Below are 72,089 nucleotides of genomic sequence, written 5' to 3' on the forward strand. Positions count from 1 at the left end.
CATGCTCAAACGAAAAATTAAACAAATAAGTTTTGTTAACTCATTACTCATTTGAACTCAGCTCGTTTACATCATTAGGTACCATATTAGGTATCGTTACAAGTGACATCTGCCCTACACACACAAGCCCTATTGCTTATAGGTTTGGATTGATTTTGTTTTTGTTGATTGAGTTGGTCATGGGCGAGTGAATCTTGCACCTCACCTGCCTATTCATAGGATGGGAATGGGCGTCTTTGTCGTGGGGTAGAGCTAGTAATGGGTGAGTATATGGCCAGCCAGGTAGTAAAAACCCTATTCCTACCCCAAGCTCCATCATTGTTCCTAACTTTTTGTTATGGATGTGTCTCACCACCTCTCAAGTACATCCACTTGCAACCAAAGATTAGAGTGGCTTTGGGTTTGTGGAAACATCTCCAATGCCTCTGTCAGTAATCGCAATAAGAAAATCCTTTTCAATACTAATGATTCAAATGATCATTACATACCTGGGTTCTCAGTTTATATAAAGTCTATGAAATGTCTGTTATTATGTGGTAGCAGACTTATCCGCTATTTGAAATTCAAATCATGGGATGAAGAGTTCATTTGATATCCAAATGATAGTTGTTCTTACTCAATAAACTCTCTAGTGGTTATCTCTTCGGTATCTAGGGTGGATTGGGCCCCTAGAGGTGGGCCAAGTTCTTAGAGGGCCATGGGCTAGGAACCTGATTGGTGGCCGAGATCCATTGATCGAACCATTATTGGCCTCATAATGGTATTGAGTCCTCTCCAGTTACCCCCACGAAGTCTCATCACAAGTAGTGTGATGAGACTTTTAATCATGTTGTCATTTAGTCAACCATGCCTTGCCATCAGAGTGTTGTTTTATCTTCGCACTCTTTCATATGTCAACCGTCACTCATATTTAAGATGTCTGGACTCATTCTTTCTCACTTCTCATCTTTTGACTTCTCCACTTTTTCCTTTCTTGAGTGCTCTGCTGTTTCTATGTTCCTGCTCTCCTTTCGACCACTTTATCAACATCGTACCTTCCTTCACAACTCTGCTTTCCCATGGCTTCTTCCAAGGGCAAACCCTCAACCTCTTCTTGCAAGGTCGATTCTTCTTAACCATGTGATTCCCCCATTCATATTGAAGAAGCCCTTGTAAACCCTATCAGAGAAGGAGAGGATGCCCCTCACTCCATATTCGTGGGCCATTGATGATCCTCCACTGTTTCTCCTTGCGAATTGGAGAATGAGAGAAACAACGTCAACATTCCAGACTCGGTGACCTTGAAGCCACCTTCTCAAAAGCATGGGGCCGTCGATGCTAGAGGTATGGCAGTTTCTATTCCTTTGTACCTTACCATGTCCACAATGGGCTCTGTTCACCCTTCGTTTGGCTTGTTCGCAACATATTAGACATCCTAGGGCTTGCTTCAGCCCAATTCGTGACCAATGCTTGGAGAATCTTAATAGCTTGTTATGTCTTGTGGCAGCTGATGCTAGAGCCTACGAGTGATGAATACCCTGATCTCATAGCCCGCGAGTTTCTTCCACTCCATGGGTTTAGGCGTTCAAATGGAAATTCTATATTTTTAGGTCCTACAATAAACTAATTGAACTAGAGTGCAAATATTCCCATGCCAAGGATTGGGAGAGGAAGTTTTTCTTCGTCTCAGGTGTTGGTTGGGAATTTCCCACGGATGAGGCCCCCAATCGGGAATTCCCTTTTAGGGCTTATTAGGCTCCAATTCCCGACGAGCATGAAATTGAGATCCTTCTTTCTCCCTAAGAAGAGGCATATATCCAATTGGTGCAAACTTGGCTATCCAACAACCCTAAATTCACTCTTTTGGATGTTATTTTGACACTTGCCAACATTGAGAGATTTGTAATGGTGCCCGGCTGGGTGCACATTGTTGGTCGTGAATTTTTGGGCAACCCCTTGCTAGCAGGCAACTTGAAGAGGAAATCACAACCTGCTGCTCGAGGAAAGATGATGAAGAAGAAGACATGTATTACAGCACCTTCAGATGAGTCCAGCTTTACAAGACGTGACCTCTTGTCACCACCTCAAGCGAGCGGTCTAGAGAAGTTAACACCTCCCCCCATATTTCAAACTACCTCCCTTGATGAGATTATGGATCAAGCTGAGGAAGATCTTGAGGTTGTTATAGCTGCTGAAGCCACCATTAAAGCCACCACTAGAGCCACTGTTGAGGAAGCCGCTGCTAGAGTTATCGCTTAGGAAACCGTTGGTGGGGTCTCTCAGTCACTAGTTAGACAAACCAATGCCACCCATTAGGAAGGTGATGGTGTCCACTCAGATGAGGGCGACAACATTTTTATTCTAAATCCTAACTTGTTGGCCGCGACTTTGACTATGCCTAGTAATTTTCCTTCCTTTGATGTTTTTAGTGAATCTCCTCAGGTTGGAAGCATTAAAGAACCAATAATTAGGTTTGGATTGCCCTTTATCTCAACCATCTCCAGTGCAATTACTCCAGATCTACCATTTGTTTTCCTGATTATATCTCTTGTGAGCAGGAGTAGGGTATTGATTCCCTCTTCGCGATTTAGCATTTCTCTCGTCTGGGGTGGTGAGCCTTCCTTAACATTCCCAGAGGAAAATCATTTTTTCGGTGTGATGACCCGCTTTCGCTTGTTTTTTTTCGTTGAAATGGTTGTTTTTATTTTAATTAATATATTAGTTATTTATTTTAATTTATTGCGTTTTAAAATTAGTTTTTAATTTAATTGATGTTGTGTTTTATTTCTTTTAGTTGTTTACAGTTTTTAATATCTTTGCGGCGGTTTAGTGTTGTTTTCCCGGAATGAGGATTAGACCTCATCTTCTTTCCCTACACCTCTTTTCTTTTTCCTTTTTCTTTTTTTCCTTTTTCTCTTTTTTCTTCTTTCTTTTTCTTTTCTTTTTCTCTTTTTTCTTTCTTTTCTTTTTTTCCTCTCCTCCTTGCGTCGACCCCCCCGTCTCTCTCTCTCTCTCTCTCTCTCTCCCACCGCCGTCCGGCCACCGTGCGGCTCACTGCCGCCACCATTCAACTCCCCTCCCTCCGGCGCACCTCCCCACCAAAATCCACCCCCATCCGGCCGGCCGTTTGGCCGGAAAAACCCTTCAAAGCCCTCACGGGTTTTGCTCCGATCCGCCGCCGTCGCTCCACTTCCGGCCACCATTTCTTCACCACTTCATCACCGGTCCCTTGCCGTCCTAACCCACCTATTTTCGGCCTCCAACGACCACCGGAACAGCTCCCACGAGGTAGTTTTCCTTTTTGGGAAATTCGGCCTCTCTCCGGCATTTTCGGCGCCACCCACGGCCAACCACCACTTCCAATAGCTTCACAATCATCCCTAGACCATTCCCTATCAATTCCAAGCCCTGGTTTGTCCCCGTCCAAAAGTGGGTATTTCACAACCCACGGCCACAGTGAATTTTCACTGTAACGTTGCTTTTTTACCGCCGTTTGCAACGTCGGGTGTTTTCTAAAATTATTGTATAGCGCTGTAAGTATTTTCCAAACCCTATTTTCAGATTTAAATATATATCGCTCATTCAATTTATTTTATCTGCTGGTTGGTTGATTCCGGACTGAGTCCGAGGAGTTCGGGAGTCGGATGGATGGAGGACGGAGTTGCTTGATTTATTGTGTTATGGTTGGTTGTTTGTTTTGTGCATTGATAATTGCATTTGCATGGTGCATGCACGTGTATTTTATTTTATTTGAGAAATTCTGTTTTGCTGGCGTGAATGGATTTTCGGGTGCGTGTGTCTCACGAGCCCAAGCCGGGATGAGTTATTATCTCGGTGGAGCTCCTCTGGTCACCTGGGAGTGGATAATACTGAGTGACGTCCCTTGAGTTGTCGCTGGACGACGACGGGAGCGGGGCTAGAGGATGGCCCAGCCAGGTACGCGCGGGGCGCGAGTCTGGGCATCGCTCTACTCACCGACTCCGTGGCCCTTCGCTGGCGAGGGCTAGAGGATGGCCTGGCCAGGTACGCGCGGGGCGCGAGTCTGGGCATCGCTCGTCTAGGTGTCACATGCATAGTCGTTACCTGCGGTGTGGCACAGAGCCAGGGTGTGCGGATGATCCCTAGGGGAGATCATGGTGCATGCATAACCGGTTTGTTTTTATGGTGTTCGGATGTGGGCCATTTTCTGGGAAAATGACGATGTTGGTTTTTGAGGCTTTTGATCCATTTTCTGGAAAAATGGTGGTTTGGGCCATTATCTGGGATAATGGCGAGGCGTGGTTTTTAAGGATATGTTTTTATTGGGCCAAATGGGTTTTTTTGGCGTGCGTGGTAAAAATGTGGTTTTGCGGGACATGTGCATTGGCTTTTCTTGCATCCATGTTGCTTGAGTTCTATGTGTTTTTATCTGGTGGTGTTTGGGTTTTACTTACCTGCGGTACCATTTTTTGGTTCCGTAGCTTTTGGTGCAGAGTTCGAGGATGAGGAGGAGGAGGCTGAGCCCGAGGATGCGTCTCCGCCGGGTTGCTGATGTTATGCTTTGTATTTGATATTATATTATATGCGTGTTTTGTAATATTTTATTTATGTACGTTTTGGAATAGCTTTGTATTAAACAAGAAAAATTCTGGTACTTAGTTTTGACTTGCTTTTCGCTGCGTTTTTCTCGTGCACTTTGTTGCTTTTGCACACACTTGGCACACGTCGTTAGGGTAGTGACCCGTGATGTCATCATCCGGACGTCTTGATTTCCCTGTGTCCGTGCGTGGGGATTTGGGGGCGTCACATTCGGTTCCACTCAAGCATCACCTTCTTGGGGTGATGATGTGGAGGTGCCCTCAGGTCAACAAACGGATGTGCCTATGATTGTTCCACCTCCTGTTTCTCTGAGGTTAGTCGAAGATGTTGCTACTAAGGGGACTTCACTAGTGTTTCCTTTAGGGTTCCTGATCCAAGGGGTTCTTCTAGTTCTCGCATCTTTAGCTCTTCATAGCCTTCACGTGCTCGCCGTAAGGAGGCCTTTCACTCCACCATTCACCATCTTCAAAATATCCTTCGCCAGTAACTTCGTATTCCTACAAAAGACTCTTTTGTTTTTGTGTACTTTCTCTTATGGAGTTGATCGCCTGGCAGCTGATTTGGTTGAAGGCCGTTTGCAACTAGAGGAAGAGAACCAATTTATGTTGTCCTTCATTGGTTAGGCCCACAACGCCACTGGTGCCAAGAAGGAATAGATAGTTGGTGAATTGTCTTGTGTTGAGGCTCATTCCCGTGCACTTGAGGGCAACTTGGCCTCCATTCATGCTCAAGTTGACTTACTTCAAGGGGAGTTGGTGAGTTCTTTGGCAGAGAGTGGTCACTATCGCCAGGAAGTAGAAGCAGTCGGGAAGGAGCAAGACAAGCTTGTCGTTCACCTTAGCCAGGTAGAGGCTACTTGGAAGGAGCGAGACGAGCTCGCCCTTTACCTCAACCAAGCCAAGGCCGACATTGAAGAACTTGAGAAGGTTAAATTTGACTATGCTAATCGCTAGGTTGCCACTGAAAATGGGCATCGAGAAGTCGACACCAAGCTGAGCATAACAGAAGGTGAGAAAGTCAAAGTTGAGCAAGAGCTTGCCGAGGTGAAAAAAGCACTCAAGGAGAATGATCACCGTTTCTTGCAGCTGAATGAAGTTCTTGAGACTTGTAAAAAATAGCTGTCAAATTTGGAAGCTAAAGTAATGGAGCAGAACGTTGGGTTGGGGCATTCCCAAGTCGAACTCACTCATGTTTTTGCTCAGTTGGCAGCAACCCCCAAAGTTCATGGGTGAGCTTGGGGCCTTGGATTCAAACTTGGGGTCAAATAGCTAAGTGAGTTTCTTCTAACAACCTTAAGGCAGAACTTCGCACTTTGGATTGGAGGTCCCTTAGAGCCAGCCCTGCTGCTTATCATATTTTCGACTCCTTCGGTCGTGGTACCATGCCAAACGCCTTTCCTCCCCTTCGCCTAACTTGAAGATTGTTTTTCTTAACCTTTTGTGCACTCAACAAACAAAATGAACAATATATGTGACCAGTTCCTATTGCAAAAAAGGAAGGTCTCAAGGTAGCGAGGGCAATTACTACTCCTAGTTAGCAAGCTAACAGGAGTGGGAACCATAAAGAATCCACGTTGGCATCCAAAATTAGTTCATTAGATCAATTCTTGGCTGACCAGGTTCTTGTTTTGGAAATATCTAAAAAGAAGGCCAGTTGGAAGAGAAGAGCAAGGGATAGTTCTTTGCATATTTTATTAATGAATCTCATGAATAAGTGGAGGGCACTGGTATAAAGAAAAAGAGTAGTGAAGAAACAAAGGAAGTTACTCATCTCAATAATGCATGTAAAAAACAGAAATGTGAGGGGATGGATGGGATGGACTCAAATGATGCAGAATTGGTAGAAGCTGTTATAAAACCCCACCAACAGTCATGAATTGCTTAAGTTGGAACTACCGAGAGTTTGGGAACCCTCAGACTTAGAGATCTTCACCTTATGGTAAAGAAAAAGGTCCCAAACTTTGTTTTCTTAATAGAAACAAAGTGTAGAAGGAACATAACAGGAAGGTTAAAGAAGAGATTGTAGTCGGAATACAATTTTTGTAGTTGACTGCAGAGGTCTGAGTGGGGGGATTGCTTTCCTTTGGACAGATGATCTTGATGCCAAATTAGAGTCTTACACTCAGAACCACATTTCCCTAAGAGTTAATAATGTGAGTGATGGGAAATTCTGGATACTCATTGGTTTTTATGGCAGCCCATCGACTACTGAAAGGCATAAAAGTTGAAAGCTATTTAGAGATTTGAAACCTGACTTGGATTTGGGGTGGTTGTGTGTTGGAAATTTCAATGAGATCTTCAGCAATAGTGAGAACTATGTGGGAGCTTTGAGACCCTATAGACAAATGGAGGATTTTAGAATGACAGTGGATGATTGTGGATTAAGTGATTTGAGTTGGATGGACAATAGATTTTCTTGGTCTAATAATAGCGATGGGGATGGTTTCACTAAAGAAAGGCTTGATAGAGCATTCAATAATAAATTATGGTTTGAGTGGTTTCCTAGAAATGTGGTCCATACTTTACTTGCCCAAAGTTCTTATCACTGCCTTATCCTTATCAATATGGACAGTGATCCTAATGAGCTGATCAACAACCAAAAGCCATTTAGGCATGAAGCTAGTTGGACACAAAGAGATGAATGTGCAAAACTGATTTGACGAGTTGAGAAAGCCAAGGCTAACACACAACAAGTTCAACTATACTATTAAAGGTTTGAAGAAGTGTTAGCAAAAATTAATGAGCTAGAGTAAGCGGCAAGTAGACAACTCTAAGAAAGTAATTCAAAAGAAATTAGCTTAGATTTCCAATTTGTAATAGTTGAATAAAGGGGAGATGACTGGAAGGATTAAAACACTGCAAGGCGAAGTGGATAAGCTCCTTGAAGAAGATAACATCAAGTGGAAGCAACGTGCCAAATAGAGATGGTTGAAGGAAGGGGATAGGAATATAAATTTTTTTCATCAATATGCCTTTTAGAGGAGGAAGACAAATATGATAAAAAGACTGTTAGATGAAACTGGTAAGGAGATCACTTCACCAGAGGAAATCTGTCAACAATTTTAGGGTTTTTTTAGGATCTCTTCACTTCTCAAATCCAAACAACAATGAAGAATGCTTGGCAACAATGAATGGTAGAGTGAGTGAAGACATGAACATAGAACTAATCAAACCTTACACGGCCTAAGAAGTTGAAGATGGTTTGTTTTAGATGAATGGCCTAAGTTCACCTGGCCCTAATGGATTTCCAGCTGCTTTCAATCAACAACATTGGAGTATAGTAGGAGGGTAGGTTAGTGATTTAGTGCCATTTGTACTTAATTCTAGAGAGAGTATTGATGAGATTAACAACACTTTTATTGCTCTTACTCCAAAAAAGAAAAATTCCACCCAGGTGTCTGATTTCAAACCAATCTTTCGTTGTAATGTCATTTATAAGCTAATTTTCAAAATCTTAGCAAATAGGCTGAAAAAGGTCTTACCAAGCATCATCTCTCAGAACTAGTCAACCTTTGTTCTAGGCAGGCTAATTTCTGACAACATAATAATGGCTTTTGAGGCTATGCACTCAATGAAGTGCAAAATGACAAACAAAGAAGGGTACATGGCACTGAAGCTAGATATGAGTAAGGCATATGATATGATTGAATGGAAGTTTCTTAGATCTGTGATGGGTAGAATGGGGTTTGATTTAAAGTGGATAGATTTGGTGATGAATTGTATTGAATAAGTGTCCTACTCTATTTTGGTAAATGGGATCCCACAAAGCTACTTCAAGCCATCAAGGGACATAAGGCAAGGTGACCGCCTATCACATTACCTGTTTATTTTATGTGCTGAGGCTCTGAGCACTATGATTGGGAAAGCTGAGGATGATGGAGTGACTATCGGGGTTCCTTTTGCAAGAGGGGCAGTTAGAATCTCTCACATTTTTTTTTTTTTTTTTTTTTTTTGTAGATGATAGCCTTGTTTTGCAAGGCTAATGCTATTGAAATGAGTAGGCTTTTCAATATTCTCAAACTCTATGAAGAAGCCTCGGGTCAAAGATTGAACCTAGAGAAGACCTTTATCCAATATAGTAAAAATACAACCAAGGGAACTCAAGATTACCTTCTCAGCATTGTTGGACTGAGGTCAACAATGGCTCATGAGAAATACCTGGGGCTGCCAACAGTTGTGGAAAGAGCAAGAGAAAAGTCATTTAGGAGAATATTGGATAGAGTGAGGATGAGAATCAGTAATCAGAAGGTTAAAACTTTGTCTCAAGCAGGAAAATAAATCTTCCTAAAAGCTGTGGTGCAAGCTTTGCCAACATACAATATGAGTGTCTTCAAGCTATCTAACAAGTTGTTAAAGAATATCAACAGTGTTATGTAGAATTTCTGGTAGGGACAACAGGATGCTGAGAGGAGGATTATTTAGGTCTCATGGAGTACAATGGGGAAAGCTAAATTAGCAAATGGTATGCAGTTTCAAACCTTATAGGGTTTTAACCTTGCTTTGCTTGCTAAACAATGTTGGAGGCTGATTTAATACCCTCATTTACTAGCAGCTAAAGTCTTAAAGGACAAGTACTTTCAAGGGTCTTCTTTCTTGAATGTTAGATTGGGATAGAAACCTTCTTATATTTGGAGGAGCTTGCTGGCAGCTAGATATCTACTTGAAGCTGGAACCCATTGGAGAATAGGCAATGGTGAAATAATCAGCATTTGAGATGATAAATGGCTGCCAAAGTTTACACCATCAAAGGCTCAAAGTTCTGTGGTGTTACCGAATAGTAAGGCCAAAGTTAAGGAATTGATTGTGAAAGGTGAGAAGCAATGGAGAACACAACTGGTGGAACATGTTTTTGAGAAGGAAGAAGTAGACTTAATCCTACAGGTCCCTCTTAGTTATGCTAATAGCCCTGACAAGCTTATTTGGAAAGGGATCTCTATTGGTATGTTCACTGTGAAAAGTTCCTACCAAATGCAATAGGAACTGGTTTTGGCAATAAATGGACAGGCCTAAAGCAATAACAGGTTTTAGAAGGTGTTGCAATTGATTTGGGATTTGAATGTCACTCCTGGGGATAGGGTCTTCCTTTAGAGAGCATGTCTAGAAGTTTTACCTACTCAAGCCAATTTGTTTAAAACGAAAATTTTGGATCATCCAAAGTGTCCTATCTGTACCAGGGAAGAAGAGACTGTTGTTCATGTTATTTGGGATTGTGAATCTACTAAAGATGCGTGGTGTCAGTGTTAAAAAAGACTCCAAAAAAGTTACTTCCCTAACAAGAATCTGTTGGAGCTAATAGAGGCAATGTCGAATAAAATGGATACTGATATGTTACAGGAGTTTGTATTAGTAGCAAGAAAGATATGGTTGAAAAGAAATGATCTTATTTTCAATAAAGAATTCAACCACCCTAATAGAGTTGTGAGTGCAGTCCATTGTTTTTGCTACATGAAGTGAAAGAGAAAGAGAGGCATACCTCAGAGGTAAGTAGCAGTATTGCAGTATCGTGGAATCCTCCTCCTTTGCATACTTACAAGGTAAATTGAGATACAAATGTTGATAAAATTCAATCAAGAATTGGAATTGGGGTAGTGGTAAGGGATCATGCAGGGATGATTATTGCCACAATGAGGAAAAGTACATGTATGTACCCTGATCTTTTATTGGCTGAAGCATTTTGAGCATTGCAAGAAACAAAATTTGGGCTGAAGTTGGGTTTAAGGAAGATTTTTCTTAAAGGGGATTCATTGTAACTTACACAAGCCTTGAAAAAGGAAGACACTGTGGACTAGTGCTGGAATGTTTATGTTGAAGCTAAGGATAATTTACAGAAGTTTGATAGATGGGTTGTTTTTCATGTTAAAAGAAATGTTAATGTTATTGCTCATGTATTGGCAAAAGATGCCTTATTCATTTATGATGTAAGTGTTACTATCGTGGAATTTCCTTAATGTATTTTAGATTTGATTTAATGGAAAAGCACCGAAGTTTCCTCTCAAGAAAAAAATAAAATAAAATTGTTTCCCTTTTTTTACTAAAGATATCAGCATTAAACTTTATAAATATCTGCATTGAATAATTCAAGAATATTAGTGCGTTGCGTCCACTCTATGTATACCTAAAGGAAAATGTGATCTTTATTCTATTATTTATCATTCACAGTCAAATTAATTCATCTATCAATTTTTTTTTTTGAATTTCTATATTTATAAAAGGTCATTTCAATTATGTTACATCCCTTGATGTGAATATTGATAGTATAAATAGATTAAGACATTATAACATCTCATAATTTCTGTAAATAGTAATAAATAATAATAAATAATTTGAATTAAGATGATTCATTAGATTTTGAGAAATGAAAAAAAAAATTGAATAAAAACATTATAAAGTTAAAAAAATACTTGAATATAATTTTTGAATATAATTTTTATTTTGAAATTTGAAAAGTTAAATTATTTTTTGTGTTATATTTGAAAACTTGATAAAGTTTTAATGATCAAGTAATAATTAAATAAAAAAGTCAAAAGTTTAAAATTAAAAAAATATTTTATATTTAAATGATGTTTAGGAAAAAAAAATACAAGAATATCTTAAAGACATCATTGTTCAAACTAGCCCTAAAACATATCATGTAGCTCTCTCTCTCTCTCTCTCTCTCTCTCTCTCTCTCTCTCTCTCTCTCTCTCTCTCTCTCTCTCTCTCTCTCTCTCTCTCTCTCTCTCTCTCTCTCTCTCTATATATATATATATATATTAGGTAAACTCTCTATCCTTTATATAAAAAGTAAAAAAAAAAATAATAATAATTAGGCGTGCATCATTTTAAATATGAGTAATGATACTCACATAACACATTTTACAATATATTTCACAAAACGTATTGTAAAATAAGGGTATTTTGGTATAATGATGTTTATTTTTATAAGGTAGTTTACAAAATTATCCCTCTTTTTAAAATACTTTTATGTAAAATTTTGTAAAAAGTGACTATGTTTATCATTTGTCTTTAAATATTATTTAAGTTTAATTAAAAACCACTATCTATAAGAGCATTCACATTAGATTATCCAAATGCAAATTTATAATTTGCATAATATCACATGATTTTACATTTGACTATTTCACTCCAAACCTTTTTTCATATTAGATTATTTATCTATTAATTAAAATAATAATAAAATATCAAATATATGGAAGAGAGAGAGTGTTTATGGAAAAAAGAAATAATAGAGAGAAAGAGAGAGAGTGTTTATGGAAGAATGAAATAATTTTTTAATATTTTAGTCGAACTACAGTAAATATCAAATATAACTACAAGAGCTAGTTTACAGTACCTCAAATATAACTACAAGAGCTAGTTTTCATCTTCTATTAACCAAATTATTTATTTTATTTATATTTGCATAATTCATTAACAATACTCCTATAGATGATAGCTATCCAGCAACCATGAATTGAAAGGTAGATTAATGCATAGTCACATCATTAATATTATTCTTAAAACACTAATTAATTTTTCATTATTATATAAAAGAATTATTCTTTTACTTGAAAGTTAAATGTAAACAGATAAAATTAAACAAAAAAAAAAAAAAGAAATAAAAGAAACAAAAATTCTATGTGCAATCACTCTTATATACTCTTTACGTATTTTATTTGATTGTAAAAATATATAAAAATAACTGCATGCAGTATAACTATAAAAGAAAATGCCAAAGGATTATATATCAATAATGAAAAATTCTATACACTATATTACTATCATACTTTTAGTTCATTAAGTAAGATATGACACATTTATCACAATTAAATAATTATTTATTAATGCTTCTTTATTATTAAATGATAATAAATATGATATATCTTATATAATAGAATGAAAGTAAAATAAAAGTTTAGTATATAGGATTACTCATAAATAATACATATTAGCGGTGGGAAGAGTTTGAGATTAGACGCTACGTAATTCCTTTTGCAAATAGTAGATTATTAAAGTTGTCCTTTTGTTCCGATCCAAAACGTAAATTATAAATTTTTGTATTAATTAAACTATAATCATTAAGATAACAGCATAAAATACGTATTCAGATTTCGACATTCATTTATGAATTAAACCTTTAAACTTTAAATATGATTGGAAGGAAAAACGAAACATGTATCTCATCCTAACTTCTTGTACGAGGAACCCACGACGGCTGTTCAGTTTCATGTCTCTCGGAAACTTGGGGGCGCATATATAGAAAGTTAGAAGAAAGGTAAGAAAACTAGCAGAAGAGAAATTCAGTTTCACTTGCACTTCGCTCCATTCGAGTCTCAGGTGCCATTTGTCCATATATCTCCTTTACTTGCCCTCTGCTTGTTCTGATTCTAGCATTCTATCCCCTGCCGTTCCTTCTTTTTGAGAAGTTCTTTCACCGGATAATATATGGAAAATGACGAACCCTTTGCTAAGCAGAGTGTCCAAAGCGCTTCCACCATCAGCAAAGATGATCATCCTACTCGACAGGTACTTTGTTTTCGTTTCTTCAGCTTGTAGTAAAATCCGTAGCTTTCCGTTCCCAAGTTGGAAATGGGGTTTGCTTTTTACTCGAAAATATGTGACAGGTAGTCGTACCTCGAGTTCCTTTCTCTCTGTTTATGTTTTTCGTTGACATGAGACATGATTTCCCATCTCTCGTTCCAACTCCTGGGTTTTGTGGATTGTTGTTTTCTACCAATTCTCCAGTTGAAACTAGCTTAACAACATGTGCTTCCTCGTGTAATTCTTTCATAATTAGGTTTGCAAGGACTGACGGTACATATGTTTCAAGATTATGGGATAATATAGTCATTTCCTAATCTGCGTACCAATATTGATTTCTTTGTATTCAAAATTTAAATTAGTACTATTTTCCATAAAATCTACTTTTTAATCAATTACATTAGATTAATGCACATATTAGTGCGCAATTGTGCTTACAACTAGATTTAGATTTCAACCAAATGCTGATTCGAGAAAGCTTTGTCATTGACTATATGGGATCACCTACGCAAATCCTGCATCAATATGTTGCCTCATACAAGGTCATTAGGGCTGTAAATGAACTAGTCTGTTCGATAGCTCGCTTGGTTAAACTCGAATCGAACTCGACTCATGAAAAAAAAAAAGTTCGTTTGTTAAAGCAGATACTCGCTCGATTTGTAAATGAGACATACTCGAAAAACTCGACTCGACTCGATTAAGGCTCGTTTAGGCTCGCTCGTTTATGCTTGAGTCGACTCGTTAAGGACGTTGGTGCTTATGTAATCTTATTGTAGATGTGCTTTAGTTTTTCTGTACTTGGTCAATATTACTCAGCTTGCTGACACTCTGTGATAGTCGAGTTCATTAGCAAACTTCTGTATTTTTCAGAGAGCCATGTTACCTCCTAAATATTTAATACTTTCAAGCACATTTATGGTTGGCAATGCAGGTAGTGTGCAAAGCCATTCCCTAACTTCACCCTCATCTTCTGTATGGTATATTCACTCCTCGGATCAATGCAGAACATGTTGGGAAAGGTTGTTGTAAAAATTATGAATACAGTAGTTTTAGGTGGTCTCTGACCAACAGTAGATTCTAGTTGGTTCACTGTCCAATTGTGTGTTACATGAGTTTCATTGGCAGAGCTTAATGTCAGGGTACCTAGAGTTTTTTTCTAAATCTATATAAGTTTTCTTTTTGATGAAAGATAATAATGAAACCGAGGTATGTAGTTCACTGCTTTGTTCATCCCTCTCTAGCATCTCTTAAATTCTTCGAACAGTAAACAGCTCTGGAGTGGAGCTTGTAGTGAATCAATGCAGAACATGTTGGGAAAGGTTGTTGTAAAAATTATGAATACAGTAGTTTTAGGTGGTCTCTGACCAGCAGTAGATTCTAGTTGGTTCACTGTCCAATTGTGTGTTACATGAGTTTCATTGGCAGAGCTTAATGTCACCACCTAGAAATTCTAGAGAATTCCCTAGCCTTCTAGAAGCCTCCTAGTCCTTTGTATTCTTGTGGAATTGTGTGGAGTGTTCTAGAAGGGGTGTTATAGACAATTTAGAGTAGTGTTCTAGAAAGGGCATTGTAGACAATTTTAGAGTAGCAATCTAGAAACTTCTTTACCCTTGGATTGATGACAAGTGTCACAATCCTAACCATTCTTTGTACCAAGAGTTCCCTATAAATAGAGGGGCTCTCATTTGTGTAAATCACCAAGCAATAAGAGAAACAAGTTCTCTAGAGCATCTCTCTCTATCTTCTCTCTCTAGTTTGTTCTCTATTGTCTTGAGTCCTTTAGAAGGCTTACTTAGGAGCTTTGTGGGAGAGAAAGCCTCCTAAGGCCGCACGGGTCGAGTGAAGAAATTCTAAGTCCGTGACAGTTGGTATCAGAGCCAACCAAGTTAGGATGGCGGATCCAAGTGAGATCACCATGGAGGTCCAGGAGACAAGAAAGAGCAAGAGGTCGAAGGACTCAAGCTCATCTATGGAGTCTCGTCTCGATGGGATCGAGAGGGCCATGGCCAAGATATTGGCCAAGATCGAAGAATGGGATCAGTCTCACAGGGAGGTGAGCACCATCGACAACACAGTGACGAGGATGGAGGTGGCAGTAGCGGATGTCAGGGACCGACTTGACATCGTGGAGCAAGGTTTGGAGGAGGTAGGATTGGAGGGACAATCCGAGTCGCTCAAGGAGTCCATTCTGAGCACCATCCACCCTACCATCGAAGCACAACGTGTTGAGAACGTTACTTTCCAAGACCGGGTCTTGGGGGAGCTAACGAAACTCCAAGGGCAAATGGAGGAATACCGCGTCGGTCTAGAGGAGACCAAGGCGGATTGGGCTATATGCAAGCGTGTAGTGGCCAATGGGGGCGTCGTCGGAGCTGGGATGATGGCGACACCAAGGGTGGATACCCCAAACCAAAAGAGTTCGATGGCAAGTGGGATGCCAAAGAACTTGACAACTACATGTGGCACATTGAGCGCTACTTTGAAGCTTTGAACATGCAAGACGAGCGTGTCAAGGTACGTACTGCTTCCCTCTATCTTACTAATCTTGCTGGTACTTGGTGGCGTCGTAAGCATAGTGAGATAGAGAAGGGTACTTGCTCCATTGATTCTTGGGAAGAGTTCAAGCGTGAACTCAAGAGGCAATTCTATCCCGAGAATGTGGCTATTCATGCGCGGAAGAGAATGAAGGAGTTGAAGCACACTTCTTCTATCCGCAACTATGTTGAGGAATTTTCTGCCCTCATACTTCAAATTACAAACATGAGTGAAGAAGATCTCCTCTTCAACTTCATCGACGGTCTCAAATCTTGGGTGGCTCAAGAACTCAAGCGTCGTGGAGTCAACGACATCTCCACCGCCCTGACCGTGGCAGAGACCTTAGAAGAGTTTGAGTACCATAAGAGTGACAACTCTTCAAAACCCAAATCTTCAAAGGATAATCACACTAAGGGTGGGGGAGCGAAGGGGTTCAAGCCTCCACAGTATAAAGACCGAGGTGACAAGCCTTCAACATCAAAGGAGGGCAAGAAGGACTACTCCAAAGATAAGAAGCCAAAGGATGCTTGTTTCCTTTGTAACGGACCACACTGGGCTAGAGATTGTCCCAAGAGGAAGGCTCTCAATGCTATGTTGAAGGAGAAGGAAGTCCAAGAGAAGTCGCACCTGGGGTGTCTACAACTTCTCAACTCCCTAAAGGCAAGCACAAAGCCAACCACCAAGGATGGGTCTTTGATGTTTGTAGAAGTGTTCGTCAATGGGAAGAAGAGTCACGCCATGGTCGACTCAGGAGCTTCTCATAACTTCATTAAGAAGGAAGAGGCCACACGGCTAGGGATTCCTCTTAAGAAGGGTCAAGGATGGCTGAAGACTGTGAATTCTGAAGCCAAACCCCTCGATGGTGTAGCTCACGGGGTGGAGCTACAACTTGGCACGTGGAAAGGTACGGTGGATTTCTCGGTCGCTCCTATGGATGATTTCGACATCGTGTTGGGGATGGAATTCTTGAGACAGTTCAATGTAGTGTCTCTTCCCCACTATAACTCGGTGTGCATCTTAGAAGGGGGTCCATGCATGATACCCACCGTGTCCAAGCCAAACACTACCCAACTTCTATCCGCCATGCAATTCAAGAAAGGATGGAAGAAGGGAGAAGTGTCTTACTTGGCCTCCATGGAGGAGGATGAAGTGAAGACTTCCTCCCCTCCACCCAAGGAGATCCAAAAGGTCCTCAGGGACTATGAGGACGTCATGCCTCCAGAGTTGCCCAAGCAACTACCACCTAGGAGAGAGGTGGATCATCAGATCGAGATGGAACCCGGCGCTAAACCACCCGCCAAAGCCCCTTATCGCATGTCGCCTCCAGAGCTTGAAGAACTAAGGAGGCAACTAAAGGAGCTACTTGATACCGGATTCATCCAACCCTCCAAGGCACCATACGGGGCACCTGTGTTGTTCCAAAGAAAACATGATGGGTCGTTGAGGCTGTGCATCGACTACCGAGCTCTAAACAAGGTAACCATCAAAAACAAGTACCCTATTCCTTTGATTGCTGATTTATTTGATCAACTAGGCCATGCAAAGTACTTCTCCAAGCTTGATCTAAGATCGGGATATTATCAAGTAAGGATTGCGGAAGGAGACGAAGCTAAAACAACTTGTGTAACTCGCTATGGGGCATACGAGTTCCTAGTGATGCCCTTTGGCCTCACAAATGCTCCAGCTACCTTCTGCACGCTCATGAACAAAATCTTCCACCCCTATCTTGATCAGTTTGTGGTAGTCTATCTAGATGATATTGTCATCTATAGTTCTACCCTTGAAGAACATGTGGAGCATCTAAGGGTTGTTTTCCGTGTCTTAAGGGAAAACCAACTCTATCTCAAGAAGGAGAAGTGCTCATTCGCTCTAAACGAAGTCCATTTCCTTGGCCACAAAATCCAAGGTGGAAAACTCAGCATGGAGGAGGGAAAAATTGAGGCAATCAAGAAGTGGGAGCCTCCCACTAAGGTTACCGAGCTCCGATCCTTCCTTGGGCTTGTCAACTATTATAGGAGATTTATAAAGGGATACTCCACAAGAGCATCCCCCCTCACTGACTTGCTCAAGAAGAACAGGGCCTGGGAGTGGTCATCAAGGTGTCAGGAAGCCTTCGACGATCTGAAGACAGCCATCACGGAGAAACCGGTCATGGCCTTACCAGATTGTACCAAGCCTTTTGAGGTACAATCAGATGCATCGGATTTTGCCATAGGGGGAGTTCTCATGCAAGAAGGACATCCTATTGCATATGAGAGTCGCAAACTCAATGAGACTGAGAGGCGATACACCGTGCAAGAGAAGGAGATGACGGCCATCATCCATTGCCTCAGAGTTTGGCGACACTATCTGCTTGGCTCTCATTTTGTAGTCAAGACAGATAACATTGCCACTAGTTACTTCCAGAGTCAGAAGAAACTAAGTCCAAAACAAGCTAGATGGCAAGACTTCTTGGCAGAATTTGACTTTGTCTTGGAGTACAAACCGGGCAAGGCCAACCTCGTTGCTGATGCACTAAGTAGGAAGGGTGAACTTGCTGCTATCACTCAAGCTCAAGGGGAGCTACTCGATGTGATCCGTGAAGGCATGGAGCATGATCCCTTAGCCAAGAACTTGGTGAACATGGCTAAGGAAGGCAAAACCAAGAGATTCTGGGTAGAGGACGGTCTTCTCTACACCATCAGGCGGCGAATCTATGTTCCAAAGTGGGGAAACCTACGGAGGAACCTTATCAAGGAATGCCATGATTCCTTGTGGGCTGGACACCCGGGCCAACGACGTACTCGAGTTTTGCTGGAAGCTTCCTACTATTGGCCTCAATTAAGAGATGAGGTGGAACTCTACGTGAAGACTTGTCTTGTGTGTCAGCAAGACAAGGTGGAGAATCAAAGTCCTGCAGGATTGCTAGAACCCCTACCCATTCCTTCTCACCCCTGGGAAAGTGTGAGTATGGATTTTATAGTGGCTCTACCTAAATCCGAGGGTTGCGGTACCCTCATTGTGGTGGTGGATCGATTCTCTAAGTATGTCACCTTCATCGCGGCTCCTAAGGATTGCTCAGCTGAAGAAACTGCAAAGTTATTCTTCAAGCATGTGGTGAAGTATTGGGGCTTACCACGGAGCATCATTAGTGATCGAGACCCTTGCTTCACAGGAAAGTTCTGGTCGGGACTATTCAAGCTTATGGGGTCTGCCCTACATTTCTCTACTAGCTTTCACCCTCAGACAGATGGACAAACTGAAAGGGTGAATGCATTGTTGGAGTTATACTTGAGGCACTTTGTAAGTGCCAACCAATCTGATTGGGTTAAGTTATTGGATGTCGCTCAATTCTCTTATAATTTGCAAAGGAGCGAATCCACAAACAAAAGCCCATTTGAGATTGTAATGGGACAGCAACCACTTACTCCCCAGTCATTGGAGACAAGCTACGCGGGGAATTGTCCAACAGCCTTCAAGGTTGCTAAGTCTTGGAACGAACAATTGGATGTAACCTGTTCCTACTTAGACAAAGCAACCAAGAAGATGAAGAAGTGGGCTGATCAAAAGAGAAGGCACACAGAGTATCGTATAGGCGACTTGGTGTTAGTAAAGATCTTGTCGAGCCAACACAAGTTCACAAGAAAGCTACACAAGGGGCTTGTACGACGTTACGAGGGACCATTCCCAATCATCAAGAAAGTAGGGAAGGTCTCCTACAAGCTAGACTTACCCTCCAAGTTCAAGCTTCATCCAGTATTCCATGTCAGCTGCTTGAAGCCTTACCATGGTGATGAAGAAGAGCCAACACGAGGAGAGTCTAAGCGTGCACCCTTGGGCATAACTACCACTTTTGATAAAGAAGTAGAAGAAGTCTTGGCGGATCGTGTCATCAGGCGAAAGAGTCATATGCCACGCCAAGAATACTTGATCAAGTGGAAGGGATTGCCCGAAAGTGAGACAACTTGGGAACCAAAGGAGTCGTTGTGGCAATTTGAAGATCACATCCGAAGGTTCCATGAAGACACCGCGTCGAGGACGTCGCGAAGCTTGGTGGGGGAGAATGTCACCACCTAGAAATTCTAGAGAATTCCCTAGCCTTCTAGAAGCCTCCTAGTCCTTTGTATTCTTGTGGAATTGTGTGGAGTGTTCTAGAAGGGGTGTTATAGACAATTTAGAGTAGTGTTCTAGAAAGGGCATTGTAGACAATTTTAGAGTAGCAATCTAGAAACTTCTTTACCCTTGGATTGATGACAAGTGTCACAATCCTAACCATTCTTTGTACCAAGAGTTCCCTATAAATAGAGGGGCTCTCATTTGTGTAAATCACCAAGCAATAAGAGAAACAAGTTCTCTAGAGCATCTCTCTATCTTCTCTCTCTAGTTTGTTCTCTATTGTCTTGAGTCCTTTAGACCGCACGGGTCGAGTGAAGAAATTCTAAGTCCGTGACATTAATGTCAGGGTACATAGAGTTTTTTTCTAAATCTATATAAGTTTTCTTTTTGATGAAAGATAATAATGAAACCGAGGTATGTAGTTCACTGCTTTGTTCATCCCTCTCTAGCATCTCTTAAATTCTTCAAACAGTAAACAGCTCTGGAGTGGAGCTTGTAACACTTTGTTGTCAACTTTATATTCTACTTACACTTGTTTAAAGTCTATGCACATCTTTTACTTAAAAAATGCATTTAGACAGTGTTATAATTTGGCAAGTCAATATTCCTACAATATGTTGTCCGCTTCTGTACTTGGTTCTTACATAATTCCTCTCTATACAGGAAGGAGGGGGCTGGCGGTCTACCCACCGTTCTCATTCAGTCCCTGAGCTTAGCAAAGAAGGAAGTGTATCTGTCCCTGGTGGTTTCCGTGTAATTCCCAGCACACCACGAAGATTTGAGAGGACTGTCACGACAACAACTAACCTATCTCTAGGAGATGATATTGGTAAATTCCACCTCCTCACTCCCTTGCCCTCGCAGGCACTAGGCAGGGGAAGTATTGAAAATGCATTTTTGCAATTATTCTTGGTTGTGTATCCACAAATTATAACAACCCTCTCCATCACATCTTGAGAGCATTATGTTAAAAATATATTATTACAAAATCAATGGAAGGAATTTGCTGGTTGATTGGCCAATTCAACTCAGCAGGTTTTGATAAGTGCACTTGGCTTAGTTATAGAGCTTAAAATCCCAGAAATGGCAGCAAGACATCAATGCCAGTGTGGTTCACCACAAAGCAGAGCATGCATATAACATGGCAAATATCAATTCTTTGCTGCCTTTCTGTATTCATGGCTCCTGGTGACACAGCTGTTTTTGTGATGGAAACTCATGCTATATGTAAATCTGTAGCCTTATAAAGAGCCTGGTTGATATATTTTATTTGTATATTTTCATTTAAGTTTTTACCATGTTTTGTACCGCATGATAACCAACCTATGCCTTATCCTAGTTTTGTGATTCAGATGGAAATAATGATGGTGGTGAAGATATAGCTGATGAAGAAGCTGTTTGTAGAATCTGCTATGTTGAACTTGGGGAGGGTGCTGACACGCTCAAAATGGGATGTAGCTGCAAAGGTGAACTTGCTTTGGCCCACAAAGAATGCGCTGTAAAATGGTTTAGCATTAAGGGTAATAAAATATGTGATGTGTGCAAGCAAGAGGTGCAGAACCTACCTGTCACGCTTCTACGAATTCAAAATGTTCTGGCCCTTAACTTGCAAGAGAGTGGTCCGCAAGCTGACGTTCCTAGACATAGGCAAGGAAACGATTTCCCTGCTGTATAGCACTAGAAAAGGACAGATTTGTTTCTCCATTTTTTTCATCTTATTTCCTGCCATAATCTTCAAAAAATGCTATATACAGTTACTTTTGCATACACCCTGCATATTCCATTGATGTAATTGGCTGCATCAATTTTTTTTAATATACAAATAATCACATCAGTGGAGTGCACAAAAAAGTACGCAAAAGTGACCGCATAGAATTTTTGTTAAACAAAACCCAATTTCATTTTTATTTTAGTTTTCTTTCTCGTATAGATTGGTTGAGTACTTTCTTCCAAGTCCAATTGACACAACTCATTTCCAAGTCTGGTTTTCTAGTGTACAATTTGAAGACTTGAAATTCCTTTTTTGTGGCCTGTAATTTGTTTCCAATTAAATGGTCTGCAACTCATGTCTAAAATATGTTATATGTAATCTTCTGAGATCATATAACTGAAAGATGGCAGCGATATTTTGTCAGGATATGGCAGGATGTTCCGGTTCTCGTCATTGTCGGCATGCTTGCTTACTTTTCATTTTTAGAGCAGCTTCTGGTAAGTTTAGTGACTTCAAATGCCATCTTCCCAGCCTTTAGGACTTTATAATATTATCATGTGGACAGATTTCAAAAATGGGATCCTGTGCAATTGCCATTTCTCTCCCATTTTCCTGCATATTTGGTCTTCTTGCATCCATGGCAGCCACAACAATGGGTAGGCCAACTTTGTATTCCGTATATTAGAAATGTTTTTCATGCATGGATCCTGTCATTAGAGAGTGATACTGATTACTCATTTGTGTGTAGTAAGCAGAAAATATATCTGGGTTTATGCGGCCATTCAATTTGGTCTGGTGGTTCTCTTTGGACATCTTTTTAACTCGTTGGTAAGAGATTCTTTCGATAACTAACATTATGACATGGCTCTCTCTCTGTGGATTTCCAATAATGAGTTCTAGGTTTAAAGTTTAAACCTTGTTGGATCCAATCAAAAAGGCAAAAAGGTGTAAACTTAGGCGATACTTTTAAAGCGTTTCATATGTCTGTCTGGGATCAGCAGGTTCGAATCCTGCGAATCCAGCCCGTTCTATCTGTCCTTGTTGCCACACTTACTGGGTTCGCAGTTAAAATGTGTGGACATTCTATTATTGTTGAGGTTTGGAAGTGGAGAACAAGTTCCCCTTCTTCACCAAATCAACGGCAGGGTTCTCTGGACGTGATACAGCCAGATCGATTGCCTGAAAATGCAGATCAAGTTCAGACGGATCCTCACCATTATGCAAGTGAAATGGGAGACGTAGAAGCTATCCATGGCGGCTGACTGGGTATCTTTTAGATTCATTAATGCGTGCCACAAGCAGTGGCAGCATAAGATCAATGGTGTTTTGCTGTGTAAATACTTTATGATTTTGTATATTTTGAGCCCTGTAGCCTCCTATAGGCTATTAAGTCTAACGCATTGTTTGTAAACTTTGATATATTATAAGGCCAGCAACACCATAAATATGTACAAGAGTCGGCATTTTTTTGTGGTTAGATCTGGGATCCCACATCTCGATGTCTATACGAAACATATAACTTAATACCAAAGGAGTAGGAGTATATTAATGGCTTCCTGCCGGACAATTTACATCTCTGCATAAGCTCCACGCCTCCTACAGAATATCGTTTCAAAAATCAACAAGAGTCAGATGCATTTTTCATTCAAAACCGAGTCTAAAGAGTGAATACGATCGAAGAATTTCACAACGTGAATCATAGGTTAATCCAAACAATAAAGAAAGAAAAGCAAAGAAAAGAAAAAAGAAGTCTTTTTTTATGTAATTGTGACAAAGTTCGACAAACAGGACAAATCGGTTGAAAGCAGTGCTGGGAAGAATATAATCTCTAAGGAGCAACTTCAAGTTATTCCGGTCAATCATTTGATATATCCTTACTAACGGCCGTTTTGTACTTACAAAGTGGCTCGTGTCTCTCCAAACCTCTTTCGTGCCATTTGGGGGTCATCATCTTTATACCTGAATATACAATAGAACCAGTTGGTTATTCTCAGTCCAGTCATGTATTGTTTACATACCAAAACCAACTGGATGAAAAGGCGATGGCCCTATGAAAAGAGAAAAAATAACTTGGTTTTTCCTTCTGATGAAAGTTTGGTCATAGCTTGTAACTGGAACTGACAATCTTGTTTGCGAATAAAGGTTTCTCCTTCATGCTGGTACTCAAGGCGGTTTCAGGGTTGTTTGACTGGCTTTCTCCCACCCCTGGTCTCATCCAGATCTTTATGTGCCCTTCTCGAGACACGGTAAGAACAGATTCCTGGGTAAATATCAAGCCAGAGAGAGGTTCATTGTGAACACGATGAGCAACAAGCGAGGAGATCTTTGGAACATCTCGCATGCTTGGAGCAGGTTGCAGAGTGCCCACTGGGGAAGCATTGTCCCAATGGGATGACTGGCTTCCAGTACTGTATGTAGGGGACCCGCCAGGTGGGCATCGCCGCAAGGGCACTACAATCTCATCCATTTCCAGATCCCACAGAAGCAATTGCGTGTCCTGGCCACACATACCAAGCTGGTGAAAAACCAAAATTATGAAGCCGTGTGGTACGTGTCGCTACAATATATATATATATATATATTTTTGGATAGATAACAAATATAGCCGTTAAACACACGTCAAGAATCTGAATGCATTAGTCTTGTTAAAAAAGAGAGGCAACTGCTAGAATCTCAACCCATATCACTATGGGCAAACAATACTTTAAAAAATAAAAAATATTTTATTTTATTTTTTATTTTATTTTTATAAGTGTATGTATCCCCCTTTTCTTTTTTCTTGGTTTGAGTTAAATGTTGGGGCCTCCCACCCTGTTGAATATTGTATCCTGTAACTGTTAAACATATCTATAGTATGCTTGCTCAGGGAAAAAAAAAAAAAAAAAAAAAAAAAGAAAAAGGGAAAAGAAAAGAAAAGAAAAGAAAAAGAAGAAGAAGAAGAAGAAGAAGATATTCAGGATATAACTCTGGAACGTATGCAGGTTGTGTATGTTCCAATGTTAAATGTCCCATGTATCTCGTGTCCATAAAGGTGAATTGTCTTGCTGATTTTTTGGCAAATGTTGAGCTAGGGGTGAATCAATGCTGTATTTTGATTCAAGGTGTATTCCATGGGAAGTAAAAGGCTTCTTACGCATGGAGAAAATAGGCTGCTATGGTATTCCCATGCCGCAAAGTTATGGTATAAAATTAAATTGGGGGCACCGTCTTCCTTCTAAAAGTAGGAGTTTGTTAAAAAAGCATGAAAGTCTACATGTAAAACTGCTAAAAGTATTACAAAGATCAAAGGCTATCAAGTCAATTTTCAGCGTCACTGATAACTCAAACCATATACCTCTCCTTAGCATTGGTGTAAATTGCAGGACCATCCAGCTAACTCATATTCTTTTCCTTACTTATTTCACCCAAAGTAAAAATTAATAGAATAATCAGAATAAACAGAAGGATGAAGGCCAGGTATGGGAGACCGTAGCAGCTCTAAAACATAATTAAGTCAAAATCTAGCCTCTTCGTAGCTAATTATTAATCTCAACCTCCAGATCATAACATTCTTAGGTGCATATATTTTGGTAGTTGACCCCATAACATTTTGCATCATGAGAAATGACACATAGCACTGCTCCACTTTCTTTGTGCCATATATCCTCAAATACCCCCAACGGTTACTGACACTAAGTAGTCTCTATACATTATGTGATCATGTCATAACTAGCCAATTGTAGGTAGGGCTGAACAAAAATCCAAAAATTTGACTCCGCACTGATTCGGAGTCGGAGTTTTTTTCATCAAAAAAGTCGAAGTTGGAGGTAGCAATGTACCGACTCCGACTCCTACTCTGATGTTGTGCATATTTTATAAAAATATATGTATTTTTTTATATATTAATCATATATATTTTATGAGTAATGCTATACACCATACTCTCATTCTACTTTCATCTTACTAGATAAGGTGTGGCATATTCATCATTATTGGATGATAAAAAAATATTTAATAAATGATTATTTAATAGTGATAAATGTATCACATCAACCATAATAAGATAAAAGTGGGATAATAGTATGGTGTATAGAATTTTCCATATTTTATATAACTTATATAGTTAGTTATTTATGGGAGGTGCCATGGTGCATGGGGGGAAATTTTAATATTGTTCACTTCCCTAGCGAGCGTTCGGGGACTCATCGCCACTCGGCAACCATGGAGGAGTTTTCGGAGTTTGTATTTGATTTAGATCTTATGGACCTCCCTCTCCTCGGGGGTGAGTTCACATGGTCTAATGGTCAGGGATGGTCAAGATTGGATCGGTTCCTTGTCTCCCCGTCTTGGGAGGCGTATTTACCTGAACTTTCTCATAAATGGTTGCCCAGTGTATGTTCTGACCATTTCACTATTATGTTAGATTGTGGAGGTATTATGGGTAGACACAGACCTTTCAAGTTTGAACATATGTGGTTAGCGATGGAGGGTTTCGTAGATAAGGTACGTTCTTGGTGGTCCTCTTATATGTTTACAGGCAATCCCATTTTCATTCTAGCCCGCAAGCTCAAAGTTTTGAAGCAAGATCTCAAGAAGTGGAATTTGGAAGTGTTTGGTAGCATTGATAATCAAAAGAATACCCTTATGAAGGAACTACAGGATTTTGAGGCTAGAGAATTGACAGGAGAACTCTTGGAGAAGGCCCTTGCTAGAAAAAGGGTGGTTGTAATTGAGCTGGAGAAGGTGTTATTGATGAAAGAGATTTTGTGGTGACAAAAATCTAGGGCCCTTTGGCTAAAAGAGGGTGATAAATGTACAAAGTTTTTCCATAAAGTGGCAAATTCACATTGATGCAGTAACACTATTGAGACACTCCACTCAGGTGCTCAAATTCTTTCATCCTCTGATGAGTTGAAAAATCACATTGTGCAGCATTTTGAGAACCTCCTATCGGAACTGGTGCGCTTGAGGCTAAAACTTGATGGCTTGTCTTTCGAGTCTATTGATTCACAAAGTACAAATGGTTTGGAAAGGGAATTTGAGGAAGATGAGGTGTTCAAGGTTATTCGTAGCATGGCAAAGGACAAGGCACCGGGCCAGATGGATTCTCGATGGGATTCTTCCTGGTTGTTGGGATGTAGTGAAAAGTGATATCATGTAGGTCTTTGCAGAATTCCATTATTTCCATAAATTTGAGAAAAGCCTCAATGCAACGTTCATTGCTCTTATTCCAAAGAAACATGGGGCTAAGGTAGTTGAAGATTTTTGCCCTATAAGCCTTGTGAGTGGAGTCTACAAAATCATCTCCAAGGTCTTGGCAAATAGGCTTAGCTCGATGATGGAACATATTATTTCTAAGCCCCAAAATGCCTTCATTAAGGGGAGATAGATTCTGGATTCCGTGCTTATTGCCAATGAGTGCTTGGATCATAGATTGCGGGAAGGCGTTCCAAGTATTCTTTGCAAACTTGATATGGAAAAGGCATATGACCGTGTGAATTGGGATTTTCTCCTTTACTTGCTCGATAGGTATGGTTTTGGTGATAGGTGGATCTCATGGATCTGCTATTGTATTTCTACCATCCGTTTTTCAGTGTTGGTTAATGGCACTCCTGCTGGGTTCTTTAATAGCACACGTGGTCTGAGGCAGGGGGATTCCTTGTCACCCCTCCTGTTCGTCATTGTTATGGAGACACTTGGTCGATTGGTGAAGGTTGCTGTTGGCGGAGGTTATTTATCCCCTTTTTTGGTCGATAATGGCACAAATGGGCCTACTTCACTCTCTCATCTCTTATTTGTAGATGATACCCTCTTATTTTGTGATGCGGATTCAAGTCAGATTCAATCTCTATGAGCTCTCTTGTTATGCTTTGAAGCAGTGTCGGGGCTCGAGGTTAATCTTAGCAAATCTGAGATGGTTGCGGTGGGTGTGGTGCCTAATATTAATAGCTTGGCGCGATTGTTGGATTGTAATGTGTCTTCTTTGCCTATGAAATACTTGGGTCTCCCGTTGGAGGCTAATTTTAAGGCTCGAGCTAGTTGGGATGGGGTGGTGGAGAAGTTGAGAGGAAACTTGCTGGGTGGAAACGGATGTATCTTTCGAAAGGGGGGCGACTTACTTTAATTAAGAGTTCCTTAACCAATCCTCCCACTTTTTTCCTTTCACTCTTTCCTTTGCCTGCAAGGGTGGCAACTAGAATTGAGAGATTATTCCGGGCTTTTCTGTGGGGGGAATGGGGGAGGAAACAAAATTCCACCTAGTTAACTGGAAGAAGGTTTGTTCTCCTATTCCAAATGGAGGCTTGGGGATATGCAATTTGCGAACGTTCAATAAAGCTTTATTGGGTAAATGGTTATGGAGGTGCCACCTAGAGGGGAACACACTATGGAAGGAGATTTTTGATTCTAGACACAGGAGTGAGTGGAGAGACTGGTGCTCCAAGGAAGTAAGGGGGAGACACGGTGTGGGATTATGGAAATTTATTAGGAGGGGTTGGCAGGCTCTTGAAAGTCACTTATGTTTTGTGGTGGAAGATGGTTCCAATTCAGGTTTTGGCATTATGTTTGGTGCAGAGAGTGCTCACTGTACAGGGCATTTCCAGCACTTTATAGTATTGCAGCTAACAGAAAGGCCTCTGTTGCAGATATGTAGGTATTTTCCCATGGATCTTATCAATGGAACATCCTTTTTAATAGAAATATTCATGATTGGAAACTGCAAGCTGTCTGATTTCCTCAGGTTGCTCTATTCCATGGGAAATAATATGGCTCAAGAAGATAGGTTGCAATGGAAGGCTAATGGTAGTAAAAAATGTATAGTCAGGACCTACTACAAGATTTTGTCAACCCATGGCCATGTTTCATTTCCATGGAAGAGGATTTGGAGATCACGGGTGCCTACTAAGGTTGCCTTTTTCGTATGGACTGCTGCTCTTGGGAAGATCTTGACTACGGACAATCTGAGGAAGAGGGGAATTATAGTGATAGATTGGTGCTACTTGTGTAAAAAACAAGGAGAATCTATAGATCACTTACTATTACATTGTGAGATTACAAGGGGCTATGGAATGAGATCTTTAGAAGAATGGATATTGCTTGGGTAATGCCTTCATGGGTGGTGGATTTATTGGCATGTTGGCAAGAGCTTCAGGCTGTCCTCAAGTGGTAGCAGTGTGGAAGATAATCTCGTTTTGTATCATGTGGTGCACATGGTCGGAGAGGAATGAGAGATGCTTTGAAGATAGGAGACGCACAATGAAGGAGCTTCAGAATTTATTTATGCACACTTTAATATTGTGGTTTTCAGCCATTGTATTTGATGGAAACAATGTCCATGATTTTCTTTAGCTAGAATGTAATTAGGTGTTTCTTTTGTATACTTCCTATGCACACGGGCTATGCCTACTTCATTCCTATGAATAAAATTCTCTTATTACTTATAAAAAAATAATATATTAGTATGAACAAATTATTATAAAATAATATACTTATACTAAAATATAAATAGACTAAATTGACTAATAATAGTTTAGTATATGTAAACACCATACTATTAACTATTATTACCATGTAACACCAATGTATGATAACAACTAATGTATAATAACATGTAATACTAATTATATAATAATTAATGTATAATAACATTTAATACTAATGTATTACCTATAAACACAAATATATAAATTTATAATAACATATAATACTAATGTATAATAACATTAATTTTTACAATGATTTATTTTTTCAATTTTGGTTATCTTTTAATAAAATTGAAATTTTTAGAAAAACTGAAATCAGGTAGCCCAATCCGATTAGTGAGTCCAAAATTGTCAAACTAAAATTTCAAATGGGCTAAGAAAAAAAGTCCAAATCCAACTCCGTTCCAACCAGTCGGAGTCGGATCGAAGGCTATGTGAATCAGAGTCGGAGTCGGAGGTAGGGCACTTAACATTGTTGGTGCTCAGCCCTAATTGCAAGAATGATTTTGGTGGCAATTTCTCAAGTTTATATGTCAAGAACTAGTTTGAGAAATAACTAGGTTTTATGAAGTAAAGAGTTGAAGTTGCATCCAGAAAATCAGTCACACCGTAAGAAGAAATCACCATAGCAACTATATTACTCAGTACCTGACCAACAGAACCAAACCGGTACATGATAGTTTCCCCTGTGCCTTCTGAATTTGGAGACGACCAATATGAATCAAAAGCCACTCCACTGACCTGTCAGCATGATGCAGTACTCAGTAAGCAAGATGGTTATAATCATGTGAGAACCATATCTAGCCCTGCATTAGTATATATGGACGCACCCACGAATTATGCCCCTCGCCCCATGCTACAACTTTCCGATCTTCCATGCTCCAAACTTGAACTAAATCATCTTCGCCTCCCGTAAGAATATATTTTCCATCCATGCTGTTCAGGGGGATTTTATTGTTAGTCATAGTATCTGTTTGCTTTTCCCGGCATCATGATATCTATTTTCTCAAAGAGAATGATGTGATATAAACCAAAAAGGATCATATAACATTACAGTTTCAATTTTAAGAAGGAAAAATCAAGAAAAATGGAATAACATTTGAATCTAACAGCAAAAAGCTATGACTGGGAAGCCAGTAAAGTTACCAACCTCCAAGCACAACATAATAGAGCACCATAATAACTTTTGCCACCACATACGAGGTGTTCTTTTGAGTAATCAAAAATTCGTAGATAACCTGCATTTAGTATTTAAATTGAGTTTGCTATTGAAACAATAAACAAATACAACAAAAACCTGCAGTTGGTTCCAGAGAAAATTATACCATCTCTTCCCACAGTTGCCAGATAGGCACCATCAGTTGAGAAAGCAATGCTATTAATTGAACCTTGGCATATATGCCATCTGGCAACCGGGTTACTCTGCATGTATAGAGGAAGAGGTTAACAAAGAAATCCTGGACAAGAGAAGACATAATAATTCAATGCTTCAGATGCATCCATTATATATGTTTCGTCAGCCAAATGAACTAAAAAATTGAGAAGTGAGTAGTCTTTTAAGTAACTGAAAGGACATTAAAATATCACTAGAGATAAACCTTTAGAAATCTGAAAACGTAAATGATCTTGCTTGACTAAAGCTATAATAAGTTATTAAAAACTCAAGCCTTAGAAGTATCATATTTAGTATGCATGGAAGAGTAAGAATTTTTTCTTTTTCTGATTAGCGAGCAATTATTACGTACTGTATGTTGAACCCACTGAAAACATATGTGCAAAGATATCAACAAAAAATACAGACTACCCAAACATATTACCCCATAACATTCAAAGTATGGTAGACAAGCGAAGACAGCACTGTATATGTAATTGATCATGCTGTGTATTCTTATGGCACTAGCTACAAAATTACCAATTGAAAAACAATACACTACCAAGACATAAGCTATAACAAACTATAGGAAGGAATTGAAAATTCAAATGAGATCAAGTTTTAGATCCCCAACCCTCGAGCTAATCTGGGGACAATGGCAACTTCCCCGGTCCTCCCCTAGAGCAATTAAATCAAAATTGTTGCAGTCCATGAAATCTATTATTGCAAATCAACACATGCATGTGCTTATTCTAATAATTAGAAAGCGATCAGATTAGCTTGACTGGAAACCATATATTGAGGTATGAATAGCACGAGTAAAAGCTACAAGCTGAAATATGCATAGAAGAGAGTCCAAACAATTTATAATTGGCGAATTAAACAAAACCAGGATATGAATCCGCCCAAGAGAGTGAGGAGTGAATTGACATGTGAAACCCCTCAAATGCAAATGTGGACTTATGGTCCACAATTCTAAAAGATCCACATGCAATATTCCAGATATATTGTAATTCTGAATCATAGAACCGTTGAAAACATCAGGAGACCTACAATCTTCAACTATACTGTGGATGCCTGCACTTACCAACCAAAAAATAAAAAATAATATTGTGGATGCCTGTCTTCTAATAGGAAATTGATTAAAAAAAAGAAGAAGAGTAAAACACATTACAGGTTCTATCTAAATTTTAATAGATTTGCAAACCTTAGTTAACAGAACATATACATACCATATAGTGCCTAACAATTAATTCCTTAAAGATTATATAATTTATCTACAACACATATTAAATAATCAATTAAATACAAAGAAATTAATATTAGAAAGAAACCCATCTAAGAGAGGGCATCCGAAAGAGTTTGATAATGAATAACAATTAACTCCATCACCTTACTGTAACGAGCATGTGCAACAGAAAATTGCATCTGATCTCTAACAACAGGGAATGAAGAATCACCTGCACCATCTTTGCTCTAGGGAAAAAAGAAAAAGGATAAAAGGGGTCAAATAAGCTCAAATCACTACCTACAACAATTAATCACACAAATTCAAGGCTTGCCTTTTCATACACGTACAAATTCCCATCAGCATGAGCAACAACAAAAGAACCATCCCCTCCAGGTACCCATGCAACACTAGTGCAACGACTGTTGAAAAGAGACAAGGTTAATCTAACCAGGCATTCAAACCACTTCACAATCAAATGTTATGTCTGTGTGTGAAGCTATGATTTATTATGTCAACCAGACCAAAATATATATATTACATCAACCAGACCAGAAACTGTAAATACAGGCACACAAAGCAGAGAGGGAAAGAGTAAAAAAGAAACAAACACTCATACAAGAACCAGGACAAATATTGCCTCTAGAAGTATAACATAATCACTCATCCAAGAATTAGGCAAAAAATGGTGATTTGTGAATTTGGAAGACAAAAAGAGCCCTTGACTTTTGCCTCAAAGAGATCTCTTCCATCAACAATACCCTCTCAAGATCAGTCACCACTTCTTTTTTCCTCCACAATGCCTCCTCAGAGATAACCTCATTTTCCTCCCCAACCTCCAAAACATGCAGCTCCTCCAAAAGGGAATTTTTCTGGTTGTCAATTCCAGCATGTTTTTTCACAGGATTCGAAACTACACTTGTTTCTTTTCTTCCAAATACACAGTAACAAGCTGGCATCATCTTCCACAATAGTGCACATTGATAGTTCTTAACCTGTGCTTTACAATGTGTTAAGAGATCCACTACCTGGGAGGGCATAACATCTGAAATAGGCCAAAATCTGTGTTCCAAAAAACATTTGCAACCTTGCATTACAGAAGAAGACAGTTTTTCCTCATTTTTATTCACATGCAATGCCAACTAATTACTACAATGCCCCCTTTCCTCAAGGTATCCCAGGTAAGAATCCTCCACAACGTGGCTGTCCAAAGAAAGTGATTCACCCTACGAGAGCCTTATTCCTCCAAATCAGCTTCAAGGGGGGAAAGGTCTTATCGTGAGCACATAGAAAATTTAGAAAGACTTCACAATGTACACTCCTTTCCTAGATGGGCCCCAAATCATTCTATCGTCATTGTTGCTTCCCACTTGACTCAAATACAACTGATCAAAAACAATGAGTAGAAATCCACTTCCCAATCATTGGCCCATCTAACAAATTTTATACACCAACAAAGACAATCCTACGAGTTGATGGTGATCAGCCACATAAGCATCCTTAAATGTGTGATTCACAATAATTCTGAAAAGGCACATTTGAAGGATTGATCCCTGTACCACACATCATGCCAAAAAAGGATCTTGGACCCATCACCAGCCACAAATCTAGTTCAAAGAAAAAAACTCCCTCCAACTCGTTTTAAAGTTCTTTCAAAGGCCAACCATGAAAGACCCTTCTATATCAAGAGATCACCAACTATCGCCCGAGTTACTATCTTTGTGTCCACAAGCACCCATGGAGGCTTCCTCTCTCATAAGCATATTGCCATAGCCATGTCCCAAAAAGAGCTTAGTTAAGAAGAATGAAGTATCTTACCCCCAACCCATCTACTGCCATTGGCCAGCACACTTTACTCCATTTAGCAAGGTGTAACTTGTACCCAACCCCCATAGCTCCCCAGAGAAAACCACCTTCCACCAAGGGAATTGGTACTAAATGCACTTTTATCATATTCATTACTCTTATCATACTTTGTCCATCCAATGTGAAACTATGTGAGGCATTACAATCACCCCACTCAAATCCTTGACATCCCTGTCTATGCCCACATCCATGTCGCATTAAGTGTCCCAATGCCACAAGGAATTACTAGGTCAGTTCTAATACCATTTGTAATGATCTAAAGAAAGCTCAAGTCACATCCATGGTTATCTTCTGAAAGTACTTGTCAAGTTTCCTTGGAATCCTTTTTTTATAAGTGAGTGCAATACCCCAAATTAGATTGAGTAAAGGCCAATGGTGAATAAGATCCCACATTAGTTGGGAGGGAGTACTTCAAGCCCTTTATAAAGATTCTAGGTCGCAGCATTGTAACCTTGACTAATCCTTTTAGAGTATGAGCTTAGATGTGGCTTGAGTCTCTTGTGTTGTATAGATGGTATTAAAGTCAAATTTAGCCAGAAATGTGGGACTTGAGCTATACTACCTATGATGGAATGACCTGATGAGGACGTCTGGGATTTAACGAGGAGATTGTGATACTCAAAATTGAATTGAATATGGAAAAGTGGTAAATGGGATCCCACATTGCTTGGGAGGGAAAAGTTTAAGCCCTTTATAAAGATTCAAAGAGGCTCAAATTGTAACCTTGATTGGTACTATTGGAGTATGGGTCTAGATGTGGTTTGGGCTTCTCTTGGGTTGTTACAGTGGAGATACTTGGAATCAATATAAAAACCCAAATTTCACCCATTAAGGAACTAACATGTGACTTGGTACTCAATACACTTTATCATAGCCATTTATCATACATCAACTACCCAATGTCAGACTTAGTGAGGCGTTACATACTAAGAGACAATACATGTAACATACGAACCTAGAATTTAGGTTAAGTCAGTTAGAAATTATTTAGTTATGTTATGATTATATTTATTCTTTTTATTAATTACTTATTTATTAAATTATCTCTATGGTAAGATTTTAAGTAATTAGATTGCTACGACACGTTTTCTAGAAAGATTAGTAACGTCTAGTGCCTCGTATAGGTCACGAGCTACGACGTGAGATTTCTGAAGCAGCGCTAAGAGGTAAATAGTATGATCATATAAATGTACACGTAATGTAAATATTATAATTGGGTATGATAATATGATATGGTTTTGATGGTTATCTACGTTGCGCTAAGAGCCAAGTCAAGGTTAGATTGCTTTCACGAACTTCTATGAATTACGATGATTTACATGAAAGTAAGCCTATATATACGTTATGCTTTTACGGATTGTTGATTGATGGATTGAATGTTACAAAAATCACATGGAAATCATGATATGATCATATAATAATTTAAGATAGGTATTCTATGAATTAAAATAGCCAGATCATGCATGCTTCATTCATGTAGTACTTAGACCATATATGCCATGTATTGTTCATGCAATAACTTAAGTCAAGCATGCCATGTAATAAATAGCCTAATCATGTATGACATGTTCATTAGTTCTAAGATCATGCATGCCATGAAATGTCATAAAATGATTAAATCATGTTAGGCCATGTCATGCTATACTATACCATGTACAAGAATATATCATGTTATGTCATGCCATGTACAAGAATATGCCATGCTAGAAAAGTCTAAGAAGTCCAAGAAAATTATCATGCATCAAGAAAGATAAACATTTTAAGCTAACACGGATCCAAGCGTGTTTACCACAGTTATGCTAAGACGGTACCACGGACTCAAGCGTGGTTACCACAAGTTAAGTGAAACACGGACTCAAGCGTGTTTCACTCCATGTCATGCAAGTTAAGTGAACATGGACCCAAGCATGTTTCACTTCATGTCAAACAAGATAAGTGAAACACAGACCCAAGCGTGTTTCATTCCATGTCAAGCAAGATAAGTGAAACACGGACTCAAGCGTGTTTCACTCCATGTCAAGCAAGATAAGTGAAACACGGACTCAAGCGTGTTTCACTCCATGTCAAGCAAGATAAGTGAAACACGGACCCAAGCGTGTTTCACTCCACGTCAAGCAGGATAAGTGAAATACGGACTCAAGCGTATTTCACTTCATGTTATGCAAGTTAAGTGAAACACGGACTCAAGCGTGTTTCACTACATGACAAGTTATGTGGTGCCATGGACTCAAGCGTGGTTCACCATGAAATAAGTACAATTCAAGATAAACAAGTTACTCATGCATTCACGCTTCATGTTTGCCATGATTATGAGTGTTTCCACCCATGTTAATCCATGAATGTTATATGAAAGTTATGATAAGGCTTTAAAAACCAAATTTATGCTAAGCTAGATAGTATTTTACGGTATGATGTATTATTTACTGAGTATTCGACTCATTTTTGTTGTTTGTCTTTTTGTTTTCTTCTATGTTGATTGCCACAGATGGTGATTATGATGATGCAGAGCTGGATGGCCAGGAGTAGATTTAGTATAAGGACTTAGAGATGAATAAGTGTCATTTACACAAGGATTAAGTTTCTTTTATGTCATTTCAATAATTAGTCTTGTTTAAGATTAGCTCATGTTTTGCTTTATTCAGTTTCAAGTTTCAAGACTATTTATATCCTTTCAGTTAAGTTTCTTTCAATAAATAAGGTATTTCAGAGTAATGAGTCTTTTTACCGGGCATTTTATTATGTTTGTTAGTAACGTCTCTATCCTACGGGAACGGGGTGTTACAATTGGTATCAGAGCCCAGGTCGAGAGATTCTGTAGACTCCTTTTGTTTTATAAAAAAAAAAAAAAAAGAAAAAGAAATAAGTTAGGATAGAAATTACCTAGGACGACTCCTGGCCAGCTCGAGGTTCACGAGGATCTTTATGATTATGTTTTAATTATTGTTTTGCTTGATTGAGTGCTTCATTGTTGATTGATTGTATTAGTTATACTCATTGCATGAACGATGTTATTAGAACCAGCACCGAATGAGCCTGAGGTATTGGCTGCTGCTACTACCAGACTTCTTCGGTACCTTGCTGATGATTAGGGTTTAGGAGTGAGGAATCCCAGGGTCGGTTGCACCCTAAACCAGTTTACGCAATAGCATCCTCCGACTTTTGACGGCAAAGCAGAAGCACTTGATGTAGAGAGTTGGATAAAAAGAATGGAAAAGATTTTCAGAGCTCTGTTCTGTACTGACAAACAGAAGGTAGAGTATGCCACTTATGTGCTGGCTGATGAGGCAGATGAGTGGTGGACCTCTACCCGGGAGCTACTGCAACTTGAACTTGGTGAAGGGGTACCCATCACTTGGGACCGCTTCAAAAATGCCTTTTTGGACCGATTCTTTTCTCCTGCACTCCGGGAGGCAAGAGCTAGGCAGTTTATTGACATAGCTTAGGGAACCATGACGGTGGAGCACTATGCCGCCACCTTCATGGCATTATCGAGGTTTGCAAGTTATCTGATTCCTGATGAGGAAAAGAAGTGTGAAAAAAATTTGAGTGAGGCTTGACTGTCCCCTATCCATTGCGACACCTACCGGTGAGCACGTAGTTTGCGACACCATAATTAAAAATTTGCCCTATAGATATTAGTGGGAGGCACCTTCTAGCAGACTTGGTAGTTTTTGATATGATGGGGTTTGATGTAATTTTGGGAATGGATTGGTTATTCCGAAATCACGCCTGTGTAGACTGTTTTAAAAAGGAAGTAGTTTTCAAAACCCCGGGCAAGGAAGAATTCAGCTTTTGTGCAAAGAGAGGAAACTCCCCACCTCGAATGATCTTAGTTTTGCAAGCAACCAGATTACTAAGACAGGGATGCTTTGGGTTTCTGGCTAGTCTTGTAGCACCACCTGTAGAGGGACCCAAGCTTGAAGATATCCCCGTTGTCGGAATTTTCGGATGTGTTTCCGGAGGATCTTCCAGGGTTGCCCCCGGACCGGGAGGTTGACTTTTCAATTGATCTTTTACCTGGGACGGCACCTATATCGAAGGCACCTTACCGTATGGCTCTAGTGGAGCTGAAGGAGCTTAAGGAGCAGTTGAAGGAGTTGTTGGAGAAGGGTTACATCGGCCCTAGTGTGTCACCATGGGGCGCACCGGTTCTTTTTTGTGAAAAAGAAGGACGATTCAATGAGACTCTGCGTTGATTATCGAGAATTGAATTGGGTGACAGTGAAGAACAAATACCCCTTACCAAGAGAATTGATGATTTGTTTGACTAGTTACAAGGGGCCCAAGTTTTCTCCAGATTGATCTACGCTCAGGCTACCACCAACCTCAAGATCAAGTCAGAAGATGTTTTCAAGACGGCGTTCAAAACTCGTTACGGACACTGAGTTTTTTTTAGTCATGCCATTCGGTTTGATGAATGCCCAGCAGTCTTCATGGACATGATGAATAAAGTGTTCAGGGAGTATGTAGATCAATTTGTTTTTGTGTTTATTGATGACATTCTAATCTACTCTAAAAGCCCAGCAAATCATGAAGGACATTTGAGGGTTGTGTTACAGATATTAAGGAAGCAACAAATGTTCGCAAAATTCAAGAAGTGTGATTTCTGGTTGAAAGAGATTACCTTTTTGGGGCATGTCGTGTCAAAAGAAGGAATTTTAGTAGACCCAATGAAAATTGAAGCAGTTGTGAACTGGGCCACGCCAACCAATGTTAATGAAGTCAGAAGCTTCTTAGGTCTTGCAGGGTACTACAGGAGGTTCGTCGAGGGGTTCTCCAGTATCGCAGCCCCGATGACTAAGCTGACGAGGAAAAATGAGAAATTTATATGGACTGAAGACTGTGAAAGAAGCTTTCAGGAGCTGAAGTAGAGACTAGTCACAGCACCTGTACTCATTGTTCCCTCGGGCAATGCAGGATTTATCATTTACAGTGATGCTTCTCTCAAGGGTTTGGGTTGTGTCTTAAGGCAGCATGGGAAGATTATTGCCTACGCTTCTCGACAACTCAAGAGTTACGAAGAGAATTATCCGACGCATGACCTAGAGCTTGCAGCTGTTGTGTTTTCCTTGAAGTTATGGAGACACTATCTCTATGGGGAGAAATGCGAGATTTATACCGACTATAAGAGCTTAAAGTATTTCTTTACTCAGAAAGACTTGAATATGAGACAGCGCAGATGGTTAGAACTTTTAAAGAATTATGACTGCAACATCAACTATCATCCGGGTAAAGCTAATGTAGTGGCAGATGCCTTGAGTTGGAAATCGTCCTCTAGTACCCCCGCTTCTATGTAGACCCCTCAGAAGCACATTCTTTTGGATATGGAGAGAGCAGGGATAGAGATGATTATGGACACACAGGCTCGGTTGAGCAGTCTGACTTTGGGATCATCATTAATAGATCAGATAAAAGTTGCCCAAAACAGTGATCCAGGCTTAGTGAAGATCAAAGGAGAGGTACCAGAAGACAAAAGGCCTGAATTTTCAATATTTGGGGATGGCACTCTGAGGTTTAAAGGAAAAATTTGTGTTCCGAATGTTAAAGAGATTAGAGATGTGATTTTGAAAAAGGCTCACCGCTCACTCTATATAGTTCACCCTGGTAGCACTAAGATGTATAGAGATTTGAAGCAACAGTTCTGGTGGAGCGGTATGAAACGTGAGATAGCTAATTATGTGGCTCAGTGTCTAACTTGTCAATAGGTCAAAGCAGAGCATCAGAGGCCATCTGGGCTATTACAACCACTCCCTATACCGGTTTGGACCTGGGATGAATTTGGTATGGATTTTGTTTCAGGATTTCCTAAGGCACCAGGGGGTCAGGATGCGGCATGGGTGATTATTGACAGATTGTCAAAGTCAGCTCATTTCATTCCAGTTCAGATGACGTATTCTACAGACAAATTGGCAGAGTTGTATGTACGCGAAATTGTCAGGTTGCATGGAATCCCTTCAAAGATTGTATCAGACAGGGATACTCGTTTCACTTCAGTGTTCTGGAGAAGTGTACAGAAAGAGTGAGGGACAGAATTGACCTATAGTACAGCCTTTCATCAGCAAACAGATGGGCAATCAGAGAGGACAGTGCAAATTTTGGAGGATATGCTTAGAGCTTGCATGATGGACTTCAAGGGCAGTTGGATTAAATACTTACCCTGATTGAGTTTGCATACAATAACAGTTACCAAGAGAGCATTCAGGCGGCCCCATATGAGGTTCTTTATGGTCGTAAGTGTCGGTCACCCCTTTATTGGGATGAGGTTGGAGAACGTAGAATCCTTGGGCAGGAAATTATTCAAAATATGCGTGAAAGGATAGTTGTCATTCGGAAAAGGCTCGCCATTGCGCAAGAACAACAGAAAAAGTATGCAGATCAGAGGTGTCGAGAGCTACAATTTGAGGTAGGAAGCAAAGTATTCTTGAAAATTGCGCCGATGAAGGGAATCATGAGGTTCAGAAAGAAGGGCAAGTTGAGTTCGAGATATTTTGGACCCTTTGATGTACTGGAGAGGATTGGAGCTACAGCTTATAGGTTGGCTCTTCCACCACGGTTGTCTGCGATTCACAATGTTTTTCACATCTCCATGCTTCGGGAGTATATACCAGATCCGACACACATTTTGGAATACGAACCTCTCCAAGTTCGCGAGGATCTCACCTACGAGGAGTTTCCAGTTGGGATCCTTGCACAAAAGACTCAAGTCCTCTGTAAGAAGACCATTTCGATGGTCAAAGTACTTTGGAGTAACCATACGGAAAAAGAGGCTACATGGGAACTAGAGGAGGACATGAAGAACAAGTACCCATACTTGTTTGATTGAGGTACGTAATCTCGAGGACGAGATTTTTCTTAAGGAGGGGAGATTGTAACATACGAACCTAGAATTTAGGTTAAGTCAGTTAGAAATTATTTAGTTATGTTATGATTATATTTATTCTTTTTATTAATTACTTATTTATTAAATTATCTCTATGGTAAGATTTTAAGTAATTAGATTGCTACGACACGTTTTCTAGAAAGATTAGTAACGTCTAGTGCCTCGTATAGGTCACGAGCTACGACGTGAGATTTCTGAAGCAGCGCTAAGAGGTAAATAGTATGATCATATAAATGTACACGTAATGTAAATATTATAATTGGGTATGATAATATGATATGGTTTTGATGGTTATCTACGTTGCGCTAAGAGCCAAGTCAAGGTTAGATTGCTTTCACGAACTTCTATGAATTACGATGATTTACATGAAAGTAAGCCTATATATACGTTATGCTTTTACGGATTGTTGATTGATGGATTGAATGTTACAAAAATCACATGGAAATCATGATATGATCATATAATAATTTAAGATAGGTATTCTATGAATTAAAATAGCCAGATCATGCATGCTTCATTCATGTAGTACTTAGACCATATATGCCATGTATTGTTCATGCAATAACTTAAGTCAAGCATGCCATGTAATAAATAGCCTAATCATGTATGACATGTTCATTAGTTCTAAGATCATGCATGCCATGAAATGTCATAAAATGATTAAATCATGTTAGGCCATGTCATGCTATACTATACCATGTACAAGAATATATCATGTTATGTCATGCCATGTACAAGAATATGCCATGCTAGAAAAGTCTAAGAAGTCCAAGAAAATTATCATGCATCAAGAAAGATAAACATTTTAAGCTAACACGGATCCAAGCGTGTTTACCACAGTTATGCTAAGACGGTACCACGGACTCAAGCGTGGTTACCACAAGTTAAGTGAAACACGGACTCAAGCGTGTTTCACTCCATGTCATGCAAGTTAAGTGAACATGGACCCAAGCATGTTTCACTTCATGTCAAACAAGATAAGTGAAACACAGACCCAAGCGTGTTTCATTCCATGTCAAGCAAGATAAGTGAAACACGGACTCAAGCGTGTTTCACTCCATGTCAAGCAAGATAAGTGAAACACGGACTCAAGCGTGTTTCACTCCATGTCAAGCAAGATAAGTGAAACACGGACCCAAGCGTGTTTCACTCCACGTCAAGCAGGATAAGTGAAATACGGACTCAAGCGTATTTCACTTCATGTTATGCAAGTTAAGTGAAACACGGACTCAAGCGTGTTTCACTACATGACAAGTTATGTGGTGCCATGGACTCAAGCGTGGTTCACCATGAAATAAGTACAATTCAAGATAAACAAGTTACTCATGCATTCACGCTTCATGTTTGCCATGATTATGAGTGTTTCCACCCATGTTAATCCATGAATGTTATATGAAAGTTATGATAAGGCTTTAAAAACCAAATTTATGCTAAGCTAGATAGTATTTTACGGTATGATGTATTATTTACTGAGTATTCGACTCATTTTTGTTGTTTGTCTTTTTGTTTTCTTCTATGTTGATTGCCACAGATGGTGATTATGATGATGCAGAGCTGGATGGCCAGGAGTAGATTTAGTATAAGGACTTAGAGATGAATAAGTGTCATTTACACAAGGATTAAGTTTCTTTTATGTCATTTCAATAATTAGTCTTGTTTAAGATTAGCTCATGTTTTGCTTTATTCAGTTTCAAGTTTCAAGACTATTTATATCCTTTCAGTTAAGTTTCTTTCAATAAATAAGGTATTTCAGAGTAATGAGTCTTTTTACCGGGCATTTTATTATGTTTGTTAGTAACGTCTCTATCCTACGGGAACGGGGTGTTACAATACATATCCCTTGAACACACTTTCCTTCAATCTATCTACACTAATACTTGATACAAATTATGTTTCTATAAGATTGAAGCCACTGTCTTTCTCTATGTCCAATTAATGTGTTCTCCAGCCTCGCATGCATACATAATACATAAAGCAATACCATGAACAAGCTCAACTGGCTAAATAATGAAAAAAAATCCACAAACCATGAAGATGCATGATTAGATGAGTTTCGTGCTCCCACAAAAGAAATGATAACGTTGAGAAATTACAAACCAAAATCAACAAAGTTGCCACCCAATGACCCATTCTAAATGGAGTTAGGTATGCTGTTTTGAATGGTTCTCTTCATAATCTAATACCCTACAAAGGGACACAGTTATAGTTTCCAATTCTTCTTTAAATCCCAAGTAATATGGAATGTTTGCACAAGTATCTCCAACATATGATGTTATTCCAACATATTAAATTCAAGTAACAAAGTAAAAATGCAGTCAGACTATCAGCAAAGATCCCAAGGAACAGACAATGTGCTATGTCGACGCCAATGTTAGTAGCAGGCCAAACAAGGCATCAGAAACATTCCACACCCATTGTTCATGTTCTATTCCAAAATGTACTCCATTTGTGTAACGCCCCAATGAAAGACCCAAACCAAATGGCCTATACTCCAAAGAGACTAGTCAATGTTACAATTAGGGCTGTAAATGAACCAGTCTGTTCGATAGCTCGCTCGGTTAAACTCGAATTGAACTCGACTCGTGAAAAAAAAAATGCTCGTTCGTTAAAATAGATACTCGCTCGATTTGTAAATGACACATACTCGACTCGATTCGACTAAGGCTCGCTCATTTATGCTCGAATCGACTCGTTAGCTCGACTCGATTAAAACTCATTCATATATTAATAAATATATACATACACCTATGCATGTATACATGTATTAGCCAATAATATAATCATACCATTTTTATAATTAAATATATAATATGTATTCTAATTACTTATTTCTATATAGTAAATATACTTCATAGGTACATTTTATAATTTGTATAATAATTAGTTGATAAAATTTAATAATTTCATATACTAGTATGTGGAAACCATATATGAAATAGATATATTCTATCATATTAAGTATATGTATTAATAATATATGTAGGCATATAATATATTGTTATTTTGGATAAATATCAACTAGTTAGATATTAATTATTTATAAATTTTTTAAAATTTTATAATTTAATAGAGGTTATACTTGTTAGTTGTATAAATTCAATATTAGTTTTTATTTATTTATTTATTTAATTTGTTAATTATTAAATCTTATTAAAAAAAAAACAATTCAAGCTCGAGCTTGAGCTCGAGCTCAACTCGACTTGAACTCGTTTGTGGGACGAGCTTGAGCTCGAGCTCAAGTTGAGATTTTAGCTTATCGAGTCGAGCTCGAACAAAGAATTAAAAATAATCTCGATCTCAGGCTCGAGCTCGAGCTCGAGTATTTTGAGTCGAGCCGAGCTCGACAAGCCAAAACTCGACTCGGCTCGGCTCAGCTCGATTATAGCCATAGTTACAATTGGAGTCCCATTAGAACCTTATAAAGAGCAAGAACTTCTACTTCCCAAGCAATATGGGATCCCATATACCACCTATCCTTATCCTTATCACATGGGATATCATAATCTACGTAGTTGCAATGCAAAATGGGAATTTCACATTGATAATTTTTTGGATAATGGGTTTAAAGCAGCATAAGAGCTCTAGAAACAACATTCAGCTATCAGAAATGGTCGGAAAATATGAATATTAGCAATTGCAAATGTGAGAAACAAGAAATTCACCCACTAACTAGCAGCTGAATGATGCTAGGAAAATTTATTTTGGTCATTGATGAACCCCTAACTAGCCTGAGAGGGAAGGGCTAATCCAAGCAACCTCAAAGTTATCAAGAAAACTTCAAAGCTAAAAAGATACTCATCAACCATAAAAAAATAATGCATTTAGTGGTCTACTAACCATTGTATATTACACTACAAAGCAAAGGCAACAAAGGCAATAGGAAGTATCCAGTTGGAACCTACAAGACCAAACAACTTAAAGAGCTATAGAGGCAAAGCACAAGTAGGTGGCTCAAGTTAAACCATTAAAAAACTAGAGTTTGCATGTTGACCTAATTAACACGGCACAAGAAAAAAGAAAAGGAAAAAAAAAAGTAGAAAACCTTCTAAAGATTTATTGACACTTGAAAGTGAACTCTTTAAATTCTACTTAGTCTAGTAAGGTCAAGCAAACCCTTAGATTCTACTTAGTCTAGTGATGCATGAAAGACACATCAATACCTGCTGTAACATAGACCCCAAAAAAGAGTTTAGTGTAGCTGTCAAGTTCTTTATAACAAAGGTATTCACCGTATTATACAGCATTGGACATTATAGGTAATGCTTATTATCTCCCATTCTTTACCATTTAATCTTCAATCCCACTAAAATTGCAACATGAAAGCTACAAAAGTTTCTTACAGAAGAAGACATTCAATTGCTTATTGGGAAAACAGAATCATTATATGAAACTCCACAAGACTATTAGCAATTTACCCACTTCCCACGGCTTGACAAATAAACAAACAAAATGAAATTCCATAAGATCTTCACAAACTAGATGTAAGATGAGCCTGATGCTAACAAATCAGAAACAACTTCGAAGAAACCATAGTACGCAACGCATGGGAAAGTTAACACTAAGTTAATCCTTGCCTGTTATTAACAGAACCATCTTTGTTATAATGCTGAGCCCCAACAAGCTTCTTTCCAACATCCTGTAATTGCTGTCTCAGTGACACAGAGTACACTACAATAATACACAGGACATACACATTTGTAAAGTTTGAACTTCCCAAAAAATTGAGAATTTAAATTTTTATGGTAAGTTGTACCATCGCCAGAATTTAACCCAATAAGCAAATCATGCCCATCCCTCGCGTCCTGATCAAATGCATGGCACACGGGATTTGAATTACTGAAATGAATAGACTTTATCGGATCCTACATTGAATGATTTACCTGTCATAAACCAACCAAAAAATTCCAAAAGTCATTCAAACCCAAATTACCATAAACCAAAGTACCTTGTCTTGAGAATTCAAATCACTTATAAAGATAGCATCCCCCACATTGAAGACCAAGTATGTCCCCTTCCCATCAAAATTCGTAGTAGCCATTGAATTACTCGAACTTGAAGACCCCAAAGACCCAACCCTACCATTCCCACTAATACTCTTACTGCCACCATTCCCTCCAACAAAGCTAAGGGCACGGCTCCCATTACTTCCACCCAACAACCTTGCTGCAGCTGATCGCACTCCACTGGTAGCACTGAAGCTTGAAGGAGGGGCTGGTGGAGTTGATGGGGCCTGCTTGTCCTTTAGGTGTGCTAGAGTTACCTGTTACGATAAAAAGTCAACCACCTAAAAAATTGGAGTATGAAAACGACATAGAATACATAAATAAATAAGCTAATTTATTCGAATAAGAAGTTTGACCAACAATAAGTTCTAAAAAAATGGAGCTTGAGAAAATACCTGGAATAAGAGAATCAACCAAATATGTTTCCGGAATTCATGTAAGAAACCGGAAATTATTTTCAGAAAATCGATTTTCAAGATGTACACTGAAATCAAAATTAATTAAAACTCTATATTCGAAGGGTGATCAAAACAAACGGGTGCCGATCATTCATTACAACCCTAGAAATCCATATCGATAACAGAAAAGAAAATGCACACAAAACATCCATTTTACGAAATGGGTATTGAAGAAACCTCCCGAAAAGTACTTCCAAGTATTAATTGGGACTATAATAAACTGAGAAATCCAAGAACCTGAGTGACGGTTTTTCCATGGGCGTAATGAAGGAGACCGGAGGGGTGGGTCTTCTCGTAGTGGAGCTTGTACCGACCTTCGGGGGTTTTAAAATAGGTCTTAAGGGCAGGCGATTGTGTTGTGGCCGATGAAGACGACGCTGACATCATGCCGTTGGCGGAGTTCATCATGTTGTTGCTTATGGTAGGCCCGGGAGCATGTGATCATGACACCACAAAGGCCTTCAATTTCAATTCTGATTCTAAAACAGAAGAGCCGGCGATGTGCTGCGCTTTTGGTTTGCTCCCTTTTTTTTTCTTGCACTTTCCCTTTCTGGGTCCTTCAATGGCTTCCGGATCAGAGGATAGGTCCCGCGGATTGCGGCGTAGGCGAACGTTGGTGAAGGGGATAATAAGTAGAGATTTGACCCTTTCTGTTTTTTTGTTTGAGGGTTTTGAGTCTAGGCAATTAACGGTGGGGTGTGATGAGCTTTCTTCTATACGTCGCTGTCACAGGGAGAGATCGAGGGAGAGAGTGCAAAGCTGTATGTAGAAGCAGCGAATGACAAGAACCGGGACGGGGTTTTCTATCGTTGAGGTATTTGAACGAAGGTTTCTTTTTATCATTTTTGTGTTTTAAGGTTCCACTTTTGTGACTGTATTGAGCAAAACGCCCTGTTATTTAGGTTTTGCATCTGAGATGGGATATTCCGTGGCATGATGATCTTCTTTATGGGCTTTTCTGAGGCCGAGTATAGATAGATTTCATAGCTATGAAGAAGAAAGTTCGGTCCATTCTTGAGCCCAGTGTGCACATGGCTTAAAAGGATTTGAGCCCGAACCACAAGCCCATGTGGTGATTACAAATTGCATGGTTTGGTTGGTGTTATCGGGTTAGGTCTCGCGTACGGTTTTTGAGATAGCCCATTGTATAACTTCAAAAGAAATGCTCCGTTAGTCTTTAATTAATGTTAAATACAGTTTTAAACTTATTTTAAAAATAATTTATAAAAAATTAAATTTTTTATATAGATCCTATATTTTTTTTTTTGAAAGGAATGTGCAAGCAAATTAACTTTTTCATATGAATGCTATATTTATTTATTTATTTTCAAAAAAAATATGCAACACTTGCACATTCTATAACTGCAAATATTATTTCTATATACATACATACATATATATATATGTTTTTCTTTTACATTATAATCCTTTGATAGTTCATAATGGACACAATAAGTCTTTTTTTTTTTTTTTAATCGAGATGTACACTATAAAGGGATGGTAATTTGGGAATACAAAGTTTAATTTTCAGGTTGGAGAAACAAAATGAAGAAGGAGCAAAGAGTGAGAGAAACACTACAAAAAATGCCAATTTAGTTGTGTTTACAATCTCAGAGTTTGTGTAAATTATGCCAATGCTTAGGGACTTTAACGACATTTTCTTAAGAGTTGTTTATTTAAAACTTATACAAATTATTTACTTTTGACAGCATCTATATCATTATGTATGCATTTTTGGCCATAGATGTTCACACATAACTTCCATTTTTAGTTCAAAAATTGTATTATTTATGTTTTAAAAAAATAATTTATCAAGTTTCCGCAACTCAAGCTTGATTTTCCTTAAATTAATATTCCTAAGGTTTCAATCCATTTGCTTAATCATATTGTTTTGTTGAAATTGCATTGAAATACTGTTACTAGCGCAGTTTGAAACAGAGTGTAGGAGAAAGGAAGTTTGAATTAAAGAATGAGAGTTCAATCTGAATCTTATTCAATGTACTTAGACTTTACAATGAAACTCTGTGTTTATATGCAAATATTCAAGAGGTAAAATAGAGGGAAATGTAACTAAAGTAACTAACTTTAATACTGATCAATGAAAACATTACACATATTTCATCTTACTTCTAAACACTATTTTACAATGTATTAAATCTATAATAGTCCCCCTCAAGATGATGTGTATATATTATACACATTCATCCTGGATAACAAGGGTTCAAAAATTTTAGAGCCTAAAGGTTTGGTCATCAAATCTGTAACTTGGCGAATTGAAGCAACAAGTAAAGTAGTCAGTAACCCCTCGTGTATCTTTCCACACACTAAATGACAATCTAACTCAATATGTTTAGCGCATTCATGATAGACTAGATTAGCTGTTATGTGAAGTGCAGCTTAGTTATCACAAAACAAAAGTGCTAGCTGAGGATGGAGTTGAATAAGCAAGGCTCAAATCCAAGTGATTTCACAAGCTGTATAAGTCATTGACCTATATTCAGCCTTTTAAAGGATCTAGAAACTATATATTATTCCTTAGATTTCCAAGACACAAGTGATTCACCAATAAAAATGCAATATCCACTGACTGAGCAACAAGTATCAAGGCAACCAACCTAATCTAAGTCTAAAAAAGTTTTAATATGAACACTAGAAGAGGCTGGAAAAAAAAAGCCTTGACCATGAGCCAACTTAAGATATCTGAGAATTCTTAAGTAGCTTGTAAGTGTGGCACATGAGGACTGTCTAAAAATTGACTTAAATGATGGACTGCATATGTAATATCTGATTTGGAATGAGTAAGGTAGAGTAATTTGCCAGCTAGTCTTCTATAAGCATAAACATCAGACACTAGTTGCCCTTCCTCTTTAGACAACTTGGAATGAGTATCCATAGGAAAAATGATTGATTTGGCAGCAAGTAAACCAGAATCGGAGATCAACTCTAGAGTGTATTTTCTTTTAGATAAAGAAATACCTTTCTTTGAACATGCAATCTCCATTCTAAGAAAAAAAACTTTGCTGGACCCAAATCTTTTAACTTAAACTTAGCACTTAAAGATGTTTTGACAGATTCAATGACATACAAGTCACTACTAGTAAGAAGAATATCATCAACAAAAAGCAGTAGGGCCACAAATGAATTGCCTTCCCTTTTAGTGAACAATTAGTAGTCTGCCCTAGATTGTGAGAAACCAATGTCAAACAAAATAGATGTGAACTTTGAATTTGACTATCAAGAGGCTTGTTTCAAGCCATACAAAGATCATTGTAGTTTGCATACTCTATTGTCTCCCTTACTAAGGCAACCAGGAGGTGCTTTCATGAAATCTTCCTCATCTAACTCTCCATATAGGAAAGCATTATTGATATCTAGATGATAGATATGCCAAATATGGATAGCAGCAAGAGATAAAACACATCTGACAGTAACTATCTTTGAAACAAGTAAGAAAGTTTTAAAAAAATCTAGACATTCCTTTTGAGTATACCCTTTGGTAACAAGTTTTGCCTTATGTCTCTCAACAGAACCATCAAAATTGTATTTGGTTTTATATACCCACTTACAACCTATAAGTTTTTTGTTTGGAGGTAGTGCTCTAAGTGCCCAAGTGTGGTATCTATAGTAACTGGATCAACAAATTGTATTTGAGAAGAAGAGGATTCAAGATATGTGAAATTTTCAGTACAATCAGGAATGAATTTTGGAGAACATCACGATTTTCTCGAGATTTTTCCAAAGTGGAATTTGAAACCGTGGACTGAAAATGAAAAGGAAATTGAGACTCATGAAAAACCACATCTCTAGAAATGAGAAATGTATGTTTTTCAAGATCAAAGAATTTATATCCTTTTATACCAAAAGGATATCCTACAAATATGCATTTTCTTACTCTAGAAGAAACTTTTGTTCTGTTTTGGGCAAGGGTGGAAGCATAACATAAACAACCAAAATTCTTCAAATGGTTATATGATGGAATAGAATTGTAAAGAATCTCATGTGGAGATTTATTACTTAGAACTAAAGATAGAATTTTGTTTATAAGATAGGTAGCAGTGAATATACATTCTTCCCAAAAAACTAAAGGTATATTTGATTAAAATCTTAAGGCTTTTGCTACATTTAGTAAGTATTGATGTTTTTTCTCAACTATAGAATTTTGTTGGGGTGTTTCTACATAGGATACTTGATGTATTATTCCTTTTGAAGCAAAAATCTATCATTTTAAATTCTAAGCCATTATCACTTCTTACATATTGTATTTTTCTTTCAAACTATGTATCAATCAAATTATAGAAAGTAATGAATATATTCCTAACTTCAGATTTTGTTTTCATCAAATCAAGTAAGCCTAGAATGATCATCAATTGAAGTAAGGAAAAATCTAGAACCATTATGAGTAGGAATAGAGAATTCACCCCATACATCACAATGAAGTATATGAAAATGAGAACTTTCATTATATGAATGAATCTAAAATGGTATTCCTTTCTGTTTTGCCAAAGGGTAAACTGTACAATGGTCAATAATTTTATTTGAGAAGGAAATATCTGATATATTTTTTGAAAGAAATGACAATCGAGACATATAGGGATGGCCTAATCTGCTAAGCCAAACTTTAGAATTTGTGATAGAATTCACTAAACTAGATTTGTATTGACTTTCAATAGCATTAACACCTGATTGGTGCAGTATGTATAAGCCAATTGATCTTCTAGCTATCCCAGTCATCTTCCAAGGGGTAAATTCCTGAATAAAACAATAATCAGGTAAGAAACGAAAGCAAAATTTATGAGATGAAGTAAGTTTACCCCCTGAGAGTAAATTATAAGAAAAAGATGGTACACAAAGTACATCTTTTAGGATTTTTGGACAATTTAACTATGTCAGGATGAGTAACAAGTACAGTATCACCATTTGGATGTTTGATTGAGGTATGTAAAGACTTTGTAATGGATGTAAATGTATCAATTGAGTGAATGATGTGATCAGTAGCTCTTGTGTCTATAATCCAACTATTGTCAGATAATAGAGGAGAAACCAATGTACTTGAAGAAAGGTTGGAATGAAATGATATACCTGGAAGAGATTTAGAATTAGAATTTGAAGTGACATTGGCTGCTTGGTTTGTATTATCAGTAGGTTGTGAGTGGATTAAAACTAACAATTTTTGACAATCCTCTTGAGAAAATGGCAGTTGATTAAAAGACTTAAAAGAAGTACTCAAAGTTTGGCTTGTGACTTGATTAGCTGCTATAAACTTTCCCTTTTGTTTGAAATTCTGCTTGAATCCTAGAGGGTAGCCATGTATCTTGTAACATTTGTCAATTGTATGATTGTTCATGCCACAATGGGTGCAAAGTAATTTCTCTTTTCGTGGCTGTTGTTTTTCATATATGAATCTTGTATTGTCCACCACTTTCTTGTTTATAAAAGCCACAGTATCCACCATATTGTTTCTATTGATTTCTCGTTGCTTCTCTTCTTGAACTACCAAGGAGAACACTTTAGTGATATCTGCTATAGGCTCTATCATCAAGATTTGTCCTCACATGGGTAAAATACTCATTTCACCCCATTAAAAATTGTATAACATGCTGCATGTTTTGATAATCCAAGAAAACTTTTATAGCCCCGCAATTATAGTTTTGTCGCGCACTATAAGAACAAGTAGGAATTTGATTATATACAAGTAATTCATCCCATAAACACTTGAATCTTGTATAATAGTCTCTTACCAACATATCTTCTTGCATTAAGGCTGACAAATCTTTCTGTAATTGAAAGATTCTTGGCCAATTTCCTTGTATAAAATGATTCTTCAAATCTTGCCACATACCTTTCGCTATTCTTGCACAAATAATGCTTCCACCAATTTCTTTGGCCACAGAACTAATGATCCAAGAAGAAACCATAGTATTACATCTTTCCCACATTTCGTATGAAGGATCTATCAAACTCGGTCGAACAATTGACCCATTTACAAAGCCAGCCTTATTCTTTGCTTTCAAGGCTATCATCATGGATCTGCTCCATGTGTTATAGTTTTCCCCAGTGAGGACACTTGACATCAGCATAATGCCTGGTGAATCACCATTTTGTAGATGATAGGGACTTGTGAAACTCTCCATATTCAATGAAACAAAAGCGGAAGAAGCCATGACAGGGGACCCTCTTAAGGTATCTGCTTTGATACCATGAAATAGAGTATAGGAGAAAGGAAGTTTGAAGAGAAGAATGAGAGTTCAAGCTGAATCTTATTCAATGTACTTACACTTTTACACTTTACAATGAAACCTCTGTATTTATAAGCATATATACGAGAGGTAGAATAGAGGGAAATATAATTAAAGTAACTGACTTAGATATTGACCAATGAAAACATTACATATACTTCATCTTACTTCTATATGCTATTTTACAATGTATTAAATATGTAATATAGTTGCCCGTAACGTTTCCTTGAATGCTAATCACTTCCATTGCTTACTGAAATTAGCATGGAGGTGCCATAAGCTTATGTAGAATCTGTGTTCTACCTTAGGCATCAAGTGCTCAAAGGTCTTAACCAATCCTTCCACAACACATGAAAAAACTTAGTATAGTTTTAATATAGTTGCTGGTAAAAAAATAATGTACACTTCATACCTTTTGTCAGTTTGACATGAATGTCGTCCAGCCATGGTTCTGATCAACAAAACCTATGTCCTCAAAGTTAGTGTATCTACACGAGATTCTGCTGTTTAAGATATTGTTCTTATCTCCAATTCAATATTCTTATCTTCAATCATTTCTCTTGACCAATCATGTGATACTACATAGGAAAACATGTCCACACACATCTTAGCAAAATTGTTTAGCTGATAGAAGATTCTTGAAACAGGTTTAACCCTACTTGCTCATTCCAACTTATCAAACAAATACTAGGTTGATGCTTTTCTCACTGCTACCTATATTATCGACCGCCTTCCCACACCAGTACTTGACAATAAATCACCCTTCTTCAAACTCTATGACAAGGACCTAGATTACACCATTTTTAGAACCTCTGGTTGTAAGTGTTATCCTCTTCTTCATCCATATAGGTTGCACAAACCTGAGTACAAATCCAAGCCTTGCATCTTTATAGGTTATCACAATGCTAGATATAATGTTTAGATCTTGTAGCTAACAAAGTTTTCCTCTCTAGCCATGTTGCCTTTGATGAGACTTTTTTTCCAGCCAAGGATCATGCTCCATCTTTGTTGCCATCCAAGATAAATGCATATGCTGATACTCCATTTGCACTTCCTATAAGTATGCTTTCACCTTGCCCGACAATGCATCCTGACGTCCAGAATATCTTCATGATTCTCATATTGACTTGCATTCTCATTTCACATCATCTTTATCTCCTAAACCTTCAATATAAGCCTCCCCTATTATCACTTATCCCAACCAAAGCTCTCAATCATTTTTTGTACAATCAGCAGAGTGTTCTCTTAAACCTATACTAGATTTTTCACCTTCCCCCCAACCCTACCTCAATCTTCTCATCCCCTACAAACTAGATCTAGATTTGCTTCCTTGCATCCTAAATCATTCCTTGATTATAAGCATTTCTCCCATACATGCCATCCTTTGCATTCATTTCATACTATTCTCCAAGGGGCTGAACCATCTTGCTATACTTAAGTTGTCCATGATTCATGATGGAGGTATGCTATGAGTTAAGAATTCTCAGATTACAGCTCAATGGCACCTGAACTTTGTTTCCATGCCACTCAACCACAATGTTATTCAAAGTAAATGGGTGTTTAAAATAAAATAGAAGCAAGATGACTCCGTTGAAAGGTTCAAGGCTAGGTCGATTGCTAAGGAGTTTGAACAACAAAATGGTATCAATTATAATGAAACCTTTAGTCCTATTATTAAACCTTCTAGCATTCGTGTGTTACTCAGCTTAGCAATTCATTTTGACTGGCCAAATCATTAGCTAGATATTTCTAATGCATTTTTTCATGGTATTCTTGTAGAATATGTATACATGGAGTAGCCTCTCTAGTTTGTGGATAAATATTTTCTTGATTATGTTTACAAGTTACAAAAGGCTATTTATGGTCTTAAACAAGCTCCACAAGCTTGGTTTTTATGCTTATCAACCTTTTTTGCTTGAGCTTAGTTTTACAACATCTTTGGTAGATACTTCATTCTCTATTTATCATAACCATCATATTGTAATTTGTATCTTGATTTATGTGGATGACATCCTCCTTACTGGAACACATCCTGGCAATATACCCTCTTTGATCAAGCAGCTTCAACAGGAGTTTCCCTTGAGAGACTTGGGTAGTCTTGATTTTTTTCTTGGCATTCAAACCTTTCAGACCCACTCTACTCTTCATTCATGTCAAACTAAGTATATCTATAATGTATTTCATTGAACTCACATGTTTGATGCCAAACCAGCTAAGTCTCAATGCTCCTTTGGTTCTAAGCTCTCCAAGTATGATGGCATGACTTTGTCAGATCCTATTGAGTATCAACAGATTGCTAGTGCTCTTCAATATTGTACTATCACTAGACCTAAGATAGCCTTTGCTATCAACCAACTCTGTCGATATATGAATGATCCCACAACTGCTCATTGGGTTGCAGCTAAACGAGTTCTTAGGTATTTAAAAGGTTCTCTTGATCATGATTTACTTTATACAAAATGATCTTTGCAATTATCAAGTTAACATGACTCTGATTGGGCGGACAACCTTGATGATCGTCGATCAACCTCTGGTTTGGCCATTTTTCTTTGCCCTTGCCTCATTTCATGGAGTTCAAAGAAAAAATCAATTGTTTCTTGATCATCCAAAGAAGCTGAATATCGTTCCCTTGCACTTACAACTGCTAAACTTCTTTGGCTTTGCATGCTTTTCAAAGAAATTCATATCCCACTTACATGAGCCCCTACTCTATGGTGTGATAATGTTAGTGCTATTGCTCTTGTCTCAAATCTAGTATTTCATGCTCGGACAAAACATATTGAGGTTGACTATTATTTCAAACAATAAAAGGTGTTGAATGCTGATATCGTGCTTAAGTATATCCCCTCTGATGATCAAGTTGCTAATGTTTTGACCACAGGACTTCACTATTCAAGATAATGGTCTTATCTCCAATTCAAATGTAAAAATAGATTTACTCCAAGAAGATTAGATAAGTAGATCACAATAACTTATCTATAAGTTGTAACTCATCTGTTAGTTATAGCTTATCTATTAGTTATATAATTATCTAAATTCAAATGAGTTGTAGCTTATCTGATCTTCCTCATATGTACTTCTATAAATACATCAATATACTCCTAGGTTGGTGAATTGCCAAATCCCATTATTCTTCAATTTACTTCACTCAAGAAAAATGATAAAAGCAACTTACATGACGATTTTCACTCAACTTCACAAACAACATATGCTATTGGAAACCACTTAGTCACATAATACCCTCCACAATTATGTTTTGATACAAAAGTTTTGAGTTGAAAGGTTTCTTTATTGTTGGACCATGACACATGGATTATTGCCCACATTGCTAATTACATACTACAATCACTAGATCTCTCCCTACCATTAGCTTTGTACTTTCACCTATGGTTCAACTGAGGGGTGTCAAATCATGTTAACGGGTCATATTCGTGTCGTGTCGAGACATGTGTATTACAGCTAATGGGTCAACCCGAACACGACCCGTTAAGGGTTTCGTGTCAAAATTCTAAACCCTAACACGACCCATAAAAATAACAGGTTGACACGACACAACCCGTTATGACCCGTTAATAGATTTTAAGAAAAGGTTAACAAGACACGACACGACACGTTATGACCCATTTAACCCGTATAGACACGAACATGACTCATTAACCCGTTTAACCTGATTAATTTTATATAAATATTAAAATCACAATGTCTCTAAAAAAATATAAAACTAACTACAACTACAAATTACAATCCAAATAATAAATATATCAAAATTAAAGTCCCAACAAAATAACAAACTAATAGTGCTGCAGTGCATAATTAGAACACCAACGGTCCTACACAAGTCCAACTATTATTGTTACATTACAATTGAATTAAATTTAAGGTTGAAAACTTGAAAAAGGCAAAAAAAATCAATTTAAGCTTAACGGGTCAAACGGGTCAAAACAGGTTGACCCGTTAGTGACCTGTTAAGCAATCGTGTCTTAACGAGTCGACCCGTTTTGATCTGAACCCGATAAGACTAAATCTAAACCCGCTTTTATCGTATCGTGTTCGTGTTGGGTTAACGGGTCGTATCACAAATTGCCACCCCTAGTTCAACATCACTATTGTCATGAACTTCAACACCAACACCAATTGTACCAGTCTTGAATGTTCGTGTATCATAAGCCTAACATACTTCTTACCATAAGTATGCCATCAAATCAACCCTTTTGATGAATTATAACTCTAGTTTCTACACATGTATTTCAAAACCTTGTAATTGTATGTATGACTAGTTAGCATGTAATTTCTTTCCATAAGAATTCATTTAAATAAGGAAAGTTTTCAAAAAATAATATACAATCAGACAATAAGAATCAAACAATTGCAGTTATGGAAAAGCCCCAATTATTTAAAAACCCTAGAATTGCTATGTAATTGAATCTGTCAACATCGCTAGCATGTAATTTCTTTCCACAAGAGTTAATTTAAACAATAAAAATTAAAGAGAGAAATATAGAATTGAACAATGGTAATGAACCAATTACAATTATGCAAAAAGCCCTAAGTTTATTGAAACCCTAGTACTACTATGTAATAAAATTTATCATATTCACTAGCATGTAACAAAGTCTGCTACTGTGCATACTTACACTAGAAACAACAAATTAATACCGCTAATTTATTGTTTTTTCAAAACTAAACCCAACAAATTTATAAACGCCCTAACCTTTGACGAATTAAAACCCTAGATACACAGTGTCAAATTTGGGTGCAATACATGTGATAAATGATGGAATTTATTCATCACGTATAAAAAAAATAAAAAAATACTAGTAATTGATACCCTAGATGCACAATGTGAGTCGCAATCATGGATTAAACCTTAAGTTGAATTAGATGAGAATGAAGGTCATTAACGAAAGACTCACGTTCTCATAAAAATGTTATTGTATGAGTACCATCATCAAGAAACTTCGTTGGAGCACTATCATCGGCATGTGTAGCCAGAATGATGACTAATGAAAGCCATGTTGAATGGCTAGGGGTAAAGAGGGGGTTTGGGTTGGGTCATGGGATGAAGGTTCACAAGATGGGGGTGGGATCTAAGGTTTTGATATTGAGGGGTATGTTAGATATTTTTCAATTTTTGTCTAGATGTCACACACGTTGTGGCATAGATAGACCCATGTGTAAATGGCTAGATCAAATGTCCTTTACTCATTTGATGAAAAATGTACTAAAGGATCTGATCTAATTTATTTATAGCATAGGGGGTTAATCCTAAAAGCTAGCATAAGAGGATAATCTTAAATGGGCAAAAGCACAAAAGTTATGACTAAATTTCCTTTATAAAAGATATAAAAGTGCCAAATGATTATGTACATAAAATGCTTCACGTTGTGTCAAATTTCAACAAAGTGCTATAGTGGAAATAATGAGTCACGATAGTAATATACTAATGCAACAACTCTCGCAAATTGCATTGCGAGTCATTATCTAAGAAGGTTATAGAACCTTTAGTGGTGGAGTTACATGAATTCTTTAGAAGAATTTGTTAAAAGAAGTTACAATTTGAAGATTTAGACCGACTCGAGTCTAGAGTACCCTACATATTATATCAATTAGAAATGATATTTCTACCATCATTTTTTCATGATTGTGGTGCACTTTTCATGCATTTAGTTACCAAACTCAAGCTTAGCAAACCGGTTCATTATCGATGGATGTATTATGTTGAATAGTATGGCATAGTTATTGTATTCAACATTCATGACACTCATTGATTAACTATTTATGATTAGTATTCTATAATTTCTTTCAAATTTTGACCAAATAACCCCTATGGGTTGATAAGAAAGATGACCCTCAATTAATTTCTTATCCACCAAGTTAATTGAAAATACGTGTCATTTTTAATTTTTTCTGAAGTAGTTATGTGACCAATCATTCCAATTTCTTCTCAGGTGGGTCACAAGCCTTGCTTAAAAGTCTTGCATTTGGAATCCTTATTTTAAAGGGTGATTTTTAAATTGAGCCAAAACTAAGTATTTGAAAGTAGTTTTAATAGTCCAAAATTCTTCGAGTTGAATGATTTTAAGATGCATTATAGCCACAAATAAGATCTCAAGTGACCTACCTACAAATATTAAGCTTTCAGAGGCTATTGAAATTAGTCTCAATTATAGAAAGGGAACACCATAGTGTGGTTGCCTTAGCAACGGGGCAAAAGATGACATATACTTGGGGAAGGCAGCAATTTTAGGTCACCCCACAAATTCTTATCTAGGGTCGAAGCACGATTTCAAGCATCCACACGGGTCCATATGGGAGGAAGAACACATGTATGTAATATGTACAATAGATCCCATGAAGGGGAGTGTCGGCAAGGCACATTTACATGTTACTAGTGTGGACATACTAGGGAAGACTGGGCTAGAGACAGGCTGTGTAGGTGCAATTCTATGCTTTGATGCCATGAGAAGTAGATGAGGAAGCCTTGGAGACCCAAGAGGCCGGCGTCATTACAGGTATGGACCCTTGATTAAGGTTATGAATATGTAGGATAATAAGTTTGGTTATGAGAGTTAGAGCGTTTAATTGTGTCAAGAAGACTCAAATTGTTTGAATACTATTAGTGTACGCTATTTAGCTTAGGTGCATCCTAGTCATTAGTGTCTACTACATTCACTAAGATGTGTAGCTTACGGATGAAGTCAATGCAACAAAGTGTGGCAGTGGCTCTACCGACTAGGGAGGTTGTAGTTTACACTTTGGTGGTATTAAGTTGCCCGTTAGAGCTAGAAGGAAGGGGTGTTGGGAGCAGAGTCGATAATGTTTAACTTACTAGGGTTTGACATTATCTTGGGAATGGATTGGTTGTTCCAACACTATGTATTAACTGACAAAGCTGGGTAGTTAGATTTCAATCGCTTGGGGAAGAAGAAATGGTATGCGAGGGCAGTAGACTAAGGATGTTGCCTAGAGTAATCTTGGCTTTACTAGCTGTCTGGTGGAGCATATGGCTACATTGTGTAGGTGGTGCTGAAACTCAAAGAGTGTAAGTCAGTAATAAGGATACCTATTGTTGTGGAATTCCCAAGGGTTTTTTGGATGATCTCCTTGGATTACTCTCTACTCAGAAAATTGAATTTGTGATTGACTTGGAGCCAAGGACAAACAAGGCACTGTATAGAATGGCACCATTGAAGTTAACAGAGTTGAAGGCGCAATTACAAGAACTACTAGCCAAGGGATTTATTCTACATAGTTGAAGGTGCACTGGTACTACTCGTAAAGATGAAAGATGAACTCATGATATATATTGACTATCGGAAACTAAATAATGTGTCAATAAAGAACAAGTATCCCTTGCCCAATATCAATGATGTGTTCAACCAAATACAAGGGGCATCATTATTTTCTAAAATTGACCCCACGTTCGAGTATCACCAATTGAGGATTAAAGAGAGTGATGTGCCCAAGACTACCTCTAGGACAAACTACAGGTACTTCATATTCATAATGCGCCATTTGGTCTAGCCAACGCCTTCATTGCATTTATGTATATCAAAAACTAGGTGTTTAAGTCCTTCTTGGTCGTCTTTGTGGTGGTGTTCATTGATGACATCTTGATCTACTCTAAATATTCGGAGGACCATGTGAACCACCTACTGATGGTGCTGGGAAGTTAAGTGAACACCAATTGTTTGCCAAACTCAATAAGTTTGAGTTTTTGCTAGAAGAATTTAAGTTTCTCAATCACGTAATATCTAAGGATGGAGTTGCAATGGATGCAAGAAAGATCGAAGAGTTGTAAGTTGGCAACGTCCCAAAATAGTTCATGAAGTTAGAACCTTTATAGGGCTTGCTGGATACTATTGAAGACGTGTAGAAGGATTCTCCAGACTCTCAAGTCCACTCACGATTTTAACTAGGAAAAATTCTAAGTTTGTGTGGACTGAGAAATGTGAATGAAGCTTTTAGAAACTAAAGAGGAGATTAACCACGACTCCTATGTTGGCTTTGCTAGAGCCAAGCCACTAATGGTTTTCAATGATGCATCTTAGTATGGCCTTGGATGTGTTTTGATGCAAGATGATCAGGTGGTGGCATATGCATTGCGTCTATTGAAGGACCATGAGAAACACTACCTCACCCATGGTTGTTTTTTTTTTTTTTTTGATAGGGTCACCCATGGTTGTTTGGAATTAGCATTGGTGGTTTTCGCCTTAAGACTTTGGTGACACTATCTCTATGGTGAATCCTATGAGATATATAATGACCACAAGGATCTAAAGTATCTCTTCACCCAAAATAAACTCAATAAGCAAAGGAGGTGGTTGGAGATAATAAGTAACTATTAGTGCCAAATTAAGTATCATCTAGGGAAAGCCAACTTAGTCATTGATGCACTTAGTTAGAAATTTTGAGTGGAAGATGTCATTAAGTCTTCGTAGGCAAATTTCCTCCTCAATGGAATCAGTTTGCTACTGTTAAATAGCTCTCATCAAGAGTAAGTCCTTGCCTCAATGTAGGACGTGAGGGTCATGGATTATGATGAGCTAAAGGTACAACAAAGAAGAGATATGAAGTTAATGAACATTGGGTGAAGGGTTAAGAAGGCAAAAAGGCTCATGTGTTTCTGTCTCAGTAGGAATGGCACCTTACCATATAAGAACTGAAGAATCATCCCTGCAAATATGGGGATTAGGGAGAAGATAATCGTTGAAGCTCATGCATCACCTTACTTGGTACATCCTGAGAGCACAAAGATGTGCCGAGATCTAAAGAAAGGTTTTTGGTGGGAATGAATGAAACGAGACACAGCCTAGCTCATTGAGAGATGTCCCATGTGTAGACAAGTAAAAGCGGAACACCAAAGACCCACTAGGAGCTTGCAACCCATATCAGTCTTTGAATGGGAATGAGAGGATAGAGTAATAGATTTTGTAGTCGGAATGCCAAGACTCCAAGTGAAAAGAACTCGATGTGGGTGATCATGGATAGATTGACTAAGAGTGCTCATCTTCTTCCAGTTACTAATACGGATACCATAGGAAAATTGACTTGATTGTATGTCATGTAGATAGTCAATGTATGTCATGTATGCCAGTGCTAAGGGGAGGTTTGAGGAGTGAGATAAGATGATAATTTTGTGAATAGTAGTAAGATAGTTTGTGAATAGTAGTGAGATACTTTGAGTTGAGTATTTGTAAGTTTTGCAAAAGAAGAGAGAAAAAGTTGAATAAAAAATATTATAAGAATATATATAGTTTTATAATATTATTTTTGTTTGGGGATTCGAAAAAGTTGGAATTATTTTTTATTTTCTATTTGAAAGTTTGAAAAAGTTGTAATGATTAGTTTGAAAAATTTATAATGATTAGTTTGAAAATTTTGTATTTGAATTATGTTTGGGAATAAGAAGATATGAGATGAAATGAGATCAGATCAGATAAAAATTTTATATCTCATCTGAGACCCCAAACCTGCTCGAAGACTATAGTATCAGATTGGGACATAAGATTTTACTTTCCATTTCTAAAAGAGTTTATAAGTTGCTAAGAGCACTAGATTGAGATTCAGCAGCGCCTATCACCTATAAACAGAAGACCAATCAGAATAGACCATTCAGAAATTGGAAGACATGTAGCTCTAGAATATGGGGTTACTTGAGAGAATCATATACCCTCAATAAGTTTATTTATAATAATAGTTACCATGTAACTATTCTAATGGCATTGTATAAGGGCCTGTACGGAAGGAAAAGTATGTCGCCTCTATGTTGTGATGAAGTTGGAGAAGGCAAGCTCATTGAACTAAAGCTAATTCAAGAAATATAGATCAAGTTAGAATCATACGAAAAAAGATGATAATGGCACAAAGTCAATAGAAGAGATATGCCGACATATGAAGAAGAGACTTGTTCTTCAAGTAGGAGATTGGGTGTACATTAAAATGTCATCCATGAAGTGTGTAAAACAATTTGAAAGGGAGGCAAATTGAGCACGAGGTATGTTGGACCTTATCAAGTGATGGAAAGGGTGGGCCTAGTGGCTTATAGAGTTATCCGACAAGCCGAGTTTGGAGATGTACACAACATATTCTACCTCTCCACTAAAATAATTAGCTCAGGTGAGATTCAACTTTAACCAAATCTTACCTATGAAGAAATGTCAATACAAATTTTGGATTGAAAGAGCAGAAGTTAAGGTCCAAAATAGTATCCTTGGTAAAGGTATTGTAGGGAAGCCAGAAAGCCCAAGAGATCACCTAGGAAAGGGAATGCATCACGAGTGAACACTTTTCTTATTTATTTAGGTTCCAATAACTTGACAGTCGCACATAATAAATGGGGGCATTGATGCCATTTTGACTGATCCATAAACACATCTATGAATGATTGTCAAAACCATCTATTCCCATGGCACACACGTTTAAGCATTCTAAATAGTAATGCCATGGTCAGATCCAAGGGAACCACACTCAGATCTTAAAGCCTTCATCAAGTCAAGGAGACCAAATCAATAACACACATTTTGGTGAAAGCTCACCGTAGAGGTAGATTCTTTCCTACAATAATGCTAGAAATGTTGGGTAGTGATTATAAGTATGTCGGGTTATGACCTATTATGTCTTTGTCCCCTTCGTTTGGTATCATTTCGTATGCATAATTCCTCACTATGGTTATTGGCTATTTTTGTTAAGTGTTTTTCTATATAAGTATCAACTTTACTATTTAAGAAATATGTTATGTATGAGTAGATCACGACCTGAAGCTGAGATGGGTTAATATTTCGATGGAACTTCTTTGGTTACTCTAGAGCTTCTAAGAATTAAATAGCGTCCCCTGGGTTGCTAGGGTAACGCTCTTAGGTTGAAACCGTGGCCTCTTAGCAGGCAGAGGCTAGAGATTGCAATGGTGAAGGACGAGGGGTGAAGCCAGACATCGCTTGTTAGAAAGTTGTACACGTGGTTGATACCTACAGTGTGGCAAAGGAAGCCAGTGTATGTTTACAACCATGTGAAGGGGAGACCTTGGCGCATATGTTAATAAATGGAAATGGTTGGGAATATGGTTTTCATGTTGAGTTTTATACCTGAGGTCCAACGTTGATGGTTTTTATGTTGTTGAATGAACCTCAGGTTTGTAAAATGAACATTATGGTGATGTTTGAGCATTGGGTGCTCGGGAATTATTATTATTAAGGTGAACTATGTTTCCTTTATTTGCTCGGAGGCTTGTGACTAGGTAAGTATGTTCTTTTTCTCTATTTTATTTGAAAATTCATCATTTCATATTCATCACCATGTCCTATATTTATAGTTGTTGTCTTGGATTTGAATTTATTGAAACTTTCTTGAAATCTCACCATGATAGTCACACCATGATTTCACTTCCCAAAACTATAGACTTTGATGCAGATGTAGGAAATGAGGCAGGATATGAGGAGAAGATGGTGCAACCTGAGGAGTAGCTTCGAGGGCTTGTCCCGGTTAAGATATTGAAATTTGTCATATTTTATGGTTTTGTGATTTGGGTGATGAACAAGTGTGGTCTGTAATATTCTTAACAATGGTGTGGATGTGACTTATGGATAAATATTGTTTGAAAAATTTTAAAAATTTATCCAGTGCTTATATTTACATATATGACGTGTATATTAACTTTCTTTTTGTTGTGATTAATTTATACACGCATGCTAGGCATATAAGCACACAACATTCCATGGAACATAAGGTGTGTTAGCCCGTGTGGTGAGCATCATGGCTCCTCAGCCTTCTGCCAAGTCCCAAGCAGTGGTTGAGGTTGCCACAAACGAAGTCTCAAATTAGGAATTAAAAATGGAAAGAAAACTCAAAATTGTTTTATTATTATATACATTGAAAATGGCCCGATCTAGTATGGCCAATTAACATAAATAATTAAGATTATGTAGTATGATGAATCTCGATATGCACTATTCAAATATGATTGGATAGTTGTTTTTTAAAGGGTGAAGGTTTTAAGGAAGATGAATTTGGCTTCAATTTTGTGAATTTATTGCAATATATTACTTAGTGGTGAAAGCAATATAGATAATCCGTTCATGTTATATTCTTAAGTATCCAAAGTGTATAATGTTGCAAATGAAATATCTTAGAATTGGGTTATCGTTGTCAAGAGAATATAATATTTACAATAGTGAGGCTATTTTTTTTTTAATAAAAATACAGGCACTTATATTATACCCATAGTTGGCATTCAGCCATTACAAGAGCAAAAATAAAAGGGATAACAACATCAATATCAAATTGTTCAGCAAGAAGCATCACAGCACACTTTGCTAGAACATGTGCTACCCTATTTGCATCTCTTTTCACATGTTTCAGTTTCCATCCCATACCATGCAAAAGTTGTTTGATATCAACAACAAGTGGGTCACAAAATCTATTTGCAAAACACTGTTGATTGATAGCATTAACCACTTGCAAAGAATCCCATTCAAGTATGTAGTTAGTGAGGCCAAACTCTTTACACAAATTTGCAACAACAAATAATCTCCTTGCCTCAGCAGATGTAGAGGCAAATGTAGCTTCAGTATAATAATTCATAGGCTTCATCAAACTCATCAAAACAGACCCTTCATCATCATGTATCACAACACTAATACCAATTCAATTAGCATCCTTCTGTATAGCAACATTGCAATTAAGCTTCACCCAATCAGCAGGTGGAAGATCCCATCTAACAGGTTGAGTTGATGTTACACAAGTAGAGGAAATACATGATTGCATAGCATCTTGGTAAGCTCGAAACTGTTGCATAACATTAGTAAAAATAAATGATGGGTGAGAGAAAATGAATGAAAGAATTTCTTCTATGCTGTCATGCTCGAGCAGTATAAGCAAAACAAGTTAGTTTCTGGATAGACAGCCTAGCTAGCATTTGTTTATAAACTTGAGTAAAATCAAGATGATTAATCTTTTGTAAAGATTTAGCATCCAAGACTCATACATCAACAGCAGAAGGGCATGACCACAAGATATGACCAATAGTTTCAACCTCTCTCAAACGAACTGTACCTTCCTTTATAGATTCTCCTTCGTTGGTAGAAAAGAAGTGCATGCCCTCCTTAGGAAATTCTTCACTGCATTTGTAGCAGGTAAAGCCCATAAGTGCTTCCGGCATTGAGCAAAATCATTAGTGGTTGATGATTCCCCTTTTTAACTCAATTGTGCAAAAATAGACATGTGATGGGCACTTCTTACAATAAAATGACCATTAGAAGAGCCTCTCCAAATTAGCTTATCAGAAGCTGCCAATGTACTTATTGAGATCTGTAGAATAGTAGAGGAATCCACATCATTGAAGACATTTTTAACAAGCTCAACATTCCACCAACCAGTAAAAGGAACAATTAACTCTTCCACTAAAGCATTAGCCCCTAAAATTAGCATAGGAGATTGAATCATACCAGAACTCCTCTTTGGTATCCACTTATCCCTCCAAAGATGAATCTATCTATCATTGCCTACCCTCCAAAGAGCCCCATCCTTAATCAGATTCATGGCTTGATAAATACTTCTCCACACAAAAAAAGGCCTTGGACCCAAACTAGCCTATAATAAGGTTGAGTTGGCAAAATATTTGGCTTGAAAAGTTCTGTTAAGTAGGGAATAAGGTAAGGTTAGGATCCTCCAAGCTTGTTTTGCCAAAAGTGCTAAGTTGAAATTGGATAAGTCTTGAAAGCCACAACCACCTTGCTGTTTAGCAGTGGACATCACACTCCAAGCCTTCCAATGAATTTTGTGTTTAGTATCATTATTGTACCACCAGAAATTTGAAAATAAAGAAGTAACTTCTCACATAGAGTTTTAGGCAAAAGGAAAACACTCATGCAGTACGTGGGCACAGATTAAAGCACAGCTTTAATAAGAATTTCTCTCTCAACTTGAGAAAGAAACTTGTTCTTCCAATTTCCCATCTTCTTCTTCACTTTATCAATGATATCTTCAAAAGCCCTCATCTGAGATCTTCCAACCAAAGATGGTAGCCCAACCAAATTAGATGAGTCTTGTATCCCAACGATTTCCATCAAGTAAGCCTTGGTTGAAGGCTTAGTATTATTGCTGAAAAAAAAAAAAAGGAAGTTTTCTCTCTATTTAGTAACTATCCAAAAGCATCCTCATAGAGTTCCAAAATTTGTTGAAGTCTAGCCCATTCAATTGTATTAGCTTGATAGAAAACAAGGCTATCATCTACAAAAATCAAATGACTCATGGAAAATACAGCTCAAGCAATTGGGACATCAATAAGCAACCTTTGTTCTTCAGCAGCTGATAGTTGGGAACTAAGTGCCTCAGTACATAAAATGAAAAGATATGGGGATAGAGGGCATCCTTGTCTTAGACCCCTTTGAGGTTTAAAAATCTATTGAGGGGAACCATTCACTAATATTGAGAATAAGGAAGTAGAAATACACTCCATAAGCAAATGAATCCAATCTGGTGCAAATCCAAGCTTGCTCAATACAGCCTTGAGAAAAACTTATTATCCACAATTATATGCCTTACTCATATCTAGCTTCAAAGCCATAAACCATTTCTCTCCAACGAGCCTAGTATTCATGATATGAAGAGTCTTATAGAAAGGTAAGATATTATTAGAAATTAATCGACTTGGCACAAAAGCACATTGAGAATGAGACATAATGCCAGGCAGGATCCTATTAAGTCAATTGGCAAGAACTTTTGAAATAATCTTATATAGAACATTGCAAAGGCTAATAGGATGGTATTCAGTAACCAACAGAGGATTAGAATTCTTTGGAATCATAACAAGATGTGTGAAATTTATATCAACAATAGAACTCTTGGAATTCAAAAAAGAAAGAACTGCCTTACATACCTTTTCCTTTACAGTAGACTAGTAATTTTGTGTGATGACCCATTTTTACGTGTATTTTTACTGAAGGAGTTGTTTTAATTTAATTATATATTAGCTCTTTTATTTTAATTTATTGTATTTTAATTAGTTTTATTTTATTTGACGTGGTGTTTAATTTATTTTAATCGTTTTATGTTTTTAATATCGTTTTCGGCGGATCAGTTTTTGGTTTTCCGGAGTGAGGATTGGACCTCATTTCTTTTCTTTTCTCTTTTTTCTTTTTCCCTTTTTCCTTTTTCCTTTTCCCATTTCTTTCCTTGTTCTTTCTTTCTTTTTCTTCTTCTTTTTCTCTTCTCTCCCCGCATGCCCAAACCCCCCTTTCTTCCCTTCCCGTCGCCGACCCTTCGGCCGCTCAGTTCGCTGCTGTCTCATCGCCGTGTAGTACACCACCCCTACCAAAATCTTCCCCTCCCACCGGTGATCACCTCCACCAATTTTTAGCGCCATCCGTCCAGCCGTTAGCCGCCACGCACGGCTGGAAGTCACGGCACCAGCCCACCCTTCTCTCTCTATTGCCGGTTGCTTTCTTAGGCTAGAACCGCCGCCCACCGGCGACATGGCCAACACCACCCACCCAGTTTTCTTCCCCTCCCACCGGTGAACATCCCCACCAAGTTTCACCTCCATCCGAGCCACTGTTAGCCGCCATGAGCTCCTTCAAGCCACATAGTTTTTGAGCTTTTCTGGCATCGTCGCTCCACCTCCGGCTACCACCTCTTCACAGCTTCTTCCCCTACCTCTTGCTGACCTAACCCACCCATTTTTGGCCTCGATCCGTTGCCAGAGCAGCTCCCACAAGCTCATCTCCGTTCAGCCCCTTTTTGGCCTTCTGCCGCCGTTTCCACGGCCGCCCACGGCCAAAACTCACTTCCTTTAACTTCATAAACATCTCAAAGCCATTCCTTATCAATTTTGTATCTTGGGTTATCCCCGTTCGAAAGTGGGTAATTTATTACCCATGGCCACAGTGTAAAATACACTGTTACGTTACTTTTTCTTCGCTTTTTGCAACGCCGGGAGCTTTCGAAAAATACCGTATAGCGCTGTAAGTATTTTTTAAACTCTACTTTTAGATTTAAAGATATTTTACTCTTAAATAATTATTTGTTGGATTGGTTGTTGATTCCAGACTGAGTCTGAGGAGTTCGGGGGTCATATGGATTGAGGATGTAGTTGTTTGGTTGATGTTGATATTTGTTTGAGATATTTGTGCCTTGATGTTTGCATTGTATAGTGCACGCATGTTCATGTTTAAAAAGGGAAAATCGGATTTTTTCGTATAGTGGCATGCATGTACATGTATTTGAAAAATGAAAGTTGGGCTTGTAAGCGAGAAATGAATTATGGTATATGTGAAAGGTTGGATTGACTGGTTTGAGTCAGAGGCACGTGTAGGGATGGTGGTAAACAGGGACGGTGGTAGAATCCTGCATGTGATTCCCGCCTACGGTGCGTGCATAGGGATGGTGGTAGGCAGGGACGGTAGTAGAATCCCGCCTGTGATTCTCGCCTATGGTGCACGCGTAGGGAAGGTGGTGAGTAGGGATGGTGGTAGAATCCCTCCTGCGATTCCCGCTTACAATGCTCTGATGGTTTGGTTTGGGGCCATTATCGAGGATAATGGCGAGGTTATGTTCTTGGGCCAAATGAGATTTTTGGCGTGCGTGGAAATATGTGATTTTTGTGGGACATGTGCATTTGCATTCATCCATGCATATTGTTGAGTTTAATATATTTTTATCTTGTGGTGTTTATGTCTTGCTTACCTACGGCACCATTTTTGGTACCGTAGATTTTGGTACAGAAATCGAGGAGCAGGATGCTGCTCCGCCGGAGTTTTAAGCTAAAATTTATGTTTTGTATTTGGTTTGAAACTATATTTGTAGTTTGTAATATTTTATTATGTATAATTTAAACAGTTTTGTATTAAACAAGAAAAATTTTGGTACTTAGTTTATGACTTGGCTATCTGTTGCGTGTTTCTTCATGCATATTTGTTGCTTATACACACACTTGGCACTCGTCGATAGGGTGGTGACTCGCGATGTCACCATCCAAACATCTTGATTTCCCCATGTCCTTACATGGGGATTTAGGGGCGTCACATCTTAATAAAAGCAAACATCATACCCATGTGGGCCTGGAGCTTTATGAGGACCCATTTGGAAGATAACATATTCAACTTCTTCCACAATGGAAGGCATAAGTAATTCAACATTCATTGCAAGAGTAACCTTTGCAAGACATAAATCAATTTGTGAGGGGTTAGAGAAGGTAAAAAGTTGTTGATAATATTGAGTAAAAGCCAGGCCAATATCCTTAGAATCAGTAAACACAACACCTTCCTCGTCAATAAGACTTTTAACAAGATTTCTCCTCTTTCTCTGGGTTGCAAAAAAGTGGAAATACTTAGTATTCCTATCCTCATTTCGAAGCCAATGGACTTTCGCTCATTGCTTCCACCTCAAATTCAATATTTCCAATATAGCATCAATCTCCTTTTGCAATGTTTGTATTTCATCACCAGTAGCAGCAGACTGAGTTTGCTGCAATATCTTCTGAGTTTTGCTTCCAAAAGCACATCTGTAATAGGTTCTTTATGCCTACTCCACCTCCTCAAAGTATGCATTCCTTGGCCCAGTTTAGTCATGATTGAAGAGAAAGATCCATCAGAAGATCCAATAGAAGACCACATTTGTTTGACCACCTCACCGTAGTCATCATAAGAGGACCAAGTGGCTTCATATCTACCAAGCCTGCTGGAAGACATGACGTATTGTGTCCTATATAGGACAATGATCTGATGAGAGAGTAGGTAGCACTTGTATGTCACCATCCCCAAAAGCATCACACCAACTCTTAGAAGCAATAGCACGATACAAATTCTCTTTAGTAAAGCTTGCATCCTTTCTACCATTGTACCAAGTAAAAAAGCCCCTAACAAACCCCATATCATTTAACTGGCAATCTTCCAGAATGTGATGGAAAAGTTGCATTTGTTAATGCTTCCTACAAGCCCCACCTCTCTTCTTTGAATTATATAAAAGTTAATTGAAATCACCAATACAAAGCCATGCTTGAGCTTGCAACTGATTCAACTTCCTCAACACATTATAACCAATAAACCTTTAATCAGTTTTAGGATGTCCATAAAAACAAGTCATCATCTAAGTCAGTCCCTTCTCAGATTTCATCATGAATTTATGTGACGTTGAGAACAGCTTTCAATATTGAGAAAAATTTCATCTTTCCACAGAAGTGCCAAGCCCCCTCCTTGTCCAACCCCATCAATAGTGAATAAACATAGAAATCCCAATTGGCTCTTTAACCTCTCTAGTTTATACTTCATTACTTTAGTTTCCATTAAGAAAACTATGGATAGCCTATAGATCTTGATCATACAACCAAGATCACGGACTGTACAAGGGTTCAATCTCTCGACAATTCCTACTTAAAATTTTCATTGCTCTCGGTGGGGTTGTGCAATAGCGTCCACTGATACATTAATATTCTAATTCATGGATATGGTTTTCCTAATAGTTTTGGAAGGAAAAACAGATGGCATATCAGAAATTTCTGGATTAGCTTTCCTCTTACAGCCATTAACCTGAGTATAAGAATTATGGCCATAAGCCCTTCTCCCCCCACTAATATGCCTCTTCCATTTCACAAGAGAATTACTAGGAGACAGATTGGAACAAAGATTAGAGTTAGATGACGAACATGGATTCTTTGTTGGTGGTGAAGCAGAAGGATTATCGTGTGCAACAATAGCAGCTATGGTAGTTACTCTCCTTATAAGAGCGGTTTGATTATTGGGACAAGTGGTCATAACTGTCTTTCCATCCAATCTCTGTTGAGACACATCAGCAACATCAAATAACTTATTAGAGCAGTTGACATCCTGAAAGTGATCTGCAAAAATAGTTAACTTGTCACCATCTGAGAATGAAACAGAACCTTTGGGAAGCACAGGGACAAAATGACTTAATCCAACATGTTGAAAGGAACTAGGAGCTCTCAACCATCCACCAAATTGCACGGATGATGAAGGGCCTTCAGCACCAGTACCATTTCTTCTAGAACAGCCTATAGTAGAATGAGCCATCATCCCACAACCAAAGTAGAAACAAGGAAGACGTTCATATTTAAACTTTTTTTTTTTTTTTTTGAGAATAGACTTTAGACTTTAATTTCATTCACTGAAATCGAAGTTACATCTGTGACTAATCAATACATGACAATCCATATTATCAGCCAAAACTACTCAACTGTTAGGGGCTCCCCCGCCAACAAATTTCTTTGTAACGAACATTGTCTAAACTTTTACACCTCCTCTTCTAACAGCAGTCAAAAGAGAAAGCATTCTGTCTAAGCAGAGATAAAACAACCTTTCTTCCAAAGAAGAGAGGTACACCCAAGCTCTATCCTCCCAAAGAGGAGTACAACCACACTCTCTCCTCCCAAGGAGGAAGAGTACTATCGCCTACCTTCCTCCAAAAGAGGAGTAGGACAAACACCCATCTTCCTCTAAAAGAGGAAATGGGACACTAGTCTATTTTTTATTTTTTATAAAAGCTAAAATAAACCAATAAAAGAAAATACAGAAACACAAAAAAACTGGACTGGTCTAAAAAAACTAAAGGCCCAGCTTGCACGTGGGGGCCCAACCCGTTAGGGTTCATCTCTTCCATCTGCTGCCGCCTCTGGTCTTCATCACTGAAGATTCACCATCTGCACAGGAAACTAACCAAAAGCACCGAACAAACCACTACTCTCATGATAGAAGTTTTCAGGTCAGCCCACGCTGCATCCTCCACCTCACACCCTAATGAGTTTCTGCTCAGTCGCGCCTCGGTACTCTGGTCGGCTCTCACTTCCGCACCTCTCACGTACCTCTCCCTCGATCTTGCAGCACCAAAACCACTCCAGCGGCTGACCACCACGGGAGCAGCCCTCAGTGATACAAACCCAACCCACACCACCCCTGTTTTAAGCTAAAAAACAAAGCAACTGCCAAACATCTAACCACCCCCACAACGGGTTGTATGTCCGCGAAAGACCACCCCAAAAGACTAGAGCCACCGCTCTGCCACTCACCCCAAAAGACAAGATGCCAATCCGACCACCGAATCCTCTCTGCCACAGGTCACCATAAACATCCAGAAATGGGTGAAACCTAGGGCTTGGCCACGGCGCTTGAGTCACGGTGATACAACTCCTCCTTCAGCCTTCACCCGAGAACTTATTCAACA

General features: G+C 38.3%; 2 protein-coding genes across 6 annotated transcripts; one reads left to right on the forward strand and one right to left on the reverse strand.

Moving 5' to 3' along the window:
- The first annotated feature begins 20,096 nt into the window (after positions 1–20,096).
- Positions 20,097–22,894, forward strand: LOC122278641. Its single transcript, XM_043088822.1, has 7 exons — positions 20,097–20,120; positions 20,370–20,535; positions 21,059–21,353; positions 21,821–21,914; positions 21,983–22,073; positions 22,166–22,245; positions 22,419–22,894. Exons 1-7 carry the CDS (start codon positions 20,097–20,099, stop codon positions 22,677–22,679), a joined length of 1,011 nt encoding a protein of 336 aa, XP_042944756.1. The 3' UTR covers positions 22,680–22,894.
- Positions 22,818–46,583, reverse strand: LOC122278330 (probable catabolite repression protein creC). 5 transcript variants are annotated; one of them, XR_006229334.1, is made up of 13 exons: positions 45,922–46,583; positions 45,169–45,483; positions 44,977–45,085; positions 44,798–44,891; positions 31,812–31,899; positions 31,642–31,725; positions 30,203–30,299; positions 30,028–30,115; positions 29,708–29,813; positions 29,526–29,618; positions 23,488–23,932; positions 23,317–23,376; positions 22,818–23,013 (listed from the first exon to the last, which is right to left on the reverse strand). XR_006229334.1 is itself a non-coding variant. In XM_043088517.1 (12 exons), exons 1-11 carry the CDS (start codon positions 46,090–46,092, stop codon positions 23,516–23,518), a joined length of 1,662 nt encoding a protein of 553 aa, XP_042944451.1. In that variant the 5' UTR covers positions 46,093–46,583; the 3' UTR covers positions 23,152–23,376; positions 23,488–23,515. The 5 variants fall into 5 exon arrangements, 3 of the variants coding, with proteins under 3 accessions (XP_042944451.1, XP_042944449.1, XP_042944452.1); XR_006229333.1 differs by having other exon boundaries at positions 23,317–23,932; XM_043088517.1 differs by lacking the exon at positions 22,818–23,013 and having other exon boundaries at positions 23,152–23,376.
- Positions 46,584–72,089: the final 25,506 nt, after the last annotated feature.

This window comes from Carya illinoinensis, chromosome 10, assembly GCF_018687715.1.
Source record: "Carya illinoinensis cultivar Pawnee chromosome 10, C.illinoinensisPawnee_v1, whole genome shotgun sequence".
NCBI lineage: Eukaryota > Viridiplantae > Streptophyta > Magnoliopsida > Fagales > Juglandaceae > Carya > Carya illinoinensis.

What these genes read in the sequence shown, in the direction of transcription:
- LOC122278641 (XM_043088822.1), top strand. Translation starts at nt 20,097, where the DNA reads ATGAAAGATAATAATGAAACCGAG. An exon ending in AAGATAATAATGAAACCGAG is followed by an intron (nt 20,121 to 20,369) that starts GTATGTAGTTCA and finishes CTCTCTATACAG; the next exon opens with GAAGGAGGGGGCTGGCGGTC. An exon ending in GCTGACGTTCCTAGACATAG is followed by an intron (nt 21,354 to 21,820) that starts GCAAGGAAACGA and finishes TATAACTGAAAG; the next exon opens with ATGGCAGCGATATTTTGTCA.
- LOC122278330 (XM_043088517.1), bottom strand. Translation starts at nt 46,092, where the DNA reads ATGATGAACTCCGCCAACGGCATGATGTCAGCGTCGTCTTCATCGGCC. An exon ending in GCGAGGGGCATAATTCGTGG is followed by an intron (nt 29,619 to 29,707) that starts GTGCGTCCATAT and finishes TCATGCTGACAG; the next exon opens with GTCAGTGGAGTGGCTTTTGA. An exon ending in GGTTTGGTTCTGTTGGTCAG is followed by an intron (nt 23,933 to 29,525) that starts GTACTGAGTAAT and finishes GTTTTTCACCAG; the next exon opens with CTTGGTATGTGTGGCCAGGA.